This window comes from Neopsephotus bourkii, unplaced genomic scaffold (assembly GCF_033783945.1).
Source record: "Neopsephotus bourkii isolate Nb327-2 ecotype Australia unplaced genomic scaffold, CSIRO-AGI_Nbou_v1 NB_1287, whole genome shotgun sequence".
NCBI classification, from domain to species: domain Eukaryota; kingdom Metazoa; phylum Chordata; class Aves; order Psittaciformes; family Psittacidae; genus Neopsephotus; species Neopsephotus bourkii.
The window spans coordinates 1,972,737-2,042,043 of record NW_026901771.1 but is presented as its reverse complement, the minus strand read 5'-3'; the positions used below and the strand labels follow the sequence as shown (position 1 = coordinate 2,042,043).

Below are 69,307 nucleotides of genomic sequence, written 5' to 3'. Positions count from 1 at the left end.
CAACTTAATAATGGAAAGGAAGGAAATAATGCTGGTCTTGGACAAAATCCCTTTAAAATCAGACTGCTGTCAAAAAGGCTGTGGAAGGCTCAAGGTCAAAACATTTGTGCTCTCTAACAAACAAAAATCTATATATTTCATAACATTGTCTGACTTTAACAATCAAACCTGTTTTCTAGGTTTGAAGATGTAGGAAATGGTTGATGTTTTGTCATCTTGATGCCTGGCACTCCAGCAAACTCATCCAAACAGTTGACTTGAACTAACGATCATGAAGCAGAGTATTTATCCCTCGAATGAGCAGCTTTGTTGCTTTGGCAATTTCAGCTTAAGTACAAAGCATACATGCTTCTCGAATGATGATGGTTAATAAAGTAATAAAAATATTACCTTACAGTCAGAAAGGGTGTTCTAGATGATGAAGTTGTGAATGTGGTACTTTGTTCCCCTTGCTCTGGATGAACTTTTCCTCAGCAAATCTTTAGCTGGTGTCTCTGTAGGAGATCCTGTACTCCGTACTGGCAAACCCCTGTCAGTGGAACTAGGGCCTGGCATCATGGGAGCCATTTTTGATGGTATCCAGAGGCCTCTCTCGGACATCAGCACTCTGACCAAAAGTATCTATATCCCTAGAGGTGTCAACGTGTCAGCTTTGAGCCGAGATATCAAATGGGAATTCACACCTTCAAAGAATCTACGGGTAGGTGCTCACAGGCCTTCACCTCCTTGCTTCTCTACCCCCGGAGGTTAGGGTTGGAGCAGCGCCAGGGCTGGGACTGATGGGAGCTATGGTTTATGCAGCTTGTGTTGGGAGGTGGTAGTGTTGTATAAGCCTGGATGGGGACCACCAAAACTTACTCTGTGTGACTTACAGTGTGTTGCTGCTGCATCTGAGAAACTTAGAAAGTTTTAGTATGTTTGCAAAACTGTAAAGAAGCTCATGGAATTGCACTAAGCAAAAGGAATGACTGTGGAACACATTTTGCAAATGAAGGTAGCCTTAGAGCTGGAAAATGTCATGGCTTTAGCCCTTGGTGACATCTTTTTTTCCAAGCCTGCAGGTTAGAATATGCCATTCTTTCTCTACTTAACACATTAGGCTTAGAGGTGTATAAGAAACAAGGAAGATTCCTTGCATCAGTCAGTAATTGCTACTGTCTGAGCCTTGAAAGGCACCTCAACCCAGATAGTGTTGCTAGCAATGTTCTGTTAGTGTAATGATGTATGCAAATGGGCTACTGTGCTCTAACAATGCATTTACAAAGGGAGTAATCACAGTGCTAGACTTAATAGCTATAGTTACTTTTTTAAGGTTAAGGTTCTTTTTTAAAGCTGGAGTTCTTGCTTATGACTAATACACCTGTTCTGATTCCAGGTTGGCAGCCACATCACTGGTGGAGATATTTATGGTATTGTGAATGAAAACTCCCTTATCAAGCACAAAATCATGCTGCCCCCACGGAACAGGGGTACAGTTACATACATTGCTCCACCAGGAAACTACGACACTTCAGTAAGTCTCCCAAACAGCAGTTGCTGATATATTCCATGTCTCTCTCATAGGGTTGATATATTCTTTCTGTTCTGCATGATGACAACTAAAAAGTGTTTTATGCAACAAAGTGTCTTGAGTTAATGCTCACCTCTGCTGACCTGCCTGCAGGGATTACATGAGTATCTTGTGCAATTATATTCTATGTATGGCTTCCCAATGGCACTTGGGTATGCCACATTTTCTGACCTCTGGGGATCTGCACTATCTTATGAATATGTAAAATTCATTTGCTCTTCAGAAGCATGTTTTTAGGTGACGCTTTGCCTTGCACGTCTTTTTCCCTTAATAGCATTGTAAATACGATATGGGAAAGAGCTATCATCCTCTTTTCACCTCGAGAAGGGATGATAGCATGTTGAAGTTTGGAGAAGTTACTGGTCGTGGTGTCAAATACCTAGCTGTGCAGAGCAGTTGAGACAAGAATTTGTATGAGGGTCCAGTGTAGCTGTTTGCTTACTTCAGATGTCTGGTGCTGTCTGTTAGGATGTTGTCTTAGAGCTGGAGTTTGAAGGCGTGAAGGAGAAGTTCACTATGGTCCAGGTCTGGCCTGTACGTCAAGTCCGTCCTGTTACTGAGAAGTTACCAGCCAATCATCCTTTATTAACTGGCCAGCGGGTCCTGGATGCCCTCTTCCCGTAAGTACTACTTCTCCTTTTCTAGTGTATAAGAAATCTCTTTTTTGGAGGGAATCAGAGGGAAGAAGCCTTAATTTTTTTATGGGCAAACAGACCTGAAGATTTCACTGTGTGTTCACAGCATGATCTTAACAAAAAAAATTAGCTGAATTCATCATATTTCTGTATTTGGCAAGAGATGCTACTAGTGGAAAAAGGAGGACAAGTTTAACAGGATAGGTCTAGTGCATTAATCTAGAAAAGAATGGACAAGCATAAACTTAACATAATCGTGCCAAGCCTACAGAAAGGCTAGAACTTTCAAGCTTGATACCTCCATTTGAACACATCAGTAGGATTACTTTCCATGATCTTGAGGCTGCACAGTTCCCAATGATTATGGGGTCACCACTTACAGGAACTGTTGCATGGAGCTGTAGCACAAAATGCTTATTTAAGCAGCTACCTTCCAAGACACTGAATTCAGTAATTTTGGTCCTAAAATATTATGCTGCTTATTCTTACAGCTAAGTACAGTTGTTTCTTTCTTAGCATTTGCGTTCTGTCCATTCCTCCAGCTGTGAAAACTGCTATGTTTCAAGCCTGAAGCTGTTTTACCAGCATAACTCGTGTACTTCAAGGGCAGGAGAAGAAAAGGATAGTTTATAACTGCAGTCTTTTGGTTTAGTGAAATACCTCTGTGTTTCTAACCCAGCAAACTGAATGTGGCTCTTGTCGTTCTGCTTTCAATTATGAGTTTATTGGAAGATGTATTTTAAGATAGGAGAGAGCCGATTTTTTTGTTTCTTGCAAATCAGAGTCCTTTTTCTTTACTCAGGTGTGTACAAGGGGGCACAACAGCAATTCCAGGAGCATTTGGTTGTGGGAAGACTGTGATCTCTCAGTCTCTCTCAAAATACTCCAACAGTGATGTCATCATTTATGTAGGCTGTGGAGAACGAGGAAATGAAATGTCTGAAGTACTGAGAGATTTCCCTGAGGTTAGTATGGAGAATTCATGGAGATTAAACTTGCTACTGTACTGGTATTGTAATTGAATAACGTACTATATCGGCAGAGTGACTCAAAATGACCTTCTTGGCTCCTTGCTGTAAGTTCTGGCTGTAGTAGCAGAAATCCCTTTTGGCTCATTCAGGAATTATTTCAGTGGCCCCTCAGTACAGCTCTGGGCTAGTTTTTGGGTGTACCTTCTAACTTGTTTTAAAATAAAGCCAAGACAAACACAGTTACAATCACCTTACCTTTCGCTGGTAACATCTCTAACTTAACCATGCATAGCAAACGCAGCATCTGTATTTACAGGGTGCAGGGTCGTGATACAGTTACCAGATAAGTGTAACATGTGAGGCTTTGGAATGCCCTCTGAAGGAAATAGAAAATGCCTGGTTAGAACAAAAAAAGCAGTGGGTTTACTAATCCTTCTACCTGTGGTTACATGTTAGTGAATTAGCTGTGGCATGTCCTTCTGTAAAATATGGGAAAGAAGCCAGATAGTCTGAACTGTTAGGGAAACTCCATTGTCAGAAATAAGGGGTAAAGGGTGTGTTGGTTAGTTAAAAGATTGGGAAGTCAAGATGAGGTGGCCATGAAAACAGGTGAATGCCAGTGTATTCATAAGTGGAGTTCTATACAAATATCAGGATATGCATTCTGTTCAGGTGTTTATGAAGTTACACGGGGCTTATATATGTGGTTTAATGTCCACTTGTCAAAGACAAATTTGGATCATTTTAGATGGGGGAAAAAAGCTCTCTGATTCCTAACAGTCTTAGGATACAGGTGTAGGATACAACTTTTTTGGCTCTTCCAGCCTCGTAAGCTGAGAGAAGATAATGTACTTCCTGATGCAGTGGATTTGTCATTACTCATTTGAATGGGATCAATAGAGATTTGTCAGTTGCAGAAGATGAGATAGGGCAGTGCATTAAAGAGTTAAGCTGTGTGCAATCTGGGAGGCAAACCAGCATAGTGTCGTCTAGTCTCTGGTCTTGGTAGAGTAGCTGTGAGGAGAGGCTCCTGATTTAAAGGCAGTAATACTGTAAAAACCAGGCACCCCACAAAACAACAAACTCTTTGCTGCTGTTACCTTTTTTTTTTTCCTTTTCTTGCATTGTAGCTAACAATGGAAGTTGATGGCAAAGTAGAAAGCATCATGAAGAGAACAGCTCTGGTAGCAAATACCTCCAACATGCCTGTGGCTGCCAGAGAAGCCTCTATCTATACTGGTAAGCTTTACAGCAGGCTGAAAAAGCCTTGTGTATAGGGCAAGCCATAATGCTGGAGCGTTTCCAGTTCCTGAGATGGTCAGCACCAAGAAACTTGCTTGGTTTCAGAAGTCAACCCTTTTGGAATTCGCCTGCATGAAATCCAAGTAACTTAATTTAATTTGGTATATACTTGTGATTTCTGGATATTGAGTAGATTTGCTCATAAGGTGAATGTACTGCACAAGCTCTCATGTAGGTTTGTCTCCATGTTTTAATTATGTAAGCTTTTGTTTATGGCTAGTGTTTTGCTGACACGTACAGCCACTTACTGGGCAGGATTAGGAGTCTTTGAGTTGGCTGGTGAGTCTGCTTTCCTTTGCAGCCTCTCATAGTGCTCTTTTAAGTTCTTTGTTATGAAAACTTGTCATGTCATTAAGATAAAACATGACCTTTTCTCACTGTTGTATTCTGGTAGTTTGAAAGGGAAGAAGACATTTTACAATAAGAAGAGGCTTTGTTCATGGTTTCAGTGAGGCAAGGAGTAACATTAGTGACATTGCCATGTCACTTCAAAGAGATACATGGGAATGTAAAATGAGCCAGGGTGGTTCATAAGGGAAAATGGAAAGAGTGAGAAGAAATAATAAAAACCAGCAAGGACATAATCTAGTGGGAAGAAAGAATCGATTTCCAGTGTCTGTTTCCATCCAGATGTGAACTTGGGTATAATTTGGCTTATTTGCATCTTGGTGACAACATGGAAGCCTAGAATTCCTTCCGGAGCCTTATGCTGAGCACGCTGTTCTCTTTGTTGTAGGAATCACCCTGTCTGAGTATTTCCGGGACATGGGCTACCATGTCAGTATGATGGCAGACTCCACTTCCCGATGGGCTGAGGCCCTCCGAGAGATCTCCGGGCGACTGGCTGAAATGCCAGCTGGTGAGTAATCTTTTCTCAGCCTACTCTTGTAAAAGCATCCTTTAAACACTGAACCTTTGACTCCATTTCTGTGTGTTGCTGTTTGCAGACAGTGGTTATCCAGCCTACCTTGGTGCCCGTCTAGCCTCTTTCTATGAGCGAGCTGGCAGAGTGAAGTGTCTGGGGAATCCTGAAAGGGAAGGCAGCGTCAGCATTGTTGGAGCGTGAGTGTTGCATCACTTTGCTCTGTGTTGGGTGCAGCTCTTCCTCTGTGTTTTTGTATCTCAAAGTACCTATTTTTCAGACAAAAGTCATTGCTCTGTGCAGCTGCAGGACTAAAAATACATGGTTGAGTAGGTAGATATTGAGTCTCTGTTCACCCACAGCTTCTGCTAAATGATGTGTGGGGGCAGAAAGAATGAATGTGGACAGGTAGTTCTGTGAGGTGCAGGCTTGCAGTCACTTGCAGCAGTCAGAGCAATGGCTCAGGGAAGAACGTCATTAGAGCTCTCACTGAAAAGTATGTCAAACCATGCTCAGAGCAGGAAAGAAGGGGCAATTAGAGCAGCACTGTGTGTATTTGGGGGCATAATGAGTTGTGATACTCTTGCTTAAATAGAGTAGAATTACATAGAGCAGCACATCTTAAGCTGCCATGGGCATGTGGTCCCCAGACATTGTTAAAGGTGGCATATAGGTATATCATACTGTGTGCAAGTGAACTTTCCACCACATGTTTTGAGGAGATGCTTCAGCATCTGTAAGAACACCTGGAGTCCATTTTTTGCTCTGCTTAGTTCTGCTGCCTACAACATCCATACACAAATGAATTGTGCTTTTGAGTCAGATGTTAAGTATTTTCTCTCTGAGGCGTATGTTAAGGTGTCAAGCCCAAATGAAATTTAAGTGGTTATTGTGTAAGTGAATATCTCAAATAATTTCAAATTGGGGTATAGTTTTCTGTAGCATAATCATTGCACTGTGTTTCACAGTGTTCTCTCAGCACACTTGCTGAATCTGTTCCGATAGAGCTAGGTTTGATAATCCAAGCTGTAGTTAGTTCCTGGAACTAAAGCAACTGAAATCATACCTTGATACTGTCACTCAGTTACTGATGCAACTGTATTTCCTGGTCTATTTGATACAACACCTGTGTGGGTATGCATCAAACACTTTCTGCAGTGGAAGATTGTGATCTGTTACTTGAAATCATGTCGGCTTTTGTGTTTTCTGTGATAACTGAGCTGTGCAGCCTCACGTTCCGTACTTCAGTTTAAACTGTGAAAGCAACTCTGATTCTTCCTTATCTCTTCCTGCTCAGTGTGTCTCCCCCAGGTGGTGACTTCTCTGATCCTGTCACATCTGCTACACTGGGCATTGTTCAGGTATGTCCCGCAGTGTTTCAGCTCTTCCATCCACTTTGTTGATCCCAAAATGACCGTGCTTCAGTGCATTTGTGCCAGTGGCAGGGGTGTGAAAGCTTTGGTTTGACACAGGCAGCTTTGTTAGGATGCTTTGCAAAATGTTCTAACAGTGTAAAAGGTGATCTTACAAGATGGTCTCTGAACTGATGTGTTTGAGATCACTTTGGAAGAGGTACTTAAGGCAGCAATTCTTCCCAATGCCGACTACTCAGGACTGTCTGTGCTTCCTGATTTCTGCCCACTGGGCTGCACTTCAAATGTGGCTGCTGTTGGCTGAGATGGAAAGTGAATCACTCTTAATAGGTGCATTGAAACCACAGAAAAGTCCTCAGAGCAGATGACTGGGAGATTAATGTCTTGCAACTGATTGCAGCCCTGCTTAAGGAAAAGGAGTTATATCTTGTAGGTCCCCACTTAATTAGACTCCAGAATTGACATTGTAATGGCTGACTTCTGCCTCCTTAAGAGGAGTCTTAAGCTGAGTAAGTCTGAACTCAATTTAGAAGGTACATCCTTTCTTGAGAAGTGTGTTTGAAAGTCACTGCTATAGGTAATATAAGGAAGGCTTTCTTTTTCTCTCTGAAGCTCTCATTTGTGATAGCCTTTGCTATATTGCTTTTGTGCAAACTTGCTTTCTGTTCTTATTGCCTTCAATTATGTTTGGTTCATATTTTATGTGGAACACTGGTTGGTCTTTCTGCCTTCTGCCAGGTTTTCTGGGGCCTGGATAAGAAGCTGGCACAACGCAAGCACTTCCCCTCCGTCAACTGGCTGATCAGTTACAGCAAATACACACGTGCCCTGGATGAGTACTACGACAAGCATTTTACAGAGTTTGTCCCTCTCAGGACAAAAGCCAAAGAGATCCTACAGGAGGAAGAGGATCTTGCAGAGATTGTGCAGCTTGTGGGGAAGGTGAGTAACCAGCTCTGACAAAATGTGGTGTCAGTGAGCCATCCTCCATTTCCTTACCACTAGTGCAGGCTTTAGATCGTGTCTTAGATAAGATTTGATGGTTACTGCATTGTGCAAAAACAGCAAATGGCCACTGGGAGATGTCAGACACTCCTGCACCTAACTGTGCTTTATTCTAACTTTCTTCTCTTTTGACTTCTAACAACAAAAGAGTTTTTTGGATGAACCTTGGCTTGATGCTACTTTTCTCATATAAATTAGTTTGCAGAGCATCTAATGCTGGAGTTAAGAAGCTTCTTGCTTTAATGCTTCTGTTCTGCTGAAACATGCATTGCTGTAACTTACAGTAGCAAGTAATTTTTGCAAGAGAAATGATGCAACCTGATCTTGACTGTTGAAGTCATCTGAAGGGTTACAGTTTATTAGAAGCCATGTTACCAGCTGCAAAACAGAGGCTGTTGGCATTTACAAGCTGGTCTGTAAGAAACAGAAGCAATGCCTGCTTTTTCCGAGATTCGGTGATTCCCTAGTTTCTCTGGAAACCTGTGACAGGACATATGGCTCCACTTTACTGGCATTCTTTAATTTCCTTCATTTGCTTCCCTGTTTTGGAGAGAAAGCTGAACTTGGATGGAAGTATTTCCCTTGAGAACCTTCAAAAAAGGGACCTAGTGGAAACTTGTGTTTCAGCTTAGCACTATAAACACAGTTACTGACAGGTGCCCAATACATACTTGACAGCAACTTAATTCCATGAGGTTTGGGTGAACTGTGCTGATTTACAGGCTCGTAGTACTGTGTGGGATTTTGTATTAACTGTCGTTATTTGGAGGGAGTTTTCTCTCTGTTCACTGATGATGCAGCCCAACCAAGATGAGGCCTTCACTACCTCTTGCCTAGCAGAGCTCTCTAGATATGTCTTTGAAGAAAAGGAAATGTGATCTTGGAGTCTTCTGCACTTTTCTGATTGCAAAACCATGTTCTGAAAGACTAGTTTACAGAGCAGGGTAGAATCAGTTCCTTGGTGGGGAAGGGATATTGATAAGCCAGTGCTTGCCACAAGGCGTTATTCCCATGGTAGAAGGACTGGAACTGGTGATCTTAATCTCAAAGATGGTAGCTTTAACAGTTGAAGCCTGGGCTTGGCCAAAAAGTGCAACAAACCTTTAGAAAGGGGAAATTGTGGAGAAACAATTGGATACCCTTTTTTTTTTTCTTATTAGCTCTGATTTCTGTTAGTCTTCTTGTGAAAGAAGGTCCAGACTTTCTGTGCAGAAAGCAAGCCTTGGGGTACTCGGAACTCAATTTGCCCTCTTTAGCAAAAGCACAGTGAAGGTAGAGGAGTGAGCTGTGATGCCAAGAGCAGCAGTGGGCACCAGGATTGTGGCTGTCCCATGAAGTATGACAGGCATTGTCATCAACTCTTTTGCCCTTCTTGAATGCCCGCCAGGGAAACCCCATTGGTGGCTGTGGAGGCTAGTATCAAATCCTTAGGATTATTTAGTGAGATCCAGTTTTTCTTCCATGGACATTAGGATTTGGGAAGGTAAAAATGAATTGATTTCTTTATGTAGGAAGGTGATGGTTCAACGTACCTTGTAGCAAAGCCATGTGTGTTTTCTGCCTGGTGGCTTTCCCATTATATTAAAGTAAACTTCCTTTCCATTGTTTATCATCAGGTATACTTAGCGACTGTTTGGCCCATCTTAGTTTGGCAATCAATGAAATTGGCTGGACTAGAGCAGGGAGTGAGAAATACCCCAAAGATAGAATTCTGCTGAAAGCCATCTTAAGAGGGTGGGAAGAAAACAAGTACTGAAAGATACCGGTTCTTGGCCAGGACATACCATGTCCTTATGGAATGGAGTACTAAACTAACAGTGTGCCTTATTTTTCTAGGCTTCCTTGGCAGAAACAGATAAAATTACCTTGGAGGTTGCCAAGCTGATAAAAGATGACTTCTTGCAACAGAATGGTTATACGCCTTATGACAGGTGAGATGTGACTGGCTGCTCTGCCCCCTTAGGCTTGTGTAGTTGCCATATAGACAGCCATTGTACTTGGAAGTTGCATTTAGCATGCAAATGGAAGAGCTGTGCTTAAGCAGGCCACTGAACAGTGTATTCCCTTTGTCTTACCCAAGGCGTGCAGACCTTTTCCAAATGCTGTCACACCCTTTGAGTTTCTCAGGCCCTCATCTGTTCAGTTAACCAATAGCATGTCCTCCTTAGGAGGAGAGGAGCACTTCATTTTCAGAGACAACATCCAGGGTCTTCCTGGTTATTCTGGCTATACATGGGGGATTGCAAGAATCTGCTTTCAGTTACTGTTGCGTAATTCATGAGTAAATTAGATCCATAGAAAAAAATACTGGATCTTTGCCCTAGTGTGATATTTATCCCTGTCTGCTTTGCTGCTTTCTATGCTATCTTTGTGTTTTTAAGAGCCTTACAAAGGGGCCTCTTGTACTTCATCTCGCTCACCTGCTCAGGTAGATCAGGAGGTCTTAAGTACTTCATCACTAAAAATATAGATGTCCATCGTTCTGTAGCAGTGCATGCCTTTGATTACGTTACTAGGACAAGCATGCTCGTAAGTGATAGGGAAGCACAGAAAGTAGCATGATGCAGGGTATAAATAATAACGAGGCATCTTCCATGGCAGTCATCCACCCATTAAACTGAGGGATTTGTATATGGAGTGTTCTTGTCATAGAAACACTCCTTTTCATGTGAGCAAAGAACCTTGCAGAGCTATCAGGTCATCCCAGGCTGCTTGAAGGAAGTCTGCTCCCATGATGGACAAAACAAGAAGGAGGAATTCCGTTGACTGCTCTGGTGTTTTCCCTTTCTTGTCAGCATTGGCACAGATTGAAAAGTGAGACTTTCTGCAGCCATAGTTCCTATTCTCTCCTGTTTTGCCCAGTGTTTGGGTGCTACTTCAGAAACCTCCCTCCAGTATGATTGTCCTAGCCTATGATTTGCTTGTTTAAAAACATGTCTTTCGACAGGGTATATTCAAAATGCCTTGAGTAAAGCAGGCTAGTGCCCCTTCTGTCAGGTGAGAACTCAGAGTTGTGAAGGCTGAACTCCTGTTAACTGTGACATGATGCCTGATCAATCCTTTTGCGTCCCATCAGGTTCTGCCCTTTCTACAAAACAGTGGGAATGCTTTCCAATATGATTGCATTCTATGACATGGCACGCCGTGCTGTAGAAACCACAGCCCAGAGTGACAATAAAATCACGTGGTCCATCATCCGAGAGAACATGAGCGAGATCCTCTACAGACTTACCTCCATGAAGTTCAAGGTATGTTTGGAAGGAACTGGGTTGTACTGCTTTCTGTGAGCTTCCAGTGCCTCTGGAAGGGAAAGGTGGTCATCAGTTGTCTCAGATAAAGGTCTATGAACAGAGTCTTTCTGAATGCCCTTAAGAACTGGTTTTAGTTTGTGAGCACAGAAATGGTCAGTACAGAAACCAGGCAGGTGATGCACACTGCATAGCGTCGGCACTCCCATCTTTGAGGTCTCTTCTATGTTACATGTTATCATGGTACTAGTACAAGCACCTTTCCTGTCTATTTGGGGGATTTGTGATAAACTTCTGTGTAAAAAAACATAATATGTTTTAGAACATAAAATGTTCTAAGGAGAATTAGCAGATAACAGCAGCCTCAAGTTTAAATCCAGGAATGTGCTAAAAAGTGAATGATAGAAATGTTGATGGCATACTCTTGAATGGAAGTTAAGAAATGCTAGTCTGCAGTAATACATGATGTATGCTGTGTTTGGCTTCAGGAATTAAGGTAGATAACTAGGAGGAGGGAAAGGGAGAAGTAACTTCAATGTGAGCTGAAGGGAAAACAAGTGCCTTGGAGCACCTGCTCTGGGTAACTTCAGAAGCCATATTCTTAGGGTACAGCTTTCCTAAAACTCATCCAGAGCATGCTGGTGTAGCAGCTCCTGGTAGGACAGTAACCTGTGATGCTGACTAAACATGCTAAGAAATTGATGTTAAAGTGGCTAAGGAATAATCTCTGTGAAGAATAATACTTACTCTGCTATAACTCTTGTAAGCCATCACTGCAAATCTTTCAAGTACCATAGGATAAAATTATGTTAAATTTAAGTGTTCTGGTGTGCCAATGGATTCTGTTCCTGGAAGTTTTTTAATTTCCTTGGCTTGTTTCTGCAGTAAGCAGATCCCTGGTATAGAATTATAGAATAGTTAGGGTTGGAAAGGACCTTAAGATCATCAAGTTCCAACCCCCCTGCCTTGGGCAGGGACACCTCACACTAAACCATATCACCCAAGGCTTCATCCAACCTGGCCTTGAACACTGCCAGGGATGGAGCATTCACAACCTCCTTGGGCAACCCATTCCAGTGCCTCACCACCCTAACAGGAAAGAATTTCCTCCTTATATCCAATCTAAACTTCCCCTGTTTAAGTTTTAACCCATTATCCCTTGTCCTGTCACTACAGTCCACTTTCCTGTTAGGGTGGTGAGGCACTGGAACAGGCTGTCCAGGGAGGTTGTGAATGCTCCATCCCTGGCAGTGTTCAAGGCCAGGTTGGACGAGGCCTTGGGTGGTATGGTTTAGAGCGAGGTGTCCCTGCCCACGGCAGGGGGGTTGGAACTTGATGATCTTGAGGTCCTTTCCAACCCTAACTATTCTATGATTCTATGCTTTAGTGAGACAACGAACGAGGATTGCATCCACGCATGTTAAGTCCTCTGTGTTTCCCAAGAGCTGGACTGGCCCAGAGAAATGTAGTGCTGACAAGGGAATGGTGAAGATACAGAGCAGGTTTCGGAGCCTGGCAGTTACTGCTTCTCCCAGGAAGGCCTTGCAGCCTCAGAGCAAAGCTGATTGTTACGTTTTTGCCTTTCATGAGAAGTATTCTGAGGAAATGAAGCTGTGCAAAGAGGGCTTTGAGCTTCTGATAGCACAGTAAGATTTTAATTGTAACCAAGTGATCTCCGAGGGATGGCAGAGTAGCTTCTGCACTTATTAGGGGATGCACCCCAGAAAGTACAGCAGAGCATTTCTGAGTCACAGTGAGGCTTGCTCCGCTTGGTTTGGGGATAGGAGTTTGCACTAACCACTGCAGCTCATCAATCACATAGCATTAACTAAGACCCTCTCTATTACTGAGTCCTCTCCAAATCGATTGCTTTGCAATGAAGTAACCACTGCTCATGAAAGAAAATGTCCAGGATCCATCCTATCTACTCCCTGAATGTGGCAAGAGGATGAGATTTAAACCTTGTGGCTGTCAGTGAGACAGATGGGAGCTATAATGCTTGCTCTGCAGTTGGCAAGGGTTAATCCCAAGGGCAAGAAATGACAGCACTGGCAAAGCAGGGTTGTCTAAAGTACCCAAGGCTTTTTCCTCATGGAGCTGTTCACTTGCTGTGTTATCTTTCAGGACCCTGTCAAAGATGGTGAAACAAAAATCAAGGCAGACTATGCTCAGCTGTTTGAGGATATGCAGAATGCGTTTCGCAGTCTGGAAGACTAGACTTGACCTCTGTGACCACTCCAGTTTGTCCTCTCAATTCCTCATCTCAGCTCCTCTGCTTCCCTACCTTACAAGAATGATGCAACAGTACTTGAGTTGATAAATAGCCCTATGTTTTCCCTGTTCATACTCAGAGAGTGTCCTTACAAAACATTCCTCCTAATTTGTGTTTGGCATTGCTTTGTGTGTCTGAAATGGTGAGTGTTGTGTGAATGGGCCTGGCTGAGTGAAGAAATGCTGTTGTACGCTTCTAGGGTGGGAAGAATTTCACTTTGCCTCTCCCAGCTCTCTTGGTAACTGGTCTTTCACCTTGGGATGTATCCAGCTGAGCTGTACTGGCAGAGGAGGTGTACATCTTAATGCAGTCACGCGGTACGTTCTGAGCTGGCAGGGGTAAGGGCATTTACATCTGGCGCTTTGCTAAGTGACTATCATGACATAGAACTCCCCCTTCTCAAAGAGGTTTTGATCATGTTCTGCTGATAACATTGATACAACCAGAAATTCTTCACTACTCCGTCCCTTCTGCAGCCCTCAGCCGAGTCAGTTGGTGTTTAAACATGGTAGTTCTAGATCTCTCCAAGTGACTGTCTAGAAGATGAACACATACAAGTGACCAGTGTACTTCCGTACCCTGGAGAAACAGTTTTATCTTCCTACTTAATGCAGATAGGACTGCTGGGCTCTGCATCAGCTAAACTCAAAGCCATAGGTGCTCAGCTTCCAAAAGAATTTGACCTTCTTGCCTCCCCCTCACCCTGTAAGGTTTCATGACACTCAGCTGCTTTAGTTAGTGAAGCTTGTGACTGCTGCCATGTGCTGCAGGATGGAGATGGTAAATTTGGAGATGCCATGCATGTGGACCAGGAAGGCAGTCCTTCCTTGGTGGTGCTCTGCCTCCCAGTGCAATGCCCAGATTGTCCTAAGGGAAGGGAAAGCGTGTGCCCAGCCTTCCTCTTCCACCTGGGCTCACGTGGCCAGTTTGGTGGTGGCACAGAAGGTCCCTGGTTCTCATGTAAGAGGAATGTATGATGCTAAACTGGGGGCGGGGGATGATCAAGGGGAAGGCTGGGAAGTGCAAAATGTAATTACTCCTGCCGTGTTGATGGCAATGCAAGAGAAACCAGTGACTCTGGCCTTGTGCTCTGGAAGCACTCTTGCCAAGCAGCTGAAACTGCTGCTTCTTGGGCTTGCTGACTGGTAAAACTAGTAAGAGGTGAGGAATGAATAGGGCAGCCTTTCTGTCGCACTCCAGGGGCCCACTGCTGTGGAGACAGAAATGCCTGCATCCTCTCCAGTCTGCCTCACTTGTGTCGGGTGGAATCCAGTGCTGCTTGCCTGCACCCAGCTGGCTTCCAGGTGATGTTTTTTACTGCGTTATGTCATCAAACAGTCCCCAGTGTTGGTGACACCATGCGGGTAGCATGGCTGTGCAAGCATGAATTCTGCACTGAGGTATTGCTGCCAGCTCTGAACAGCAGTGATGCAAAGGGATCTTGCACTACGGACCAAATGCTGCCACTTCCATTACAGTATCAACTTGCTGTTTGCTGGGGGAGAGCCAGGCTGAAAGTTAAAGGGATTAACTACTTCTGGTCCTCCCAAAAGCAAGTACTCCTCCAGCTGATATCCTGGTAGTGAATGGTTAAGTTTACAGCTCACTGAACTTCTGGTGTATGCTGCTTATTTTACCAATGAGCATGCGTGAATGAGTAGTCACTGTCCAAGCCCTTGCTGGATTCCTCATTGTTTGTACCCTTCACCACTGTACTATGTAGCATTTCATGCTAGAAACCAGATGTTCTTATCTCTTTAAATAGAGGATGTTAAAAACTTTACAGAAGATGTCTATGATAATGCAGTTCTAATATTTATTGTGCTGTACCTGGCCCTGAAGTGTGACCAGTTCAAACAGTTTCATATATATTTTTGTCTTTTTTGGTTTGTGTCTGTTTTCAGTGTTGAGATTCTGATGTTCACTGTGTCCTGTAGGTCCTCCCTCCACAGCTGTGGGAGGAACTAAAAGATGGGCAGAACCCCACCACTTACTTTATCTTGTATATTTCACAATGTATGTTGCAGGAAATTGTGTAAAAAAGAAAAGTAAAAAAAAAAATACGTTGAAGTCAATGAAAATAAAATTGATTTAAAGTAGGTTTTATCTGTCCTCTTTTATTACATCAAACCAACCCTGTGCCCCTGGGGTATACCCAGCATGCTATCAGAAGTTAGCATTCCTTTTCAATAAGGCGTTGAAATCCACCCGTAAATAGCAGCACACAAAACAATGTATTGAGGCATTGTTGTACCTATGTGACCAGTGTGTAACACCTCTTTGATGGAAGTGTTTTGCTATTTTTATATACATATTAGAGATACAGCAAGCTTGATCAGAGCAGATACGCAAGTAATTCCACTGCCTCACAAAGGGGTGGAGGGGACAAGCTCAGCCCTGGCGACTGCAGCCTGGCAGCTCTCTGTGGATGGTAAGAACTCCATCGAGAGAAGCGAGCAGTTCAGGTTTTGGCACTGTGGAAGTTCCCGACCGGCAGCGTTCTCACTTCATCCACACGACTTTTGTGGATCTGGAAGGCAGGTGTCACCCAGCGGCCGCAGGAACACTGCTCACCCCGCCAGCTGAAGGAGCCCAGCTTCGATGTGCATTTGGGACACAGCAGCTGCAAGAAAAAAGCATGATCCAGTCTAAGGCACATGCAGATGGAGAGTTACTTCAGTGTACTTCTATGGCACATCGATTGTGACAACCTCTGCAGAGCCAGGTCCTTCCCTTTAACACTTCAGAAATGGTAAATGGGCTGAAAACCTGACAAAAAAAGCTAACCTGGCAGGGCTGTTTAGCCCTAGGGTATAGCAGGCAGCTGTGCTGGCAGAAGGGATGGTGTGGAAATGCAGCTACTTGGACCTGGTGTGGTTCCAGGACAGTTCTGCCAGTCTCCAGACAGCCTCAAGTCAGTGCAAGACCACAGCAGATTTAAGTACCACAAGCTCTTTTCCTACACTAAAACGAAACAGCAGATCAACACGATCAGCAGCTCCTTTCCTTGTAAAAGCATATATAAGAATCTATTCACAAGCTGGAAAATTCATGCCAGAAAGGCTGGTAGACCTGTGTCAGGGAACAGAAACAGTTTGTTCTGCCTCTTAGAAAGAGTAAAATCCAAGACTAAAGCGCATGCTGCCCATCACCTGTCCTTCCATTACTCCGAGCAATGCTGGCTCCATCCATTGCACAGGCTCAGTGAAGTAAGAGGTACACTTCTCATGGGTGTCACCACAAAGCTGAGCAGAGTCCGTTATCCTCTTGTGGGCAAAGGCTGTCGGGCCACTTCCTTCTGTGTGGGACAGGATGCTGGAACTACGGAACAGAGCACGCCTGCACACCACGACACAGAAGGGAAAAAGAAGTAAAGTAACTGGGTTTTTACTAGGGAAACTACAGACAACAGGAAATAAGGACGAGGACCTCCTGCCAGTAAATAGGATTGCAAACGCTATGGTTTGGGGTTGTTTTTGTCTAGTCTAGAAGGCAGTGGTTTCTTTCTTGACACATCTAGTGATTGGTGTAGTTTTGGGCTCTGCCCCACTTGTATGCTTTTATCTATACCTGTTTTCAAACAATTCCTGCCTACAAAAACTTTATGTTCATATATGTGAAGAAACCTACACCTAGGAAACAGCAGGATTATTCAGTTTCACTTAAAACAAGCCATAAAAGGTAGTTAAAATGCAGTAAACCTACACATTTAGAAGTTTCTTCTGGAGAAACTGTCAAAAACAAACTAGAAGTTATGGGCTCAGAGCAAGCTGCTCAGAGCCAAGTGGAATTATGCTGGTCCATAGCAGGCAGCAGATCAGGCTGCACAAGTGCCATACAACCCCAAGGAACAAGAAATTCTATTCCATAAGATTTGTCTGATTTTGGGGGCACACATGGCACAGAACCTTGGGCAAGAGCACATCCCTGTCCTATCAATGACAATGATTTACACAGACTGTTTTGAGTCCATTACAAAATTACATCTTACGGAGAAATAGAGAAAGTTCAGTACCTGCATTTCCTGCACCTGTAGAGAACCTCTGTGTTTGGAGCCTGACATACACTGGTTGGATCAACAGCAAAGACCTCTCGGGGCACGTCTCGAAGTTCTGCAGAGGTGTCAGTACCAAGTTGGGAATCAGATGGATGCAGCTGTGCTGCATGTGGGACAGGGCAGCGCTGCACCTCTGCCCCAGCATGCACAACTCACCTTCATCACATCCATTTGTCCACATCCATTAGATAAGGTAAAAATGAAGGAGCCTTGCCCCACCACACCTAAGACTGGGATTCACTTAATACAAGGAACCAGGATCTAGACTTCAGCCTTAACAAGGGTGAAATAGTTGCACTTTGCTTTATGTTCATAGAAAGTAAAGGCAGGGAAGGAGTTAGAACAGTTCTGCCAGTCTTTCAGTGCACACAAGTCAGCTTATGAACAGGGCCTGCTAAGAAGAATGACACCTAAGGGGAGACAGCACTGTCATGCTGAATATGCAACGCTCGGATCCTGCAAAAAAGCTATGGATTGTGATTGTTTTATAAGGTTATGCATCCGCACACATTTATACTGCAGTCACCCTTGGCAAATCAAAGTATAAAAGTTTACTTCGTATCTTGATTTTTGAGCTCTATCTCAGTTCTGCATTTGCTGATTTTGTTATTGTTGACTTCTTTTTAGAGGATGTGCACTTTGCTCAGCCAGGTACGTAAAAACCAGGAAACAAATCAAACTGACCTTTACCATTTCTGCATTGTGCTAAAGAGAGCAGTTCCTTACAGACCTCTTTTCTCGGGCTTCTCTCAGGGACACATTTTTCCCCACTGATGAGCTGGAATTCTTTAGGGCCAGTACAATGTGCCTGTCTGCCTAGCCAACCCAATTGCTTTGAGCGCAATACTCCAAGTCAACCACCTCTGACACGGCCTTCTGTGCTCCCTTTAGGACAGCCCTGGTCCCACAGGGACCACCCTCCTTGGGACACTGCCCGAAGCCTCTCTCCACGCACCCGCCGAGGCGCACATCGCCCCCGCCACTCACCGGGGTACCTCTCCGTGAGCATCTGCAACCGGTACCGCTTGTAGAGGGCGCTGCTGCTGTCCACGGCGCAGCCCATGGCCTCGTAGAGCTTCAGCTGCGCCTGGAAACCCGGGTTCATCCTGCGGCGGGGCGAGAGGAGAGCGGGCTCAGGGGACAGCGGGCGGCGGCGGCCGGGGAGGGGGGGGAAAAGGGACCCACTCGGCGTCGGGTTTGGCGGCCCTGACGGCGGCGTAGGCTTCTTCCCAGCCGAGTCCCTGTGTCTTCATGAGGTAGGCGGTCACCACGGCCACGCTGCGGCTCACCCCGGCCTGGCTGCAAGGACAGGGCAGGGCAGGCTGTGAGGAGCGCAGAACGGGGGAGAAGGAAGCGGCCTGTCCCCCGCCGCCGCGGCGCTCACCAGCGGACGAGGGCAGCGCCGCCGCCCGCCCTTGCGGCGCCGATGAAGACGGCGCACTCATCCAGGCGGCTCAGCAGGTCGGCGTGGGGCTCGTCCAGCGCCCGTACGTGCATGGCCCGTAACCCCGGCACGGCCGGCGGCTCCTCCGCGTCCACCGTCAGCACCGCCACCACCCTCGCCGCCGCCAACGACTCCGGGGACGAGCACGACCCCGCGCCGCCCACGTAGAGCCCCGGCAACACCGGCACCATCCCAGCGGCCGGGCACGCCATGGCGGCGGGCACGCAGCGAAGGGGCAGGGGGCGCTGCGCATGGCGGCTGCCGAGGGCCCTGTGGCGGGGCCCAGTTGCCGGCAGGGGGCAGCCGGGAGCCGCTGGTGGCGGTGTTGGAGGTGTCACCCGTGTGATGCCCCGCTACGGGTGGGGATGGGCCCAGGAGCCATCAATGGGAGCCGTGCCTGCACTGGTGTGAGGCAGGCGGAGCCGTGAGGGCACCGCTTTAGTTACCCCTCAGCGGTATGTAAGGAATAATGTCCATTATAACCCTCACACATCTGCGGGTGCCGGTGCAGCCTTCTCCTCCCGGTGTCCATAGGTGTGTGTCTTCACCTCATCCTTTTTAAAAACAAAGGGTTTCCCTCCTCCCTGTCCTGTCTCCTTACACATGCTCACAAAACAGGAACTTGCAGCACTTTGTGCAGTTCTGGTGTCCTCAACATAAAAAGGACATGGATCTGTTGGAAAAGTCCAGAGGAGGGCCACAAGGATGATCAGGGGCTGGAGCACCTCCCGTATGAAGACAGGCTGAGAAAGTTGGGGCTGTTCAGCCTGGAGAAGAGAAGGCTGCGTGGAGACCTCATAGCAGCTTCCAGTATCTGAAGGGGGGCTAAAGGGATGCTGGGGAGGGACTCTTCATTAGGGACTGTAGTGGTAGGACAAGGGGTAATGGGTTAAAACTTAAACAGGGGAAGCTTAGATTGGATATAAGGAGGAAATTCTTTCCTGTTAGGGTGGTGAGGCACTGGAATGGGTTGCCCAGGGAGGTTGTGAATGCTCCATCCCTGGCAGTGTTCAAGGCCAGGTTGGACAGAGCCCTGGGTGATATGGTTTAGAGCGAGGTGTCCCTGCCCATGGCAGGGGGGCTGGAACTTCATGATCTTAAGGTCCTTTCCAACCCTAACTATTCTATGAAAGCAGAAAGGAGAAGAGAGGAGAGGGAAAGGGAAGGGAAGAGAGGAAAGGAGAGGAGAGGGAAATGGGAAAAGGAAAGACTCCTTTTTGGAGTCCAAAGCCTGTATTATAGTGTCCAAAGCCTCCTTTCAGAGCCTCCTTTTGACTATCCAAAGTCTTAGGTTTTGCTTCGTAAGCCTAATTTTTGGCTTCAAAGCCTCATTTGCAGGGTCCAAAGGCTCAGGTTCAGTTTACAAAGTCTCCTTTTCAGATTCTAGGGTGTCTTTTTTTAGGATCCAGTCAGGCATTTTCTAGATCGAAGCAGCATCTTGAGTGTCCAAACCCTCATTTGGAGGGTCCAAACCCCTCTTCTAGGGCTCAAAGCCCCAGTTTATGTCCCAAAGCCTTATTTTTAGGGTCCAAAGCTCAGATTCTGCTGTTGAAATACTCCTTTTGGGGCTCCAAACCCTCATTTTAGGGTTCAAACTGCCCTGGTTTTGTCTGGGATAGAGTTAATCCTCTTCCTAGTAGCTGGTAAAGTCTGAACCTGACGGCCTTTAGATCACCACAGTAACAAAGAACCAACTTTGATACCACCAGCCAAGTGCAGTGGTGATGGAATCTGGAGCTGGCCTCAGTGTGCAACCATCCCACAGCACACACCATCCATCTCTCCTGCCCACAGAGATTGCTGTGACAGAGAGGGCCACGAGTTGTGCACCGAATGAACTCAACCAGCTTCCGTAGGGATGCTCCATAGGCTAAGGGAATGCTACCTCTCTGTGTGTGTGTAAGTATATATATATGTATATCTCTATCAAAAGGCAGTGAAGGTGATGGTGGGAAGTGTGAGACCTGGCATGACGTGAAAGGGGTGGATACTGTCCTGTTTTTTGGCTGGGACAGAATTAATTCTCTTCCCTGTAGCTGGTGCAGTGCTGTGTGGCGGTGGCCACCGTAGGCACCCAGACAGAGCCCATGAGAGGGGAGGTTGCAGTGCAGAGCTGGAGTGTAGAGAGTGCCTGCACTGCTCTTGCGAGGCTAAGGTGCACAATGGGCAGGGCTGCACTCGGTGCTCCCTGGTGGAGGTCCTCCTGCAGCAGGGGCTGAGCTGCGGGATGCTGTTAATAGGCTGCAAGATGTCAGGGTAGCTGAGAGGAAGCAGGGCTGCTTGCTTCAGACCCAAACTGTGCAGGGGCCTCAAGCTTCCCCTCTAGCTCATGGAGGAAAGAAGGAGGCCATTAACCTGGGAAGCTGGGAATTAGTGACAAAAAAAAAAAACCCAAAAAACAAAAAACAACCCAACAAGGAGGAAAAGGACAATTAAAAGCAAGGGACTTCCTCCTAAATCTGTTGTCCCCACGCAGAGCCGCACTGCTGTCCTGCTGGAGGCTAATGAGGAAACGCACTCGCACCAGAAACAGCCGGCTGATGCACTGGTAAAGAAGATCTCTACTGGTGCTGCCAGCAAAAAGCAGCGGGTCATAGTAGTAGGGGACTCTACTTTGAAAGGGACAGAAGCACTCGTCTGCTAGCCTGACCCGGTCTCAAGGGAGGTGTGTTGCCTACCAGGGGCACGGATCAGGGATGTTGTAGAGAGGCTGCCTGCTCTAAAGTCCCACTGACTATTACCCACTTCTAGTGGTCCATGTGGGTGCTAGGGATATAGACAGTCAGTAGCCTGGGGAACATAAAGGACTACAGAGCCCTGGGAGAGGTGGTTAAGGGCTCTGGAGCTCAGATAGTCTTTTTGTCAATTATCCAGGATACAGGGGAGGACCCAAAAAAAGCTAGGAGGATTAGCCAGGTTAATAAATGGTTAAAAGGGTGGTGTCACAGTCAGGGGTTTGGGTGTCTTGAACACGGGATCCAAGTTTGTAGGCCAGGTCTAGTGGGGGCTGGTGGAGCTGGTCTGGGAAGAGCAGTTTTGGTAGGAGGCTTGCCAGACTGGTCAAGGAGGCTTTAAACTAGATGTGTTGGGGAAATGGGGCATCATTCCATCCCAACACTCCCAGTCAGTTGCCAGCACCTATAATAAATGCTCGGAGCAATGTAGATATATTCCAGCTGCTCCAGGCAATGAGCCGGCTTCATTTGGAGCTCAGCTCAGATGCCTCTATACAAACGCCTGTAGTATGGGGAACAAACAAGAGGAATTAGAGATGTGTGCACATCTATGGGGGTGGATGTAACAGGCATCACAGAAACATGGTGGGATGGCTCCTATGACTGGAGTGTTGGAATGGAAGGTTATAGGCTCAAGGACTCTGTGGATGAAGCGTTCTATAGACAGATAGGAGTAGCCTCATGCTCACAGGCCCTTGTCCTCATGGGGGACTTAAACCATCCTGACATCTGTTGGAACAACGGTACGGCCTGGCATAAGCAATCCAGGAGGTTCCTCGATTGTGTGGAAGACAACTTCCTTCTGCAAGTAACAGAGCTGCCAACAAGGAGAGGTGCCATGCTTGAACTTGTGCTCACCAACAGGGAAGGGCTGGTTGGAAAAGTGACGCTCCAGGGCAGCCTTCACAGTAGCGATCATGAGATGATTGAGTTCGAGATCCTGCGGGCAGTGAGAAGAGCATGCAGCAAGCTCACTGCCCTGGACTTCAAGAGAGCAGACTTTGGCCTCTTCAGGAACCTGCTTAGTAAGGTTCCATGGGATAAAGCCCTAGAGGGCAGGGGGGGCCATGACTGTTGGTTGGTATCAAGGATCACCTGCTACAGGCTCAGGAGTGTTGCATCCCAACTAGAAGGAAATGGGGTGGGAGGGCCAGGAGACCTCCTTGGATGGATAAGGAGATGCTGAAGAAAGAGGGGGAAAAAAAAGCTGATAAGTAGTGGAAGCAAGGAGAGGTGGCCTAGAAAGAATACAGGGATGTTATCTGGGAAGCTAGGAACCAGGTCAGGAAAGCTAAGTCCCAGTTAGAATGAAATCTGGCAAGGAATGTCAAGGATAACAGGAAGGGCTTCTATAGGTATGTAGCAAACAAAAGACACACTAAGGACAATGTGGGCTCTGTCCAAAAGCTATCAGGAGAACTGGCTACCCTGGATTTGGAGAAGGCTAATGTTCTCAATGACTTTTTGGCCTCAGTCCTCACTGGCAAAGGTTCTGACCATGACTCCCAAGTCTTGGAAGGCTGATGCAGGGACTGTAGGAATGAAGACCTTAGGCTTACTGTAGGAAAGGATCAGGTTCAAGATGATCTTAAAAACCTGAATGTGCACAAGCTCATGTGACCTGATGAAATCCAACCGCGGGTCCTGAAGGAGCTGGCAAATGAAGTTGCTAAGCCACTGGCCATCCTATTTGAAAAGTCATGGCAGTGAGGTTCCTGACGACTGGAAAAATAGAACTATAATACAGAAGAAGACCCAGGGAATTACAGACCAGTCAGTCTCACCTCTGTGCCTGGCAAAATCTTGGAGCACATTCTTCTGGAAGGCATGCTAAGGCACATGAAAAAACAACAAGGTGCTTGGTGACAGCCAGCATGGCTTCACTAAGGGGAAATCCTGCCTGACCAATCTGGTGGCCTTCTGTGATGGGGCTACAGAACTGATGGACTGGGGCAAGGCAGCTGACATCATCTACCTGGGCTTGTGCAAAGTGTTTCACATTGCACAAGAATGAGGTCTGTTTCTCACTTCACAAATGGTGTCAACGTATTTCTAGGCTTCTTGTCTCTCACCCTTCAGGCAAGACCCAGGTTTGCATAATGTACTCATTCTCACAATTCAGAAACCTTCTGGGTGATGCTCCATCATGACGCTTAGTTCTGTTCTTGTAAAGACAGCTTGTTACTCTTTGACACATACCAACAAAAACCCATCCTGGTGAACGATCACTCATGTAAAGAAAAAGTAATCACTGTAAAGACAAAGTAATTTCTATGGACATTAAGAGTGAGAATACAGACCGGGCAAGGATGAAGTTAGAGAAATAACTGTGTCCTATTTATTATTAGAAATATTTCCATTCATATTAGCTATATTGAAAGGACTCCAAGCTCAAACAGAGAAAAATATGAAGCTAACATTAGCTGTAAAGCTAATACAGCCGAATGTGTTGATTTAAAGAATAGCTGATGATATAGCTTCTGACTTTCCTTTATCATATCTTTATGTGATATCACTTTACCTGATTTTAAATGTAATGCTTATTAACAATGTATGATATGTCATATGAAACATACATGTATAACCATGTTCTCTGTGAACATTTTAACTTTGCTTTGTGGTCATATATATTACAGCAATATGTATATTATTCCCATTATTCAATTAGATGGATTTGTTCTGTTCTTTCTCCCATACGAATTCACATCAGCCACGGTGGGAGGAAACCAGTTTAGAAAGGGAGAACACAATCTTGGACTAAATTCTGATCTTATTTACATCACTCTATAACAGAGTTACCAGCTGAAAAATCCATTCTAATTGCTGTTTTGAAACACCCTCCCATAAGAATTTCTTTCAGTTGGATAATTCACATTCTAATATACATATATATGCACAGAGACATAGGACGAATCTCCTGTAGCATTATGAGATGCATGAGGATATTTGATGTATTTTTAAATTTTAGATGTTGCCTAGCATCTCCTGTTGAAAGTAAACAACACCATCTCTTAAATTTCTTTTCAAATCATAGTCTTTTCTCCCTTATGGAATCATAGAATGGTTTGGGTTGGAAAGGACCTTAAGTTCATCCAGTTCCAGCCCCCTGCCATGAGCAGGGACACCTTCCACTAGAGCAGGTTGCTCCAAGCCCCTGTGTCCAACCTGGCCTTGAACACTGCCAGGGATGGGGCAGCCACAGCTTCTCTGGGCACCCTGTGCCAGTGCCTCAGCACCCTCACAGGGAAGAGCTTCTGCCCAATATCCACCCTGGACTTCCTCTGTTTCAGTTTGAACCCATCATCCCTTGTCCTATCACTACAGTCCCTAATGAAGAGTCCCACTCCAGCATCCTTGTAGTCCCCTTCACACACGGGAAGCTGCTCTAAGGTCTCTGTGGAGAGGGAGCCTCTCCAGGCTGAACAGCCCCAACTTTCTCAGCCTGTCTTCATATGGGAGGTGCTCCAGCCACTGCTTGTCCTTGTGGACATTTTTATTGACATTCTGCCTTTAAAGTGTCTGTATCTTTAGGTAGACATCAGTAACACAAATTGCAGAGGAGAGTTTTCCATATCTCATGTAATGAACCAAGGAAGATCTGGGTCTGTGGAGAATGCCAGAGGCTTTGCGAGATTCCTGGTACACTCAGGAAATATACTGTTAATGTGAAGGACAAGGAAAGAACATGAAAAGGCACATGGAAAGCAGCGAATTTCCTTCACATCCCCTCCCCAATCCAGAACAACTTGAGAAGCCCTGACATGCTTTGCAAGGCTGCTGGGCTATTAGGTGAGCCCCAATTACACAGCCAGCTCCTTGGGACCCCCCAAACTCGATGCTCCCAAGTCCTTCTACCCCTTCCAGCAATGTTCTCTTACCATGTCCCCTTGGCCACTTGCACCTGAACCTGGCTGTACTCCCACCAGCATCTCTGAGGGCCAGCTCTATCCATCAGCTGGTCCCCATGCAGTGTCCAGGTGATGCTGTTTAAATCAGGGCAGGCTCCAGCCTATAAAACCTGAGGTGAGGGAAGACACCACCCTTCTTCTCAGCCAGAATCAGCTCTTACAGGAGTAGGTATGGAGAGGACAGGTGTATTTCCTTTTAGAAGGAGAACCAGCAGCTCAGCCTGGAGAAAGGTATGGTGGTTGCTGTGGTTATTAACTTGTGGAAGTGCCCTGTGTTGTTGTTGCTGACTGGTGTGGGAAGGTTAATTGGACAGCTTTGTGGAATCATAGAATGGTTTGGGTTGGAAGGTACCTTAAAGCTCATGAAGTACCAACCCTGTGCTACAGGCAGGAACACTTTCCACTGGACCAGGTTGCTCCAAGCCCTATCTAACTGGCCTTGAGCACTGCCAAGGATGAGGCATTCACAGTTTTCCTGAGCAACCTGTGCCAGTGCTGCACCACCCTTCTAGTGAGGTTTTTTTTTTTTCCCCAAAAGCTCATCTAAATCTGCCCTCTTCAAACTTAAAACCATTCCCCCTTTTCCTGCAATTCTAGTTCCTCTGTAGGCATTCTCTTGCCTGGCAGGGTTTATGCCTACTCTCAGGCTTGTGTTGCCCGTTCAGCGGGGTTAGGCCGGTGCCCGCCCTCCCAGCATGGAAGGTGCTGCAGTGGCGCAATGGAAACACCCAAATCCGTCCATGCTCCATAGAGCTCAGTTCCCGCGGTGCCCGCTGGAGGCTGTGGCGTGCTCCGCAGTTCCCCGCGCTTCGGGGCACATCCCCCGCGGGGCTCTGCCGCACACAGCCATTGGCTGCCGGTTCCCGCCGCCTTGCCGAGGGGAGCCTGCCATTGGCCGGGGCGGGGCCCAGTTGCTGGGCGGATCGGGGCTGCCAGGCGAGCGGGGAGTGGCTCCTGCGCGCGCAGCGAGGCTGACAGAGCAGTGCCGCCGTTGCGCAGCAGGCGGACGGTGCCGGGTGTGCGGGGCCGGGGCCGCCGTGAAGAGAGCTTAAAAGCAGCCCGCATAAAGAAGCGCCTCGCCGCAAACCCGCGCTTGTGTGCGCCGCAAAGGGCCCATGAGGCGCGGGGCAGAGGCTGAGAAGAGTTTGCCTTGCCCTGAGGGACGCTGCTCGGTGTGCCCAGCTGCCGGCGGTGTGCTTGCTTCAGTTACACTGTGTACCTAGGGCTGAGCTGGTGCTTTCCTTCTGCCTCTGGGGAGCTTCAATAAAATGACACAACTGCTACTAAGCAGTGTGCTGTTGTGTGTCCCACAGGGCAGCACGGAGTTGGAGGCAGGTGGAGGACCTGTGGTGGTGTGAATCTCACACATACACCCACCTCCTGTGGCTGTTCAGGGGCTGGATCGGGCGGTATTTTCCCTCTGGTAGACGCTGTTAGCAAACTGGCAGCTGTTTCTCCAAGGGAGGTTTGGAACACAGAAGCTTGTTCCTTCCTCAGAAGAACGGGTTAGACAGGGAGAAGCGCCTGGGTCTGATGCTCAAAGCAGGAGTAGCTTCAGAGTTGGAGCATGCAGCCCAGGTGGTGTGCCGGGGGTACAACCCTGTGGGAGCAGAAATGTGAGGGGTGGAGAAAGTTTGGGGAGGGAGAAGGGGAGGAGGAGAAAAATGTTTGTGTGGGACCTGTGGGGGGAAACCTCACCAACCAGAAGGGGGGGGGGGGGGGCGGGGGCCACCTTCCACTGGACCAGGTTGCTCCAAGCCCTACCTAACTGGCCTTGAACACTGCCAGGGATGGGGCATTCACAGTTTTCCTGAGCAACCTGTGCCAGTGCTTCACCACCCTTCTAGTGAGGTTTTTGTTTTCCCCAAAAGCTCATCTAAATCTGCCCTCTTCAAACTTAAAACCATTCCCCCTTTTCCTGCAATTCTAGTTCCTCTGTAGTAATTCTCTTGCCTGGGAGGGTTCATGCCTACTCTCAGGCTTGTGTTGCCCGTTCAGCGGGGTTAGGCCGGTGCTTGCGGTGCCTGCTGGAGGCTGTGGCGCGCTCCGCAGTTTCCCGCGCTTCGGGGCAGTTTCCCGCGCTTCGGGGCAGTTTCCCGCGCTTCGGGGCACATCCCCCGCGGGGCTCTGCCGCACACGGCCATTGGCTGCCGGTTCCCGCCGCCTTGCCGAGGGGAGCCTGCCATTGGCCGGGGCGGGGCCCAGTTGCTGGGCGGATCGGGGCTGCCAGGCGAGCGGGGAGTGGCTCCTGCGCGCGCAGCGAGGCTGACAGAGCAGTGCCGCCGTTGCGCAGCAGGCGGACGGTGCCGGGTGTGCGGGGCCGGGGCCGCCGTGAAGAGAGCTTAAAAGCAGCCCGAATAAAGAAGCGCCTCGCCGCAAACCCGCGCTCGTGTGCGCCGCAAAGGGCCCATGAGGCGCGGGGCAGGGGCTGAGAAGAGTTTGCCTTGCCCTGAGGGACGCTGCTCGGTGTGCCCAGCTGCCGGCGGTGTGCTTGCTTCAGTGACACTGTGTACCTAGGGCTGAGCTGGTGCTTTCCTTCTGCCTCTGGGGGACTTGAATAAAATGACACAACTGCTACTAAGCAGTGTGCTGTTGTGTGTCCCACAGGGCAGCACGGAGTTGGAGGCAGGTGGAGGACCTGTGGTGGTGTGAATCTCACACATACACCCACCTCCCGTGCCTGTTCAGGGGCTGGATCGGGCGGTATTTTCCCTCTGGTAGACGCTGTTAGCAAACTGGCAGCTGTTTCTCCAAGGGAGGTTTGGAACAAAGCAGCTTGTTCCTTCCTCAGGATGATGGGTTAGACAGGGAGAAGCGCCTGGGTCTGATGCTCAAAGCAGGAGTAGCTTCAGAGTTGGAGCATGCAGCCCAGGTGGTGTGGCTTGTCCTGGGTGAGCAGTGAAGCACCACACGGCTGCTCCCTCCATTGCACTCACCTCTGCAGGGATGGGAATGGAGGAATAAAAGCAGGAAAAATCGGTTGTGGAGATGTGTGTCAGGAAGTGGCAGAATTGAAGAGAAACACACATGAGGCAGGGGCAACCACTGGCCACCTCCTGTGTGTAGGCTGATGGCGGCTTGTGAGCAGAAGGTGGCTAATCCTCCTAACGCCCTTTCTGTTCTCTGATTGCTGAGCATGATCCCTGTTCAGTTTGGGTTACCTGCCTGCTGCTGTCTGCTCCCAGCCTGCTGTACACCCTCCCGTACTCACTGGTGAGGCAGTGCTAAGCCTCAGTGCTGTGCAAGTGCTCTTCAGCAAAAGATGCAGGACTGTTGAGCTGTTTTGGTCAAAAATCGGAACCACAGCCCCCAGGGAGCTGCTGTGAAGAAAAGTGATTCTCTCCCAGCCAGGTCCAGTGCATTTGGACTGGAGGAGAGTGTCTAGAGGTGGTGCCAGGGCCTGGGTGCTCACACACTGAGTATGTGTGGTATGGTGATAGGAAAAACGGGCCAGGGAATAAAGGGAAATAAAAAGTGGGGGAAAATACGGGGGGGAAAGAATCCAGGGGGAAAAAGAAACCCAAAAGAACCCCCAAAAGCCCCAATAAGAACAAGAAAGGAGAAATCACTCCAAAATCCCAGCAAAAAAAAAAAAGGGGGGGGGGCAAGACTACCCCTTCAAAAAATAAAAACCTCTTTTTCCCCTGCCCTCGGACCTGAAAAGGAAATCCAAAAGAAAATCGGGGAGAGACGGTTGGGGGAGAAAAGTTGTGGTGGGGGAGGTGTGTGTGTGGGGGGAATCTGGAACAAAAACCATGGAGAAAATCCAGCAAATAAGAATTCAAGACAGAAAACAAAAAAAGAACCCCACTAAAACCAGTCCTCCCCTGCCCCACCAAAAAAAGGGAAAAACATAACAAAAAAATAGAGAAAACCAGCCTGGGGGAAACTCAGGAAAAAAAAAAAAAAAACAAGCCCCCAGACCCAACCAACCAAAAAAATAAAAAACTAAAAAAAAATCCCACCCTCTAGGAGAGAAAAAGGTGACGGGGTGGAAACTGTGGAAAGCAGGACCCCCCCACCAACTGGCTGAGAAAAAATGTGTGGTGTGGAGGGGGAAACAACTTTGTGGGTTTAAAAAATGAGGACCAAAAAACATGGTGGAAAAAAAAAAAAAGAAAAAAAAAAAACCAACCTGGAAAGAAAAAGAAACAACCGGGAAAAAATTTAAAACCCAACAAACCAGACTTCCCCCCTCAAAAAAAGCCCACAAAAAAAAAAAAAAGCCACAAGAAAAAACCTAAAACCCCACCAAAAGCCCCCCAAAACACAGCAACCGGGGGGGGGGGCGCAGAAATCCCCAGCCAAAACCGCCAACAAAATCAACCTACCCCAAAGAATAAATGGAAGTGCGGGGGTGGGAAGGGGAGAAAAAAAGGGACGGGGCGGGGGTACAACCCTGTGGGGGCAAAAATGTGAGGGGTGGGGAAAGTTTGGGGAGGGAGAAGGGGAGGAGGAGGAAAGTGTTTGTGTGGGACCTGTGGGGAGAAACCTCACCAACCAGAACGGGGGCGAAAATTCTAGTTCCTCTGTAGGCATTCTCTTGCCTGGCAGGGTTCATGCCTACTCTCAGGCTTGTGTTGCCCGTTCAGCGGGGTTAGGCCGGTGCCTGCAGTGCCCGCTGGAGGCTGTGGCGCGCTCCGCAGTTTCCCGCGCTTCGGGGCAGTTTCCCGCGCTTCGGGGCAGTTTCCCGCGCTTCGGGGCAGTTTCCCGCGCTTCGGGGCACATCCCCCGCGGGGCTCTGCCGCACACAGTCATTGGCTGCCGGTTCCCGCCGCCTTGCCGAGGGGAGCCTGCCATTGGCCGGGGCGGGGCCCAGTTGCTGGGCGGATCGGGGCTGCCAGGCGAGCGGGGAGTGGCTCCTGCGCGCGCAGCGAGGCTGACAGAGCAGTGCCGCCGTTGCGGAGCAGGCGGACGGTGCCGGGTGTGCGGGGCCGGGGCCGCCGTGAAGAGAGCTTAAAAGCAGCCCGAATAAAGAAGCGCCTCGCCGCAAACCCGCGCTTGTGTGCGCCGGAAAGGGCCCATGAGGCGCGGGGCAGGGGCTGAGAACGAGTTTGCCTTGCCCTGAGGGACGCTGCTCGGTGTGCCCAGCTGCCGGCGGTGTGCTTGCTTCAGTTACACTGTGTACCTAGGGCTGAGCTGGTGCTTTCCTTCTGCCTCTGGGGAGCTTCAATAAAACGACACAACTGCTACTAAGCAGTGTGCTGTTGTGTGTCCCACAGGGCAGCACGGAGTTGGAGGCAGGTGGAGGACCTGTGGTGGTGTGAATCTCACACATACACCCACCTCCCGTGGCTGTTCAGGGGCTGGATCGGGCGGTCTTTTCCCTGTGGTAGACGCTGTTGGCAAACTGGCAGCTGTTTCTACAAGGAGGTTTGGAACAAAGAAGCTTGTTCCTTCCTCAGGATAACGGGTTAGACAGGGAGAAGTGCCTGGGTCTGATGCTCAAAGCAGGAGTAGCTTCAGAGTTGGAGCATGCAGCCCAGCTGGTGTGGCTTGTCCTGGGTGGGCAGTGAAGCACCACACGGCTGCTCCCTCCATTGCACTCACCTCTGCAGGGATGGGAATGGAGAAATAAAAGCAGAAAAGATTGGTTGTGGAGCTGTGTGTCAAGAAGTGGCAGGATTGAAGAAAAACACATGAGGCAGAGGCACCCACTGGCCACCTCCTGTGTGTAGGCTGATGGCGGCTTGTGAGCAGAAGGTGGCTAATCCTCCTAATGCCCTTTGTGTTCTCTGCTTGTTGAGCATGATCCCTGTTCAGTTTGGGTTACCTGCCTGGTGCTGTCTGCTCCCAGCCTGCTGTACACCCTCCCCTACTCACTGGTGAGGCAGTGCTAAGCCTCAGTGCTGTGCAAGTGCTCTTCAGCAAAAGATGCATGACTCTGTTGAGCTGTTTTGGTCAAAAATCTGAACCACAGCACCCAGGGAGCTGCTGTGAAGAAAAGTGATTCTCTCCTGGCCAGGTCCAGTGCATTTGGACTGGAGGAGAGTGTCTAGAGGTGGTGCCAGGGCCTGGGTGCTCACACACTGAGTGTGTGTGGTATGATGCTAGAAAAAAACGGGGCAGGGAAGAAAGGGGAATAAAAGGTGGGGGAAAATATGGGGGGGAAAGAATCCAGGGGGAAAAAGAAACCCAAAAGAACCCCCAAAAGCCCCAATAAGAACAAGAAAGGAAAAATCACCCCAAAATCCCAGAAAAAATGGGGGGGGGCAAGACTACCCCTTCAAAAAAGAAAAACCTCGTTTTCCCCTGCCCCCGGAGCTGAAAAGGAAAACCTAAAGAAAATGGGGGAGAGACGGTTGGGGGAGAAAAGTTGTGGTGGGGGAGCGGTGTGTGGGGGGGGGGAGTCTGGAACAAAAACCATGGAGAAAATCCAGCAAATAAGAATTCAAGACAAAAAAAAAAAAAAACAAAAAGAACCCCACTAAAACCAGTCCTCCCCTGCCCCACCAAAAAAAGGGAAAAACATAACAAAAAAATAGAGAAAACCAGCCTGGGGGAAACTCAGGAAAAAAAAAAAAAAAGCCCCCAGACCCAACCAACCAAAAAATTAAAAAACTAAAAAAAAATCCCACCCTCTAGGAGCGAAAAAGGTGACGGGGTGGAAACTGTGGAAGCCCCCACCAAGCCAAGACAAAAATGTGTGGTGTGGAGGGGGAAACAACTTTGTGGGGTTAAAAAATGAGGAACAAAAAACATGGTGGAAAAAAAAAAAAAAGGAAAAAAAAAAAAAAGAAACAACCTGGAAAGAAAAAGAAACAACCCGGAAAAAATTAAAAACCCAACAAACCAGACTTCCCCCCTCAAAAAAAGCCCACAAAAAAAAAAAGCCTACAAGAAAAAACCTAAAACCCCCCCAAAACACAGCAACCGGGGAGGAGGGGCGCAGAACTCCCCAGCCAAAACCACCAACAAAATCAACCTACCCCAAAGAATAAATGGAAGTGCGGGGGTGGGAAGGGGAGAAAAAAAGGGACGCGGCGGGGGTACAACCCTGTGGGGGCAAAAATGTGAGGGGTGGGGAAAGTTTGGGGAGGGAGAAGGGGAGGAGGAGGAAAGTGTTTGTGTGGGACCTGTGGGGAGAAACCTCACCAACCAGAACGGGGGCGAAAATTCTAGTTCCTCTGTAGGCATTCTCTTGCCTGGCAGGGTTCATGCCTACTCTCAGGCTTGTGTTGCCCGTTCAGCGGGGTTAGGCCGGTGCCCGCCCTCCCAGCATGGAAGGTGCTGCAGTGGCTCAATGGAAACACCCAAATCCTTCCATGCTCCATAGAGCTCAGTTCGCGAGGTGCCCGCTGGAGGCTGTGGCGCGCTCGGCAGTTTCCCGCGCTTCGGGGCAGTTTCCCGCGCTTCGGGGCAGTTTCCCGCGCTTCGGGGCAGTTTCCCGCGCTTCGGGGCACATCCCCCGCGGGGCTCTGCCGCACACAGCCATTGGCTGCCGGTTCCCGCCGCCTTGCCGAGGGGAGCCTGCCATTGGCCGGGGCGGGGCCCAGTTGCTGGGCGGATCGGGGCTGCCAGGCGAGCGGGGAGTGGCTCGTGCGCGCGCAGCGAGGCTGACAGAGCAGTGCCGCCGTTGCGCAGCAGGCGGACGGTGCCGGGTGTGCGGGGCCGGGGCCGCCGTGAAGAGAGCTTAAAAGCAGCCCGCATAAAGAAGCGCCTCGCCGCAAACGCGCGCTTGTGTGCGCCGCAAAGGGCCCATGAGGCGCGGGGCAGGGGCTGAGAAGAGTTTGCCTTACCCTGAGGGACGCTGCTCGGTGTGCCCAGCTGCCGGCGGTGTGCTTGCTTCAGTGACACTGTGTACCTAGGGCTGAGCTGGTGCTTTCCTTCTGCCTCTGGGGGACTTCAATAAAATGACACAACTGCTACTAAGCAGTGTGCTGTTGTGTGTCCCACAGGGCAGCACGGAGTTGCAGGCAGGTGGAGGACCTGTGGTGGTGTGAATCTCACACATACACCCACCTCCTGTGGCTGTTCAGGGGCTGGATCGGGTGGTCTATTCCCTGCGGTAGACGCTGTTAGCAAACTGGCAGCTGTTTCTCCAAGGGAGGTTTGGAACACAGAAGCTTGTTCCTTCCTCAGAAGAACGGGTTAGACAGGGAGAAGCGCCTGGGTCTGATGCTCAAAGCAGGAGTAGCTTCAGAGTTGGAGCATGCAGCCCAGGTGGTGTGGCTTGTCCTGGGTGGGCAGTGAAGCACCACACAGCTGCTCCCTCCATTACACTCGCCTCTGCAGGGATGGGAATGGAGGAATAAAAGCAGGAAAAATTGGTTGTGGAGCTGTGTGTCAGGAAGTGGCAGAATTGAAGAAAAACACATGAGGCAGAGGCACCCACTGGCCACCTCCTGTGGGTAGGCTGATGGCGGCTTGTGAGCAGAAGGTGGCTAATCCTCCTAACGCCCTTTCTGTTCTCTGCTTGCTGAGCACGATCCCTGTTCAGTTTGGGTTACCTGCCTGGTGCTGTCTGCTCCCAGCCTGCTGTACACCCTCCTGTACTCACTGGTGAGGCAGTGCTAAGCCTCAGTGCTGTGCAAGTGCTCTTCAGCAAAAGATGCAGGACTGTTGAGCTGTTTTGGTCAAAAATCTGAACCACAGCACCCTGGGAGCTGCTGTGTGGAGAAGTGATTCTCTCCTGGCCTGGTCCAGTGCATTTGGACTGGAGGAGAGTGTCTAGAGGTGGTGCCAGGGCCTGGGTGCTCACACACTGAGTGTGTGTGGTATGGTGATAGGAAAAACGGGGCAGGGAAGAAAGGGGAAGAAAAAGTGGGGGAAAGAATCCAGGAAAAAAAACACAAAAAGAACCCCAAAAAGCCCCAATAAAAACAAGAAAGGAAAAAACACCCCAAAATCCCATCAAAAAGAAAAAAAAGGGGGTGGGGGGGGCAAGGCTACCCCTTCAAAAAAGAAAACCTCTTTCTCCCCTGCCCCAGGACCTGAAACGCAAAACCTAAAGAAAACGGGGGGGGGGGGGGGCAACAAAAACCCAGCAACCCTGTGGGGAAGAAATAACCAACCTGTTGGGTAAAGAAAATGGGGGAGAGAAGGGAGGGGGAGAAAAGTTGTGGTGGGGGAGCTGGGGGGGGGGGGGCAGAGACGCCAACCAGAAGGGGGGGGGAAGTGGGAGGGGGAGCGGGGGGGGGGGTCCAGCAAATAAGAAATGAATTCAAGACAAAAAAAGAACCCCACTAAAACCACTCCTCCCCTGCCCCACCAAAAAAAAAGGAAAAAAAAAACAAAACAAAAAAATAGAGAAAACCGGCCTGGGGGAAACTCAGGAAAAAAAAAAAAATCAAGAAATAACAAGCCCCCAGACCCAACCAACCAAAAACAAACAAACAAAAAAAAACCCTAAAATCCCACCCTGTAGGGGAGAAAAAGGAGGAGAAGAGAAAAAGGTGACGGGGTGGAAACTGTGGAAAGCAGGACCCCCCCCCCACCAACTGGCTGAGAAAAAATGTGTGGGGTGGAGGGGGAAACAACTTTGTGGGGTTAAAAATTGTGGAACAAAAAATATGGTGGAAAAAAAAATAGGAAAAACAAAAGAAATAATCCAGAAAAAATTAAAAACCCAGCAAGCCAGACTTCCCCCCTCAAAAAAAAAAAACCCACAACAAAAAAAGTCAAAAAAGGAAAGGGGGGAAAAACCCTGAAGAACAACTAAAAGAATAAAACAAGCCCACCCCGGGGGTGGATGAAAGGAGGGGAAAGGGAAGTGCAGAGAATAGAAAACCCTCACCAACCAGGGGAGAAAAAAAGGGAGGGGGGGAAGCTTCGGGGTGGAGGAAATGGAGGGGGAAACAACTTTGTGGGGTTAAAAAATGTGGAACAAACCATATGGTGGAAAAAAAAAAAAGTAGGAAAAAAGGAAACCAAGCAAAAACCCAAACAGAAAAATACAACAAAAAAAAAAAAAAACCCAAAACGACTCCAAATTCCCAACAACTTGCAGGGGAAACCCTCAGCGAAAAGAAAAAAAAGAGGGCAAATAAACCTCACCCCAAAACAACAAAACCAATTTTTCCTTCCCCCCCAAAAAGCAAGTGAAACCGGGGGGGGGGGGGTGGGGTTGGGGTTTCTGTAAAAAGTGGGGGCTGGGGAAAGCGTGGGGGGGAGAAGGGATGGGGAAGAAAAGTCGGGGGACGAGCACATGGCATTGTGGGGAAAAAACCCACCAACCAGAAGGAAAAACATGGGTGGGGAAAAAAGTGGGGAGGGATGTGTGTGGGGGGAAAACTATAGGAAACACCCTACCAACCTGGGGGAAAACATTGGGAGGGAGAAAGGGGGAGAGAGGAAAAAAGGGGGGGGAAGAGGGGGGGGAAAAAGCATGGAAAAACCAAAAGACATGGAAAAAATCCAACAAAATAAAAAACACAACCAAAAAAACCTCACCCCAAAACTCCAAAAAAAATAAAAAATAAAAGGAAAAGAAAACCAACCTCAGGGAGAGAGAAAAAAAAAAAAAAAGAGAAAACTGTAGGGAAAAAATAAAAAGGGGGGGGGTGAAGGGGGGGGGGGTGAATGTGAAAGTGGGAGGAAGCAGTAAGGGGGAGGGGGGAAAAAGAAAAAATAACCTTGGGGTTTAAAAATGTGGAACAAAAAAAGGGAGGGGGGGGGGGAGGCAAACCCACCCCAACTCTATGGGGAAAAAAACAACCAGTGCAGGAAAAAAAGTATGTGTGCATTGCCATGTTGGTGGCATGGTTGAGGGGGCCACCGTGTGCAGGTGATGCCCAGCACCAGCTTTCTGTCCTTGAATCTTAGGCTTAGCATCAGGGTCTGGACATTCGCACTTTGGGAGCTGGTTTGTGGGTCAGCAGGGAGTGCATTAGACATACAGAGTTTTAGGTGGGTGAGGATATCCATGTTGGTGACACTGTCCCGGAGGGACTGTGTGTAGGTGATGCCCAGTACCAGCTTTCTGTCCTGGCATCTTAGGCTTAGCATCAGGGTCTGGACGTTGGCATACAGGGTGCTGGTTTCTGGAGTGCCCGAGTGCACTCTGTAGGCAGTAGGCAGATAGACTGTTATGTCTGTAAGCAAGGATGGATTGCTGTGTTGGTGTGAGAAACGTTTTCACGCACTGGAGATGGGGTTTTGCAGTATTAAGACTTTGAAATATTGGGGCTGGGGCTGAGTTACTAAGGGAACGAAAGAAAGGGTTTGAAACACCATGACTTAAGCAGACACACTCTGTAGATCAAGACAATGTCACCTTTTGGTATCGGTCGGTGCTTGGTCGGGTTGGGGGGGGGCGAGTTATCAGTCGCCTGGTGATGGGGTGTTGTATTCTCTCTTCCCTTGTTCTTTCCTTTATCATTACTATTATTGGTGGTAGCAGCAGTGATTTGTGTTATACCTTAGTTACTAAACTGTTCTTATCTCAACCTGTGGGAGTTGCGTTTTTTCTGATTCTCCTTTTCGTCCCTCCAGGAGTAGAGGGAGGGCAAGAAGGGGAGCGGGAAATGGGTGAACAAGCTGTCTGGCATTGGTTAAACCACGACAGTTCTTTTTGGCGCCCAACGTGGGGCACAAGGGGTTGAGATAACGACAGATCTGACCGGATTAATAGTCACTCGTCACAATGCTGATTTATTGGCTCTCAGAGTTGTTCCTCTTGATCTCACAGCTTCAGGATGTTGTAACTTACTTAGAGCCGGTATTTGCTGTGTTAGAGTTTATCAAGTGTGGGGCTCGGGCTAAGGTTCCTGTCTCACTGGACTTTATGGCAATGACTTGTAATACGGGCGGGCTCCAGCAGCAGGGCGGGACGGACGTGGCCGTGCACTGGTCCCTGAGCGTCCGGCTGCTCCTCACCGCCCTGGCCCTCGCCCTCGCCTCCGTCTGCGTGAGGCTCTGGGGAGCCGAGGGGGGGCGGCCCCGGGAGCCGGCGGCTGCTGAAGCGGCCCGGGAGAGCGGCCCCGGGGACCAAGCGGGAGCGGGACCGGAGGCCGCAAGGGGACGGCTGCCGGTGGAGGAGGTCGGGGAGGCCGAGCAGCGGGAGACGGCGACGGAGGAGCCGAGCCCCGCGGAGGAGCCGAGCCCAGCTCCGCGACGGCCGAGATCATTCCCCGGAAACCGCCCGCCGAGCCCCAGGAGGACGCAGGAGACCCCGCAGCATTTCCCAGCAAGGCAGAGGAGGAAGAGCTGGACTCAGGAAAAGAGAAGCTGGTGGTGGGAGAGCCGGCAAGCACAGCAGCTACACCAGCCCCAGTGACAAGTACAGCAGCATCGCTTGAGAGTTCTGAAGGTTTTGAATGGCCTTTGGGTACCCTTGGGACCTGCCTGCTGATTGTGATGGGGATCAGCATGTTGGCACACACACAGAGTGTGTTTTACCCACCACCATTTTGTCTGATCCCGAAATTTAAGCAGAGTCAGGTTTGGGTCTTGTCTGGGGTTAGACGACGATATGGGAGGACCAAGAGGTTTTCCCCAAGGCTGGACAGTCATGAGTGGCAGGGCATGTGGGACAGTATGGGCAAGTATCTAGTCCACTGGGCCCCTCCAGTGCTTTGGAAGCATTGGAGATGGAAGGCAGCTGTATGGAGTCCCCAGCTACAAGCTGCAGAAACTGCTGAAGGGGACAGTGAATTATTTTGAGCCTGGTGGGCCCATGACCCTTAAGGCCATCAGAGCAGAGATGCAACATAGAGATGGACTCATGATCGAGGGGTGGACTTAGCCATGGACACTATTGGCCAAGTTATTCACAAGTGTCAACACTGCACACAGCCTCTCCTGCTCTGAAAGACTGTTACAAGAGATGGAGCCTGACATTATGGACCAGATGGACTCAGCAGCTTTATAGGGACTGGTCCATGCACTAAGATAAGAGTGCACTTAGGTAAGAGTGATGGTATATTGAAAATGTGGGATCTGAGCATGACGTGAATGGTATGGAATAAGGGGTGGATAATGTCCTGGGTTTAGCACTAGCAGTCATTTTCCTCCTTGGTAGCTGGTGCAGTGCTGTGTTTTGACTTTCGGGCTGGGAACAAAGCTGATAAAAATGATGTTTTGGTTTGGCCAAGGACTTTGTGAGCCTCATGCTCTGCCAGGGAGGAGGGAAGCCGGGAGGAAGCAGAGACAGGACACCTGACCCAAACTGACCAAAGAGGTATTCCATACCACAGCACGTCATGCCCAGGATGTAACTGGGAGTTACCCAGAAGGGCTAAAGGGACTGCAGGGTTGGAGGAGGTATCGGTTGGTGCTTGGTCGGGCTGGGGGGGGCAAGTTATCGGTCGCCTGGTGATGGGGTGTTGTATTCTCTTCCCTTGTTATTTCCTTTATCATTACTATTATTGGTGGTAGCAGCAGTGATTTGTGTTATACCTTAGTTACTAAACTGTTCTTATCTCAACCCGTGGGAGTTGCATTCTTTGTGATTCTCCTCTCCGTCCCTCCAGGAGTAGGGGGAGGGCAAGAATGGGTAACAAGCTGTCTGGATGGGTTAAACCACGACAGTTCTTTTTGGCGCCCAGCGTGGGGCACGAGGGGTTGAGATAACGACAGATCTGACCGGATTGATAGTCACTTGTCACAATGCTGATTTATTGGCTCTCAGAGTTGTTCCTCTTGATCTCACAGCTTCAGAATGTTGTAACTTACTTAGAGCCGGTATTTGCTGTGTTAGTGTTTATCAAGTGTGGGGCTTGGGCTAAGGTTCCTGTCTCACTGTACTTTATGGCAATGACTTGTAATACGGGCGGGCTCCAGCAGCAGGGCGGGACGGACGTGGCCGTGGACTGGTACCTGGCCGTCCGGCTGCTCCTCACCGTCCTGGCCCTCGCCCTCGCCTCCGTCTGCGTGAGGCTCTGGGAAGCCGAGGGGGAGCGGCCCCGGGAGCCGGCGGCTGCTGAAGCGGCCCGGGAGAGCGGCCCCGGGGACCAAGCGGGAGCGGGACCGGAGGCCGCCAGGGAGCGGCTGCCGGTGGAGGAGGTCGGGGCGGTCGAGGAGCGGGAGGAGGCGGCTGCCGAGCACCGGGAGAAGGCGGCGGAGGAGCCGAGCCCCGCGGCCGAGCCCAGCCCCGCGACGGCCGAGAGCATTCCCCGGAAGCCGCCCGCCGAGCCCCAGGAGGACGCAGGAGACCCCGCAGCATTTCCCAGCAAGGCAGAGGAGGAGGAGCTGGACTCAGGAAAAGAGAAGCTGGTGGTGGGAGAGCCGGCAAGCACAGCAGCTGCACCAGCCCCAGTGACAAGTACAGCAGCATCGTTTGAGAGTTCTGAAGGTTTTGGGTGGCCTTTGGGTATCCTTGGGACTTGCCTGCTGATTGTGATGGGGATCAGCATGTTGGCACACACACAGAGTGTGTTTTACCCACCACCATTTATTATAGGTGCTGGCAACTGACTGGGAGTGTTGGGATGGAATGATGCCCCCTCCCCAAACACCTAGTTTAAAGCGTTCTTGATCAGATGGGCAATTTTCCTACCAAAGCAACACCAGCTCCACCAGCCTCCAGTAGGCCTGGCCTTTCAAACTGAGTCCCATGTTATAAATACCCAAACCCCTGACTATGACACCACTGTTTTAACCATTTACTAACCTGCCAAATCCACCTGGCCTTTTTAAGGTACTCCCCTTTGACCTGGAGGATTGATGAAAAAAGCTGAGCCCCCGAGCCCATGACCACCTCTTCTAGGGCTCTGTAGTTCTTAGTGATTCCCAGGCTACTGCTGTCAATATCACTAGCACCCACATGGACCACGAAGTGGGTGTCAGTGGTACTTACTAGACCAGGCAGCCTCTCGCAACATCCCTGTCCCAAGCCTCTGGTAGGCAACGCACCCCCCTTGAGACTGGGTCAGGGTGACACATGAGTGCCTCTGTGCCTTTCAGCGTTGAGTCACCTACTACTATGACCCGCTGCTTTTTGCTGGAGGCACTAGTACTAATCCTCTTTACTAGTGTGTTATCTGTTCATTTGGGTGGTGTGGGTGTCCTCGTTATCCCCCTGCAGAACCGCGAAGAAGTTGTGGGTGGGGAATTCAGGTTTTGGAGAAAGCCCTTTACTGTTAATTGTCCTCTTCCTCCTTTCTGTTTTGTTGTTGTTGTTGTTACTATTTCCCAGCTCCCTGGATTACTGCCCTCCTTTCCTGTATGTGCTGTGATGAACGCTTGAGGCCCCTGCACGCTTTGGCCCTGGAGCAAGCATTCCAGCTGCCTCTCAGCTTCCTTCACATCTTTTAGCCTATTGACGGTGTCCCGCAGCTCAGCCCCTGCTGCCGGAGGACCTCCACCATGGCTCACCGAGTGCAGCCCTGCCCTTTGTGTCTCCCCTCAGGAGACCAGTGCAGGCACTCCACTCTCCGAGCTCCGCGCTGCAGCCTCCCCTCATCGGTTCTCTCTGCTGCTCTGATGCTGCCACCGCCAGGGCAGCCGGAGCAGAGCTCAGAGCCCGGACGCTGGCCCTGAGGCGAGCGCTCACCATACCGCCCGCTCCCCGCTCTCTCTGCCGGCTGCAGCTGTAGCGCCAGGGTCCTCTTCGCCGCTCCCTGGGACACGTTCTGTGAGTCCCTGCTCGCCTCAACGGAGCTACCGGCTCCGGGCAAGGCCTGTCGGGGACTCGGTGGCCTTCGCCGCTCAGAATTGAGGCTCCTGGACGCTGAGCTTACCCTGTGTTGAAGCGTGCTCTCTGGAGCTGCTCACCTCGGCAAAATCGGCACATGGTGCCCTCTGCAAGAGTGGCACCAGCATGGCAATTCACCTTTGCTTAGCCATGTAAAACTCCCTCTGTGTATGATCTCGAAGGGTAGCGCTCTCAGATGCCCCAGAACCCAGCTCCCTAGTTGCAAACGTCCAGCCCCGCGGGGTCTACCCGTTCTCCTGGCCGCTGCGCCTCCCCAGCTCCTTCGCACGCAGCCTCCATCCCTGTACCTGGCAGCGCGTTTCTCTCCCTTTGTTCCTTCCCATGCAGAACAGGCGGAGCTGGGGTGAAAGGTCCAGGCAAACCCCCGGCAACTCCAGTTCCATTCCGGTTTCCACCAGGAGCGCTCCTCTCTTCCCGTTTAACCCCGGCTGTGGCTCTTGGCAGTGGCTTCTCCCCGCGCCGTGCGGTGCCGGGACCTTCCACTGAGACCCGCCAGCTGGAGCCCCGCGGGGCCGCTTCTGGCCACTGATCCCTGTAGGGAGCGCGCCGAGCAGCAAAGCCGGGGTCACCCCCAGCCCCGGCACCGACGGACGTTCTCGGCAGGGCTTTGTGTGGCCGGCGCTGGTGCCGATAAAGAACGGACCCGGCTGTGCATGAACAGCGTGGAAATGCGTTCCCCGCTCCCAGGAAGGACTGTGCCCGGGTACCGTCCCCTGGGGAGGGCGCAGCGCGCTCCCGCCTCACTGCCCCATCACATCACCCGCATCTCCCCACACACAGGTCACATAAACACCAGTGAACCTCAGGAACCGCTCTGCAGCACCAGCTCCGCGGCTCCGCGTGTCCCGAGTCTCACAGCCCCTCGGAGCCGTGCCGGTGGTCCCGCAGCATGGTCCTGGAGCGACATGTGATGAAACAGCCACTCGGCGCCGAGGCATAGCCCATAACGGCTCTTTGGGGATGGCACGGGAAGACGCTTCCCATGGCCAAACACAGCAGCGAGGAGCCGGCTCGATACAGGATGCCCCCGTAGTCCTGCATCAGTCCCGGCACTAGCCCAGCGCCGGGCGGCTCATCCGGACCCCGTCAGACCCCAGCCGATCCACGGCCCAGGGCAGCGCTCTCAGGTGGTCAACAAATCACCTCGCTAAAGTGCAGACATCCAGCCCCTGCTCCTAAGCCTGAGACACAAGGACAGAAAGCTGGTGCTGGGTGTCACCTACACATGTTCACCCCCAGAACGGTGCCACCAACATGGATATAAAGCCACATAAAACTCCATCTGCATACTGCCCGTCTGTTGGGCACTCTCAGGCATCCCAGAAATCAGCTCCCAAAGTGCAAACCTCCAGCCCCTGCTCCTAAGCCTAAGGTGCCAGGACATAAAGATTTTGCTGGGCATCACCTACACATGTTGCCCTCCGGAACACTGCCACCAACATAGCAATCCACCCTTACCTAGCCATGTAAAACTGTGTACTGCAGTTAGGGACAGTGCTCTCAGGCGCTCCAGAAACCAGCTCCTTAGGAGTGAATGTCCAGATGCTGCTCCTAAGCCTAATGTGTTAGGACAGAAACCAGGAGTTGGGAAAGTCTTACACATGGTGACCTCTAGAACAGGGCCACCAACATGGCAATCCACCCTTGCATTGCCACCATCTGCATACTGTCAGAGCTAATGAGTGGGGATATCTTAAGAAAGATATTCCTGAGCTCTGGGTTTGTGTTTCCTCCTCACATCCAAATGCAGCAGGAGCTTGGAGCTCCAATGCATGGGTCTTGCAGGTGAAGGGGGCCTGATGGCAATTCTTGCCTCTTGGAAGAGTGTCTCTTTGCGGTTGCTGAGCTCAGAGCTTGCTGGGAGATGGGAAGATACTGCACAGTAGAACTCATCCCTTGGAGCAGGGACTTCTTGGTTGGTCCTGTGCTTCTAGTGGCAAATTTAACCTTAGATTTTTGGAACACTGCTGTTCCATGCACTAGTACACTCTGTGCATCTGTACCGGACTTTATGTATCAGTAGGAAGGATTGCTGCATCTCCCCACAGGAATGTTAAAAGGCTTAAAAAGGCAGCTAGCAAGGGGCTCCTCACTGCTGATACTGTGCAGGAGGATTTCACCATAGCCCAGTGTGAATGGAATGTTGCTACCTGTTCCCACACTCTCCATGTGTGCAGACATGCAGTTACACCACACATCAGACAAAAAAAGAAGAGTTTCCCAACTGCAGATTTGATGCTCCATTACAGAATGGAGCATGACAGCTACTACACTTTATGGGTTTAACAGCTGTAGCAACCAAGATTTATAATGACACATTCAGCAATGCATCACGTAAGGAAACTAATCTGACAGCGCCAGGTCACTGAGCCAACTTACAAGTTTTTAAGTGTTTATTCTGCCAAATTTGCTGCCCTATTTACTGGACTAAAGCGAACAAGTTGTGCTGTGTTCATAAAACTCTGTACTTGCCTCTGTTTTGGCAGCTCTCAGATTCTTTTTCCCTGTTATGCTGCTATTCTGGGAACCATTTGGTTCTTCTTTCCCCATCCTCTCTCTGAAAACTCTTTAAAGCATTTCCCACAGCATGTATCCCAAAAGGGGGTACACCATAGGATATGGAAGAGAAGGGACTGTAGCTGGGAGGAGGCGCTGTGGACACAGGCAGAGATGAGGGATGGAGCGACTGTGGGAGAAGGGCCCACAGCCGTCTGGAAGATGCTGGTTGCCCAAGGGCAGAGGGAGACTGTGGCTGTGGCTGCTCACTGCCTTTAGGCAGGAATTTGTATCCCAGTCACTTGCAAAGATTGGGATCATCTGTTACTTCTCCCTAGACCCGGAGTTACATCTGGCAGCAGGAAAGTCAGTTCTAAAAAGGGTGAAACATTAAGACTGTACCCTGGGGCTGGATCCAGGCCCACTTCAGAGCCACCCGAGCAGTAACCTTCTAATCTCTCATCTTGCCAGTGGGCTGTGTGCTTCCACGTTTGCCATCCTCACAGCACAGTCATCCACTGCCCAGACACAGGCAGATAGATAGCAAAGGATGGCTCTCGTCAGGGGTAAATGGGCTAGTTCTCCTAGAGGTTCATTACTCAGAGATGCATTCTCATTATCCCTGCAACTCATCCAGGAGTTCAGTCCAGCAAGCTTTAAATCCCATCCCACAAACCCTTTCTGTGGGACCAGTGAAGAACAATAAAGAACAAGTGTTTTGCCATGTGTAAATGCACTGCAGAGAGTGCAGCACTTCCACTGACAAATACTCAAGGTCTGCAAACCAGAGGAGGCAGAGAACGCCCTAGGTATCCTTTTAAGATGGGGTGGAGATACCTCTTTGTTTTTACAAACGTTGATATGAAAATATGAATATGTCTTGTAAACAAATAATGTAATGTGTGACCCTTTTATTAACGCTTTAACATCTGTAATGCAGCAGTATGTGCTGCAGTTTATTTTTACCTTTATTGGTATCTAACGAACATTGCAAATGTCTTTATCAACAGGTAATTTAATCGCTCTTTTCCAGAAAATACACTGCCCAAAATAATCAGTTATTGTCAAAAGACAGTAGTATTTGAGGCAGAAACATGCGGAAAAAATAGTCTTAAGAGGCAAGACATTCACTGTTTTAACCTCCAAGTAAGAAACTTCCTAACTGGTGTTAGGAAGAAATAACTGTCATTTCTGCTCCTACTTCTTTTTGAGTTCCCTATTTCTCTTTTTTGTTTTAGAAACACAGGAAAAACATGTAAAGAGAGATCTGGAGCCTCATGTCCGACTCCACACCACCACAGACAACCACATCACATACTTTCTTCTCTAGTTCCATCTTGAAACGAGTTAGTTTTATTTCCCCCTCCCTCCCTACTGCAATGTTCTGGATTCATAATTATCTCATGGGACAAAAAGATGGTCCCATGAGCTTGCCTTGAACCCTATTCTTGTGTCAATGTTATCCTTTAATTTTAAATAGCTTTTTGTTTCCTGTTATTTATCCCAACGGTGCACTACAGTAAAACAAATAAACAAACAACCCACCCATATTCCTGCTCAGCTTTAGCTCTGTTGGTGAAACAAGGCAAGTCTGTTTGTGTTTGCTTGGCAAAGAGGAGCTTTTCAGTTTCCTCTTACAAGGTCAGCTCTTCCCTCTGTGTGTGTGCAGGTTTTCATTCATTTTTTTTCACTGCCTATGACCAGTGTAGCAGATGCATTGGGATTTTTTTTTCCTTCAGTGCTTTGTAATGCCCTTTCCCCTCAATGCTTTGTGAATACTTTTTTACCTATACTAGAACTACGTCAACTGTCCTGTCCTAGGATAAGCTTTGCCTTTCTTATAGCCCCCTTTATACCGAGTCCCAGTTATCCTACAGAAAGCAAATACCCCAGGTCCTTTCTGTCCCCTTTTGCTGAAACACCGGAGGGTTTATAGAAGAAATTGTAGCTTTTTATTAAACTGATCTTTATTATTTGGTATCTCCAAGTTACGCACTGCTTCCCATCTTAACAGTTCCATCCTCCTCCATGTCCCCAGTGCCTCCCACAGCCCATCACCTGTGGTGTTCAGCAGCACGCTGTTTCAACGCTATTGCTGCATCCTTGTAAGCACATCCTTGTACTTTCTGTATGAACTCCTACTCTGGCTGTTTCTGATGGAGCACTATGGTCAAACCCTTCAGCAGAGCCTGGAAATTTTGGGTCTATGCCGACGGTTGTTCTGCACAAGACAAGGTACCTTTGGGGAAACCTGTTGTTATTTCAGCCTGCTTTTCATTGTAGTCCACTTCCCTGCCTTACAAAGTCACAGGATGGTTGGGGTTGGAAGGGACTGCTGGAGATCACCAGGTCCAACCTCCTGCCAAGGCAGGGCCACCTATAGCAGGTTACACAGGAACACATCCATGGTGGGGTTTGGATGTCTCCAGAGAGGGAGACTCCACAACCCCTGGGCAGCCTGTGCCAGGGCTCTGCCACCCTCAGCATAAAGAAGTTCTTCCTCATGTTAGGGTGAAACTTGTGTTTCAGTTTATGGTCATTGCTCCTCATCCTGTTGCTGGCACAACTGAAGAGTCTGGCACCATCCTCCTGGCACCCACCTCTGAGATACTGATCTGCACTGGTGAGATGCCCTCTCAGTCTGCTCTTCTCTAACTAACTAGACCCAGCTCCCACAGTCTCTCCTCATAGGTGAAATGCTCCAGATCCCTCATCATCCCTGTGGCTCTCTACTGGACCCACTCCAGTAGCTCCTTGTCTTGTCCTGAGGAGCCCAGCACTGGACACAGCACTCCAGATGTGGCCTCTCCAGTGCCGAGTAGAGGGAGAGCATCACCTCCCTCGACCTGCTCCTGCCGCACTCCTCCCGATGCACCCCAGGGTACTGTTGTCCCCCGGAGCAGCAAGGGCGCACTGCCGGCTCAGAGTCAACTTGACATCCACCGACACTCCATCGCTTTCCCTTTCTGCGTGCAGTCAGATATAGGGGGGAGAGTAGCAGCAGGTGAAAACAGCCACCCCAGACCGAACTCCACCGGGTTCCTGGGCCGAGCTCCCGAACAGCGGCGGGAAGCCTGGGACCCCGGTACCTTGAGGGAGGGGAGCCCCGATGCTCGAGGGAGGCAACACCGCAACCGTTACTGGCGCTGCCGCCGCCCCGCCCGGCGGGGAAGGGCGGGGCGCGGCGCGGGGCGGGGATAAAGGGCGGCAGCGGAGGCTGAGGGGTGCGTGCGGGAGGCTGGTGCGGTCACTCGGGGAGTGCGGCGCGGCTGTGCTGACCGGTGAGGAGCGGGGACGGGACGGGATGTGGCGGCTCCTCGGGTCCTGGCTCCGCTGATAAGCGGGTTCTCCTCCATATGAGTGGTCGGTGATGCTAAAAGCGGTTGCTGGGGTTTAAAGCGGCGCTTTCCGCGTTGCGGGTCGTGCGTTGCCCGTTACGGAGCGGCAGAGCCCGCTCGGCTTTGCTCTCGGGAGTTGAGCCTCTCCGGTGCCGCTGGGGTCTTGAGGCACTGCGGTGCCACAGGGCCATGCTGTCGGTTTGTTAGGTGTTGGGTCAAGTTATACGTCGTATAGGGGAGAAACTGCCGCTGGAGGGTGAAGTGCTTCACTGTGCCAAAGGTGAAAGTATCTTGTTCTCGTTTCTCTTGTCTCTGATTTGAGCTCTGCATCCTATAGAATGGGTATACACTTGGTATTGAATAGGCAGTGCTTGTCTTTGCTTCAGAGTTAGCTGCTTCCCAGTGAATGAGCATCTTATGAGCACTTCCCTGGCAGTGGGAAGGTAGGATGGGGCTTGGAGCAACCTGGTCTAGTGGAAGGTGTCCCTGCCTGTGTCAGGGGGTTGGAACTGGATGAGCTTTAAGGTACCTTCCAACGCAAACCACTCTGGTTCTGTGATCTTCATTTATCAGATGATCTTGTGATGGCAAATATGAGTGGTGAAAAAACAGGCATTCAAATACATTAAAATCACTAAAGACCTGTTGTTGCTAATATAAGCCTTGTAAAGTAGGCAAATGGGAGTGATTTAGGGCTGGGAGGCTTGATTCTCAGATTGATAGCCTGAGAATTAAATTCTCCACTGAACTGGAAATGAAATACTTTATCTTCCTCCTATAAGGACAGCAATATGCAGCATTGTCCCGGGTGAGGATCACCAAGCAGAGCCAGGTGTGCATGGTGTGGTGGGAAATATAGTGTCCTTTCTGGTTGTTGTGTAGGCTGCATGTGTTGTAGCTGCCGAGGAGGCTATGAATGGGAAGGATGAGAAGGAATGTTTTCAGAGGTGGTAGCTGAAAACACTTGTAGCTTAAGTTGAAAGTCACAGAGGACACTCGTGTTCTTTAGTGATTTGAAGGATTTAATGGAAATACAGTGGGCTTACCATGAAAATGTACTTTAATGTGCTTGAAGTGCCTGAGGGTGGCTTCTGGCAGGCTGTGGATGTCAGGTTTATGCTGTGTGGGAGCATTAAGGATTGAGTTTGAAGAACCCCTTGATTTGTCCTAATTTCACCTTGTGAATCACAGCTTTGGTTTTGTGCCTCCTGGTGCTGATGTGACCCCCAGCTGCAGAGTTTGTCATGCAGCAGCTCATGCGTAAGGACTGAAGTTACTTCCCCAGGAACACTTTTACCTTACTGTGTACTTGATCTTGGATTTGACTCTCTTTGGAGGAAGTGACAGGTCAAATGAACTGCTCCAAAATTTCAAGCGCTGAAAGAGGACAGGGATGAAATAACAGCTGCTCTCTGAATCTTGCTTGAGAAGCATTCCATGCACTGTGCAGTTACATGTTAGGAAGCTATGCAGTTGAGCTTTAAACAGTTCTTGGTAGGCAAGAGTTAACTGACTTAAGTTTGACTAGACTGACCTTGGCAGCTGCAGTCTTCACAAGTACTTGAGGCAGAAGGAGGTGAGGCCTCAGTTTGTAGCTGTCAGGAAGCACCTGGCCACAGTAGAAACCTGTAATGTTAAGTGTATTAATACCAGTAGGAGTTGGGTAAGTGTAGAACATGTGTATCTACATACTTCAAAACACAAGCCACTTAAGCACATCTTGGCAACTGTGACAAGACTCCTTAAAAAGTGCAGAAGTTAGGCGAGGCTGTGACCAATTCTGGCCAGAGAGGTTCTCAAGTCCTTAGTATAACACTGACATAATACACATGTGGCAGCTCTTAGAAGCTTGTTTTTTTTCTCCACAGATGAGCAAAAGGTTGGGGCAAATGTGAATATTTCCCCAAAGGTAGTTTAAGAAGGGTGAAGAGTTGCATACAAAGACTGCAGTGCAGGTTGTATAGTTGTTACCTGACTTTGCAGCTGGAATTCTGTCCAGGATGCTGAACTGCTGTAGCTTTTTGCAGGAGTAAGGGTACTTGGTCTTTATCCCAGGAGTGGTAGATGCTGGATGGTTGAGAAAGCAAAAACTTCTATGGTAAGGAGGAAATCTCTCTGGCATAATTAAAGTGGTTTTCAGTGGGCTAGATATCTAAGCCCTGAGACTAATAGCTGAGGGTCTTCCAGTTGGAGAGAGCAGTTTGAGCTTTACGTGTAATGAAACAAGTTCAAAGCTTAGCTTTCAGAAGTGTTTTGTACTTACAGCTCCGTGTGTCTTTGGCTGGTGCTGCAGATGATCTTGAAGTTAGGTAAAGCTTATATGTCATCTTCATTGATAATTTCCCTTTGATACAAATTGCTTTGCTTAAGTACTGAACTCTACCTCACCAAAAAAAGGACAGTGACACCTCAGTGTTTTGTCTGCATCATTAGAGAATCTGTGCATCATTTGAGCTGAAAGGCTTGCTGGTAGTTGTTTGTACATAGAATTATTTCTGTTTATTTGTGTCTGTGTGTAGACAGAAAAGCAGAACATAGAATATACCTAGGAATCATACAGAAAAGTCTAAAAAAAAGCCTTAACTTGTCTTTTTTGTATATATTTCACCTCCCTACAGTTTCTTTGGAGAAGAAAAATCTTAAGATGGCAGGCAAAGGAAGTAAGACAGACTGCATGTCATGCAGTGTACTGAACTGGGAGCAGGTCAGCCGTCTGCATGAGGTTCTTACAGAGGTGGTTCCGATCCATGGCCGAGGTAACTTCCCAACACTGAAGATCACTCTGAAGGACATTGTTCAGACAGTTCGGAGTAGGCTGGGCGAAGCAGGCATTGTGGTACATGATGTCCGTCTGAATGGCTCTGCAGCTGGTCATGTCCTGGTCAAGGATAATGGGCTGGGATGCAAGGACCTGGATCTCATTTTTCAAGTTTCTCTTCCAAGTGAGGCAGAGTTTCAGTTAGTTCGAGATGTGGTGTTGCGATCCCTCTTGAATTTCTTGCCAGAAGGAGTAAGCAAGCTAAAAATCAGTTCAGTAACACTGAAGGAAGCCTACATCCAGAAGCTAGTCAAAGTGTACACAGAATCTGACCGCTGGAGCTTGATATCACTTTCCAACAAACATGGTAGGAATGTGGAACTGAAGTTTGTAGACTGTATACGACGACAGTTTGAATTCAGTGTGGACTCCTTCCAAATCATACTAGACTCCCTGCTCTTTTACTATGACTACTCTGAAACCCCCATGTCAGAGCACTTCCATCCAACTGTGATTGGGGAGAGTATGTATGGAGACTTCGAAGCAGCTTTCGATCACCTCCAGAACAAGCTGATAGCTACCAAAAACCCTGAAGAGATCCGTGGTGGTGGGCTGCTTAAGTATAGTAACCTTTTAGTGCGAGACTTCAGGCCCATGGATAAGAACGAGATCAAAACATTAGAGCGCTACATGTGCTCCCGATTCTTCATAGACTTCCCAGACATCCTGGATCAGCAACGTAAACTAGAGACCTACCTCCAGAACCACTTCTCCAAAGAAGAGAGGAGCAAATATGACTACCTCATGATTCTGCGCAGGGTGGTGAATGAGAGCACAGTCTGTCTCATGGGACATGAGCGAAGGCAGACTCTCAACTTGATTTCTCTGCTAGCGCTCAAAGTGCTGGCAGAACAAAACATCATCCCTAATGTTACTAATGTTACCTGTTACTACCAGCCAGCACCTTATGTTAGTGATGTAAACTTCAGCAACTACTACCTTGCAAATGCTCCTCTGCCATACAGCCAGTCGTATCCCACTTGGCTGCCTTGCAATTGATTGCTTGAATGTTCTTGAATGGAGGCTACTGAAGGCCAAGATGTTGAGTGTATATAGACAAGTAATAACTGTTAGAGGTTTTTCTAATGGAAACATGACTGCATTGGACTGTCCATTTCCTGGTGTGTGATAGAAATATGCAACCAGGTGACCTGCTATCACTATGTATCTACAATTTCTGAGAAGCCTTATTACCTCTTCATTAGAAGAGAATGAATCAACAGCCAAATGTTAAGAGGAGTGGTTACAAAACTCTGTACTAGTTCTGGAAGTGGCTGTTAACATATGATCTAAGTGGAGCATTCAGTAAACTGGACTAGTTACCTGACTGTAATGAGACTGTAATGTCTTGAGCAGAGAAGCAGCCACTTCTGGAGTAGCAGCAAAACTGTTTTCTATTGCCTAACCTCGTTATTCTATACTTCCTCAGTTCAAGTTCTGGCCAACTTTCTATTGAACTAATTGTGCAAGAATGGCTCATGTTGTGCTTGGGCTGCTTCTACTTTCTGGCTGTGTAGAACTGGTAATAGTATGGATGCTGTTTGTTTTGTAAAGGACCTAAATGTTGTTTCCCATAGTACCTAGGCATACATGGTCCTGCCTCAAGTTCAAGATTAATTTATTGGAAGTTGAAGATGGATTACTAAGTCTGTCTTTACAGCATAAACTGGCTGAGTTTTTCTTGAGTACATAAATTTGGAAGGTGGCATCTCTAAACATGCACAAAAATACAACCTTAAACTTGGTAATGTGGGAAGTCCTTGAAATGAGGAAGCCTTAAATAGAATTGGAACCACAGCTTGATTAGTTGAATCCAGACTCAAGATAAAGCCTTTCTGAATGCATCTTTCAAACCAGTTTTTGTCACAGCTGGAAAGTAGCACAGCTCTTGCATTTAAGTTTGCCCCAACTTTCTTCTTCACAGGTCTACAGCAAGCAAAAAAAAGGAAGAAAAGCCACCACCAAAAAAAACCCAGACCACTAAGTTGCAGGATGATGTGTACTCCTGCCACAGCACAAACTCCTAAAGTGCCTCTAAAATAAAGTTCTTGTTGTACAACTTCAGGCAAGTCCTGAAGGCTTGTCTTTCTGCCGGCATTTAGGGGTTGAGCTTTGTGGTTTATCACTGTCACCTGGTTACGGTATGTGATGGTATTTTGAGTGGTTAGCGTAAAATTCTTCTTCTTTATTGGTCTTAACCTTCACTTGAAGAGGTATATAAACCCTCAACGGAGCTCTCCACAGAAGCTGTATGTGTTGAAAGCCTGTTCCTGTTTTCAGAATATCCTCTAGAAGAGTCTGTACTCCCTTGGAGGGGTAGGGGGCTGACCTTCCTAAAGGGTGTGTGCTGAACTTGCTGCTTTGAAACTCCTGTGCTTTATAAGGAAGGTTAAAAATACCCCAGTTAGTGTATAGAGTGGTATTAAACTGGTATATTAAGTGGATGATTTTTCACTGAATTGCAATAGTAAAATACATGTAGCAGATGATCTTGAGTTTTCTTTGCTTACCAGAGAATCCAACTAAAAAGGCAAATATAAGAACTATTTAATACATATTGGTGCAACGTTCAAGAATACCTGTTTGCTAAACTTTTTTGATGAGTTTTAGTTGTTTCTGCAAGCTTGTGAGACCAAAGTGGCTGATCAGATGATTTAAGATGAGAAGGTAAACCAGACAGCAGGCGAAACACCAAGGTATGGTGGTTGTTCAGGGTGGAAAACAGTAGCAGTGCAGCACTTAAATGGCAGTAAAAAACCCTGCCTGTTCCTTGTAAGACCAAAAACTTCTAGTTACATTGCAAGTTCTTTCACTTTTCAGAACTACTTCATAAAGATTGCCTCCTTAGAGCAGTGAGGTTGCTCTTCTGTTCAGACTTCTTAATCTAGTTTAGGAAGTCAGGGAGGGATACAGAAAACCTGTAGCAGAGTATGCTTTAGCTTAATCTTTTTTTCCAACAGTCTTGTAAGCAGCTTCAATAGCAAATAGACAAATAATTTGGTGTCCTCTGTATAGTGTTGGGCTTGTTTTGGTTTTGTTTTTGGTGTTTTTTTCCCATTATAGGCTTTCTGAGTAGTCAGCTAAAGGAGCTAAACCTGAATGTGAACCCAGCCTTTCTTATTAACTGTGGCTTGGACTTGGTGTAGCTTACAGACAACACACCTCTCACCCAAGGCTTAGACTATCTGGAAGGCTTTTTTAAAGCTAGCATGATGCCAGTGTTGTCACGTGTGTTAAACTTAGTGCAGGCTTACTGCTGGAATGCAAACCTAGGCATTAGTAACTTTGGCATGCAAGGCAATACTTGGCCTAGTATAAAGTGTTGCTAGAAAGAAGGAACTCTTTTTTTTCTTAGGAGTCTGTAATTGCTACCATCCTTTCAATAGATGTTTTTAAAGCCAGCCTAAGCTATACCCATTGCAGAAGTAAACCATTGCCTAGAGGCAATGTTTGATTTGCATATCAAATAGCCTAGAGTATGTATCTGTCTTGTTGTGGCTGGTTTTTAGAAACTGTTCCTGTATGTCAGCTCATATGGAAGAAGTGGTCAGAGACTCAGGAGGAGTCCTTACAGGCTTGAAACAGACTTGTTTTGCTAGTCTTCAGATGCCTTGGCAGGTGAATGTCAGGCCAGGTATATCTACTGGAAGAGGAAGTGCTAGAAAAAAGGCTCTAATGAATCCCTACTGGGATAAAGCTATGGAGAATCTAAGCTTTCTGCCATAAAACTCTACTTTTGCTAACGTTAACTTATTGTTGAGCTCTCTAAGGAAGCTTTATGTTGAATGGCTTCTTACTGAACGGCTGACTTGGTTTAAGCTTTGCAGGACTGCTGTGCTCCCTGTTTCTTAAGCTGCTCTGGCATATTAGAAACATAAATGCTTTGTAGCCTGGATGCTAGATGTGAAGTGCTTGAATAGTTAAAACTGTATCTGGAAGCTGCACACACTGCATTGGCCGTGCTATATAAGGGATTGCTGGGATACTGTCTCATAGCCTTCAAAATAATCCTGGTTTGGCATGTAAAGCTGGAGTACTTGGTAGCTTTTCATCATTGTGTTGCAACCAGACCAACCCTTTCTGTTTCAAGTTGTCCTAATAGCTTTGTGTTGCATGTGGCAGTGGCTTAATTTAGTGTGTGCTAGCGGGTTTGTGTTCAGGTCTATGGTGGTCCCTGTAGCAAGGAGTAACATGAGAATGAGCACTAGGTAAGTTAAAAGTGATGACCCTAGGCCAACTCTAGGCTGCCTGCTTAATTCAGTCTCCCTTCAGGACTTGATGATGCCTCTGCAAACCTGCTCTGTCCTCTGTAGACTGCTACGCTTATTGCATTACCTCTGGCAGTGATATCAAAACAAAGCTGTACTAACACTAGAATGCAAGTCTAGTATCAGTGCATCATTCCTCAGGACTAGGATTCTGATAAACTAGACAGTGTAGTTTAAAATAGCTGCTTTCTTCCTGTAGTTTATAAGTTCTGCTGGGCTAAGCCAGTCTGAGGTTAAACATCTGTGGTCACTATTTATTGCCAAGCTCCTGCTTAACTTAGAATTTACTGGGGTGACTTCTTCATTGTAAGAGATGAATCTTTTTGTTTGATAAAGTTGCTACCAATGGAGACCTAGTAGTAGACTGGGTGTTAGTCACTTTGGTAATATCCCTGAGCTGATCCATGGTAACTCTGAAGAGTTGTAAGGGAAAACATACTTCATGCTCACTGAGCCCAAGATTTAATTGCTGCTGTGTTTGTCCTTAGCTAGTTCAGTCAATCACTAAGACGGAGGTTGAAGACTCCTGCTTGCTTTCAAGTAACTGGTTTTTTAAAGATCCTCACACTTTAACTTTCATAATCCTGTCTACAAAACAGTAGGTAGTATTTAAATATAGTCCAAATACCTGAAGCTTCTTATTGAAATTTAAAGACCCATATTTTGGGATTGAGTTCTGGGGTTAGGCATTTCGTATGTCTTGTGCCTAGGCTTTGTGGGCTTCTGATCGCTAGAATAACTACTAATGTTGGTAGTGATCTCTGCTTATTGCTATATGAGTGCTTGGGAAAAGGCCTCATAGAAGACAACTTGGACAAATTGCTTCAATTCTAAGCTGTCAGTGTACTGATGAGTCTGTTTTTACTATTCCTCTCAACTCAGTCAGGTTGCCGTAATTGTTGAGCACAGGAATAAGCAATAAATTGACTATAGTCGCTGGCAGCTTGGTCAAATTTGGGCATTGGGAGAGCCAGATGGATTGTAATACTTGTGGTCTTTGCCACCTAAGTCTTAACCATTTGTTAAGCATGAACTGTGTTTATGTTCTTTAATTTCAATGAAACTAGTTATAGGGTGGGATGCTGGGCTGTAGTTGTAGGAGCTTTGGGGGGAATGGTTGGAGCACTCTGTTTTTTCCTACTCAGAAGAGAAGGTCATTTGCTGAAGGATCTGGATTGGGCTTGTCTCTGATTGAAATTGCACTTTCTGTTAAAATTTAGAAGGCTTTTTTTTTTTCTATGTTTACCTTTGTTTTTTTAACTATTAAAAGAAGTCAGCTCTGGGAAAATCCTCATACCTCTTTGGAAGAAATTAGTTGGGTTTTTTTGGATTGGTTGGTTTGGGCTTTTTTTGTTTGTTTGCTTTTTGTTGTTCATTTGTTTTTTAAGCTGGCAAAACAAAGTACTAGAAATACTTGGACTTGTGATGAGCCCAAATGTGAGATTGATCACAGTAACTGTGTCTACTGTTCTGCACTGCGGTGTTCACTTATCATTCTTGGAATTTGGGGTTTGGACCTTGATGAATCTGAAATTCTTGTGCAAATAAACTTATGCTAAACATTGCTTGCCTCAAGTAATTCTTGCATCGAAATTAGTGCTGACAAAATATTTGGGGGGCTTATTGGCCTGTGTGTGTAGATATGCTGGGGGGAAAGGAGAAATAGCAATGGGATACACAGTAATGCTTGGGTTTAGATGTTATTCAAGGTACTCTTTTTTTTCTTCATGAATGTACACATTTGCCTCAGCTTACTGAAGATTAGTCAGTGAGACGTCTATCTTTCACTTGCATTATAGTGGCATATTTTAGTCCATTTTTGCGCTGACCATTATCTGACCTCAATTTGAGTTTAAGACTGTGCCTCAAAATGTTTCAGGCCTGTTAGTGTCTGGTCTGAGCTAGAGCATGCCAGCCTGTTCTGTGATGTGCTCCATATCCTACTCCAAGTCAGGGGCCCCTTCAGACCTCAACTTGTGAGCCAGGCAGCTGAGAAATAAAGTCAGCAGCTGTTCTTCAGGTTAGCTGACAGGTTGAAAGCCCTTATGCTTTCGCTGTCTGAAGAACTACTGTTCTTCATCAGAACATCACTGTCTGATGCTTCTACAGACTGATGGTTAGTGTGGGTTGAGCAGGTCAAAGCTAAATAAAGCTAGGAGTGTGTGGCAGTCTGCTTGCTGCTCCTTCTGCTCTAGGATTGAGAATAACTGTACTGTAAGAAGTGCACTTGCTTCCGATCCTCTCCAGAGCTCAGACAAGCTCTAGCCTCTCAGTTAAGTAATGCTGGAGAAATGCTAGTCTTCAGGGCCTTGTAACACCTGCAGTGGAAACTTCTGTGCAGATCAGCAGAGGCAGTGTGATCCCATTGAAGTAATTGTGGAGCTTGTGGAGTCCTTTTTCAAAGTGTAACTGCTTCTCTCTGAACTTAAATGGAGAGCTGATAATACAGCTGGGCAACATAAGCCATCTGCTTGTCACCTGAAACTTCTTCACCTCAACTCCTCAGTTCATGTCATCATAAAAGCTTCAGAGTTATTTTGGGTAGCATCCTTAAGTTTCTAGAATACCAAACTTGGCTTTGCAGGGTCAGATACTGAAACAGAAAAAGAGCTATGCTTAAGCAAGTGGTGGTATGTACTCTTTCAATTCTATAGGGAATGTACGTAATGGTAAAAATTGTGAGGAACTGAAGAAGAAAGCTATTCTTGCTCTTTTGCTGTTGTATTGTTGGTGAAAATGCAATTACAAGTGTTTTGTCCTGTTGCAGTGCTAGAATCTGGCCTTTTCCATGCTGTGGGAATATGAGCTCAGTCTTGTGATGGGGTAGGAGAGGCATTAGACAAATGTTGTTCTAAATTGTTGCTGTTGTTCAGGCAGATGTACTTATTTCCTTCCTTCCATGATGGAATAGTTAATAGAAATTGGAGTATTCAGAGTGCCTTTCCAGAGTAGATGCTCCTGTGAGAGAATCAAAGACTTTTCTTTGTATGCCTGCTTATTTTGAATACTGCTTATTACATATCAGTATAGTTAGTTCACTAATACACTAAATAATCAAAGTTACTATTTTCAGCAATAAAATAGCATTTCTCCAGCAACTTAAAATGGAGGTATATCAAAAAGTGTAACACACCACCTCACTGTGGGTGTTAGACATAGTGGTTCTGCTTTACTGTAGTAGCAGTGCCGCAATCTGTTCTGCTTTGTCTCAGCGAGAGAAAGATGAGCTCCATATCCCATAAGCAAGACTGCCTGGTGAAGGGAGCAGTTAACCTGCCAAGCCTGAGTAATTTTCCTAGTAGGAAAGAGTTGAGTCATATTGCTGGAAAAAAGAGAGTCTTGCCAAGAACTGTGCAAAGCAGCTGCTAGATCCTAAACTGGTAGTTCACATGTACATTAAGGAAAGCTATACTGCCTACCCCAGTATTACCCACTGACTCTCAGCTGAAGAGAAGGCTCTGGGGTGACCTTAGACCAGCATTTCAGTTCTTGAGAAGCCTATAAGAAAGCTGAGGAGAGATTTTTTTAGCAGAGCCTGTTGTGGCAGAATGAGGGGTGATGGTTTTAAACTACAAGAGGGGAGATTCAAGCTGAATGTGAGGGAAAAGTTCTTTACAATGAGGGTGGTAAAACACTGGCATAAGTTGCCCAGAGAGATGGCGGATGCTCCATCCCTGGAGACATTCAAGGCCAGGCTGGATGTGGTTCTGGGCAACCTGATCTAGTTGGGGATATTCCTGCTCATTGCAGTGGGGGTGGACTGGATGAGCTTTGAAGGTCGCTTCCAGCCCAAACTGTGATATGATTCCACCCAGCAAGGCAAGTCTTCTGAGTGTGTTGGATTTGTGGCACAGGCTGGTCCCTTTGTGGATGTGCTTCTCACTTCAGAATTGATCATTCACCTGCAACAATTCCCTTTTCCACCCCCTTTCTCTCTTACTCTGAAAGGTATATCTCATTGTGCCTCCCAGAAGGGTATTCAGTCTTGCCCTAAAGGTGCTCAATAGTGGCAATTCATCATGTACTTGGAGAACCTGTTAGAGTATTTGATAGTGGTCATTACTGAGAAATGCATTTGCATTTCCATATTGGTGTTTGAACTTCATCTTTGACCCTCAGATTGCTGCATCCTTATCAACAAGGCTGAAAAGTTCCAGACTCTCTCCTATTATCCACTAATCCCTTCAGCTCCTGGATGAACTGTGGAAAATGAGCATTTGAAGCTTCATGTTGTATATATTGGACTTAGAAGCTGGCAACTTTTTCCTCTGGAGCTTTGTCGTTCCTGTGCTGCTCACAACCCAGCACCAGTTCTAGCCCGATGCTCTACATACCACAGATAAAAAGTAGTGCTAAGATTGCTTCTCAACCTCTTGATGTCTGTGTCCACAAACTGCCTATGCTTTTTACCATGGCATTGTGGCATGATAAGTGCTTGTGCTGAGTCAGTTATTTGTGGTGATTTCGAAGTCCATCTGCTGCTTCTCAAAGCAGCCTGTTCCATCCGGTGTCGACATCATCTGTGCTCCTGGTTGCCAGATGGAGTATTTTGCACTTGGTGGTATTAGAAAAACATTTTGTCCAAATCCTATGGGTAAATAGTTGCAATGTCCATGGACAGAGTAGCTCCTCCTCTTAATTATCTACTACCTTACTGACTTGAGTGTTGCATAGTGCCTGGAGATGACAGAAGTGCTCACAGGTTTGCATTGTTCTTGCATACAGAAGGGTGCACAAGGCTGTTGTTTGAAACCTGCAGGTGGTTTAAAACCAACGTCAGCACAAAGTACCCAAAGTTACTGGATGCAGGTTATTTTGGGAGTATTTTTTTTCCCCTCTGTAAATAGGGGTAGAGACAGCAAAGAAAGCTTATACGCTGTCACTGAGTAACAGCCCTTCCTCAGTCCTTTCCTCTGCACCCTCATGTCTAAACCACTGTGGTGACAAGTATCCCTGGGACAGCAGTTCACAACACGACCAAAGCAAGGAGCTCCATGTTCCTACTCTTGCCATCACATCTGTTAGTCATCACAATCATCTGCCTGCTTGTTTTACTGCTCATGTGGGGCTCCCCAAATGTTGTGCAGCCCTGACTAATTGCCAGGACTGATGTAGCTCTCTAGACCTCATGAGCTCCCTTTCACTTTCTTCTCCTGGGCAGCTTTAGTTAACCAGTTTAGACTGGGGGAAAGGAAGTTATTTTTGGGAAGAGATCCTGCCATCAATCCCTCTGCCCAAATTCCATGTGACACCAGTGGGAGTTTGACAATTGCTATGAGGGATATGCTAATGGCCTGGCAAACCTGAATGACTGGGCTTGTATGTTACAGCTGCACTGGAGTAAGTTTCTGCATCCCTGTTTGATTGGTGGGAGTAACGTGTAGATGGGGCTCAGCCTCTGGCAAGGAATTCATGGAGTTACTCCAGAGAAATGTTGCTCATAAAAAAATCCCCAAACCAGCATCTGTTTTGGAGCAGAGGAAACTTTGAATGTAAAGTGATATTCTAGCTAGGTATGTGCATGCTTTAAATTGGTGCTTAGCCTCCTTCCTTGCAGTGCTTCTCTGATAGAGAGAGGATTCCTACTTATTGCCATTCCCCAGACCAAAACATGAGCCCTGAAGAGAAGCAGCAGCACAGTTAGGTAACACAGGGACTTGCTGGCAGGGCTAGGAGGAGGTATCTTGGAAGCCTTGCTGTAATGATAGGGTGGGATGTGGATGCTACTGGAACATGTCAGAAATTGAATAGAAGGATGTGGGTGTTTAAAAAACCCCACACAGATGAACTAGGGAATGCAGTTTTGAAGTAGAGGTGACCGTCTTCTCATAGGCATGTGTGACTTAAAACTCCCAACATCATGCCAGCAGAACTTGCAGAGGGACTGTTATGCCAGTGTTTAGGATGCTTTACACATGTAATTTGTAAATGCTCAATTGCAATGTAAAATCATGATGGTGCACGTTATGTTCTGTGTATCGTATCTCCTCAGCAGTTACTGTGTGAACCTTGGCCTTTGTTAGCATGATTTTTGTTGTCTGGTTAGAAATAAAAGATTACTCTAAGGGTATAATTGCAACCATGGTCAGGAGTTTCAGTTGACCAGGACTTCAATTTTGTTTTAATAGCAGTTTGAAAACATTGGTTTAGTTGAAACAAAGAAGGAAGTTTCTCTCATAAATAAGACTTCATTAACTAGCAGTGTGCTGTTTGATGGCAGCGGTCTTGCTTTTAACTGTAAAAGCTTGTGAAGTTATGACTTTTAGTTCCAAAACAGAAGCTTTTGCTTTGGAGGTGTTTTCTACCTGGTTACTGATTTTACTTACTGCTAATGAAAAATAGATGAGTCGCGAATGGTCTCTGGTTCATCTCCAGATCCCAGACTTCATTGAAAAGTAGTAGTAGTACTATTATAATGCATTGTACTATTATGCTAGTACTATAATACTATTATAATGCATAATGATCTTGAATAAGAAGGAAAACTGCAGGGAAAACAATCTAAACCTTGTTTCTTTATGACAACTGCTCTTGAGGCTGTTTCAGGTATGCCTGATAGGTTACGAATGATGTCTAATTTGTAAGACAGACCATCTCAGAGGAGGCTGTTCATTGCAATATATATGACATTGTAATACATCACAAATAGGCTGCAGTGTAATAGCACTGGCTCACGGAATTGTTTGAATCAGTTTGACTTAGATGATCACATTTTATACCCATTGAAGTGATACAACTTTTGAAAATGGTATCAGAGAAGCCTGCAGAAAGATGTTTAAGGTCGGGGTGCCAGAGCTGTCTGGAAGCTGACAGCTGGCAGTGCACACTCTGCATCTTGAGGAGAGGATTTCTGTGCTTGGGCTATTTCAGAGAGGACCCCAGGGTGCTGCTGACCACCGAGCAGCAGCACAGGGCCTTTCAATCCCCTGCCGTATTCACTGCTTAATGATGTGAATTAAGCAGCAAGTTAAATCTTACCTCCAACTTTAATCAGGCTCCATAGCAACCTAACATACTTGTTTTATTTTTCCAGTGGTTTAATTTCCTTTTTATTTCCGTAGTGATGGATTCTTGAGAATCCAGACATGCCGGAATGCTGGCAGAGTATCTAGACTTCATCCCAATCTTTATTCTCACAGTATAGAGTTAGCTGAGAACTCAAGCACAGAGAAAACAAGGCGTAAATACTGTATAAAAGCTGTAAACAAACATATAGAAAGCTTATTTTAATGTTCAGAAGACCCTTATTATGGAAAGTATTTTAAAGAGCTAAAAATCTTACTTTTATCATATAGCTGCCATTTCAATTTTTCCTTGGGTAGGTGCCAGAGGCGGCTTGTCTCCCAGATGTCATCTGGAGATTCCTTGTCATAGGTGTTAAGGACAGCAAAATGTAGGTATCGCTATTATTCAGGCTAATGTTTTACTTCCTGTGCTCCAGACTGAAGAGAATATTTTCCTTTAAAAATCATGGTAAGATATTGCACAGGCTCTCAACAATATTTTCCTTTCATGAAAGATCACATATACATTCTTTTCTAAAAAGAGATGCATTGAAGCAAGCCTAGAGGTTTATTTTGGCAGGGGGTTCCTGACGTACAGCCACCTAAAATGCTTGCAGCATTTCACACAGAGTCGTGTCTGTGCCCGGGGTGTTATTGAAGGATGAGGCAGCCTGTGGTGCTGGTGCCTGGCTGCAAAACCTTGTCTGGTGCTGTCTGGCTTGTGATAATTCAGCTTTGGGTTAGTTAGGGTCCGAACTTGGTCTCCAGTTAACCTTTACGATAGTGTTTCTACAAGGGGTTGGTGCACAGGCATTAGCTGATGTTGATGCAGCATGGGGATCATGAGGTTTGGGGAAGAGAAAAGCTGTTGGTGGTCGTTGTCAGGTGTACCAGAACAAGCTGCGAGCGAGAATGTAACTTTCTGTGCACATGCTGTTTGTTGGCAGTATATTTTGGAAGCCTCTGTTCAACCCTGTCCTCTCTGCTGACAAGCTGTGCTGCACTGCAAGATCACTGGGTCTAGGAATGTCCGTATCAATCCAGGAACTATGAAGATATCCTGGAGGGATTGGCTCAGATACCTACACGACAGACGACTGAAAAGGGTGAAGAAGAGTCTTATCCCAAACTGCTAGAAATCAGACAAAAATACCAGGAATTTCCTTCCCAGCCCACTGGAAGCATTTCTTCCTTTCTGTGACTGTTTTTGTGATGACAACATGGGTTCGTTCTTGTAGGTTGCTCAAATCTCTTTCTGCACACTGTGTCAAGGCGGGTGTTTGCAACTCTTCCAGCCAAAGGTCTGCAGGGAGCAGGGTGGAGATGTCTCCTGCAGCAAAGAGAAATCTTTGCACCATCTATCTCCCACTCTCCCCTACAGCTGAGTGACCCACTTGACTTGGCTTTTGTTTTTCCATGTCTGTGCATGTGCCAGGAAACCCTGCTGCAATGGCAGGAGCAGAGGGTTCAGGGGAAAAGTCAGACTCAGAGATCAGAGCTTTATTGGGGAATGATTCACATCTTTCGAGCATGTTTAGCCCATGCTCTTAACCATCTTTTTCCCCATTTATCATTGGTCCACAGTTGAGTGAAGTCATTGGACTTCAAGGGCTCTCCTGTTTCCAAGTGAAAATCTCTCCAAAAAGGCTCCAAAACATTCAGCAGCCAGGAGAAACCTAGTCAGTGCTGAGCAGTGGCTGGTGACTATACAGATGAGACTGGTTCAGCCAAGAGCAGTTGAAGGGTCTGGAAGGTGGTCATGAAATATCCAAGTGATAGCCTTTAGGATGCGAAACAAGGCGTTCTTGCTAATGGTTTGATATGTTGTGGCATGTATCTCTAAAAGCCTAATGTCCTAACGGGAGGAAATTCTGAATAAGGAAAAAATCTTTGTGGAAAAAAATAAAACCCCAACATTTTCAAAGGGGGGGAAAAGTTCTTTAGGAAGAATATTTTAGGTAGCCAAAGAGCTCTCTTTCCATGTTCGAGAGACAATAGCTTTACTAAAAGCCATTGTACTGAACAGTGAAGGCAGCAAGTTGAAGCAGTATATGCAGGATATTAGATATGAGGGAAAAAGCAGTAATAGGTGGCATTTGATGTAAGTTATACTTCCGAAGTACAAAAAAAAATGTCACGAGGGGATGCTGAAAACAGATACATTTTGCTTAAAGATAATGTGACAGTCTTCCATTTTTGGAAGTAAACTTACTGTGCTGAGGACATGCACCATGCTGATTTTTGGAAGTAAGTCTGTTAGTAAAGATTCAAAAGGAAGCGATAATTTTTTCTGATGGATGTTTGGAAGGGAGGGTGCTCTGCTTAGATGACATGCTACTCTTGAGCCCAGTAGCAATAGGGGAAACTTGTGAGAGTTGTTGGCTGGAGAGCATTCTGGTCTGCTGGTATTAATGTTAAATCTTGAAATACTGGGTAAATTCCAGGAGAATGAAAATATATGGCCTCTATTCCAATATTGTAAGAGGGAGAAGCACATCAATCATAGAATAGTTAGGGGTGGAAAGACCTTAAGATTATCTAGTTCCAACACCCCTGCCATGAGCAGGGACAGCTCACACTAAACCATGTCAACCAAGGCTCTGTCCAACCTGGCTTTGAACACTGCCAGGGATGGAGCATCCACAGCTTCCTTGGGCAACCCATTCCAGTGCCTCACCACCCTCACAGTAAAAAACTTTCTCCTTATATCCAGTCTAAACTTCCCCTGTTTTAAGTTTGAACCCATTCCCCCTTGTCCTGTCACTACAGTCCCTAATGAAGAGTCCCTCCCCAGAATCCTTGTAGGCCCCCTCCAGATACTGGATCCTCATCTATGGCTCCAGTTTTACAGGTTAGTGGAAGAAGTGCCTTGTACATGTGAGGGAGTGATCCTGGCATGTGAGGATTCTTTCCAATAAGCTCTGGAAGACAGTATGAAGTGAGGTCCAAGGGGAAGTGTCATACTGCCTTTAAAAGATAAGAATTAGAAAGATCTTCCTTTCTCTGCCATGGACTTCATGGGCTTGTTCTGTCTGTGGAGAAGAGAGGGGCTTCCTACATCACTACAGTGCATGAGGTGATACAGACTCAGATCAGCAGCTTCAGGTATAAGGTACCTCTGCTGCAGTGTGTTTCTGCAGAGCAGCAGAGCAATCCCCACTTGCTTCAGTCACATGTGAGAGGATCTAGAACTCAGTTAAGGAGGGGTGATACAAGATGTGTCACTTCACCTGTGTCACCAGCATAAGGGGTTCAGAAGCTACAACTGGCCTTCCCTAGACTTAGCTAACAAATGCATAAGCCCCCATCCAGCCCCAGTTAGCACTCAGATACAGTCCAGTAAACCCACCCAAATCTGAGATCTCGCACTCCATGTGGCTGACAACAGCAAGCATGATGTCAGCTCTGAGAACCCTTCCATAGGTTTGCTTGGCTGCAGGGGTTTCCCCAAAGTAGCCCACTCCACACTTAGTTGCGTCCCATTTAGTAGCAGCAACCAGGGTGCATTCAATAGCAAACCAGCATCACCAGTCCCATTGCATGGTGCCTCTGCTGAATGTAAGGCAACTTTCGCCTTCTTTAAAGCCAATTTAAAGGGAACAGGCAAAAATTAGTTTTCTCTGAGAATCCTTTAATAGGACAATAGGAGTCTTTAGGAAACCAGCCACTCAGTCTTCATGGAAAGGCAGGGTCCTTCTATGGGTGTCCTTACTCTACCCACCAGAAGCCATCCTGATGGACACTACTGAACAAGTCTTTTGAATGGACCCTCCTGAAAGGAGGACTCTTACAAGTGTCTTGATGGAGGCCAGGCTTTCACATGCAAATGGTGGTGGTGCAGTATTTGCTGCCTAGAATGACCATTCCAGTTTTGAGTGTGGCCATCTAGACGCTGCTGTGGGCTACTGACTCTAGAGCACGCTACTTGAGCAGGGGGCTTGGACCAAGTAATCTCCAGCAGCCCCTGTCAACCTCAACCATTCTTGACTCTGGGAATCTGGATAGCTCAACCAAGTCTCACGGTATGTGTTGGGAGGCAGACCAGATTACCGTACTTCCTGGAATTTCAGCCATCTCAAAACATAAAACCATGGAGTGGCTTGAATCTTTTTTCACTGAAGTCATCTCTCATCCTCTTCTCACTTCCTGCATTCCCTGCCCACATAAAAGAAAGGGGATGTGGTAGATCACTGACTGCACTGAGCCACGAGGCTGGTACATGAGAGGAACTTTGCTTGAGAAACACTCAGTGTTCTTTGCCTGCTTGAGAAATAAAATGGACTTGGAGCACAGAGAACCTTCTAAAATTGTGTAAGCCAAGAGTCTTTGAAAATGCTTCAAGTATGTTCTGCCTGGACTTTAGACACGGTGCTTTGGAGAATGTAACTCAAGGCTGTAAGGGCAGTGTTCTCGTTAGGAAATGATTTCATTTGTTCTTGCGCTTCTGTCTTCAAAGAGTATTGAAAAGATTCTTCCTATGTGTATTGTGCTGTGCACACTTAAAGTCACAGATGATGCAGGCTTTTCTGAAGAGAAAACAAAACAACGTTACTGATCACTGATGTTCAGATCCCTGATCCTGTCTGCAAAAGGGAATGTATTTCCTGTGTTTTAATTCTGGCTCACTTCAGCCAATAAACTTTTTCTTCTGAGGTTTCAAACCCAGTTCCTGCTGTCTCCCAACCCAGTTCACCTTGCCCTAAATAAGTATGGCTAACAAGGAAAGCTTGTTTTCAGTGTACGATTTTAGAGAAACTTGGGCTCTCCATGTAAGAGAGGCAGGCATTTAAAAGCCCATTTTTAGGCTCAGATAAGTCATTCCCTCTGATCTTGTCTCTGATGAATTGTCTCAATGAATAAGCAGTGACTCATTCTACTTGTGCATGTGTGCTGTGCTCTTTGGGTGAAACATAGAATGGTTTGGGTTGGAAGAGACTTTAAAGCTCATCCAGTTCCAATCTGCCTGCCATGGGCAGGAACACCTTCCACTAGAGCAGGTTGCTCCAAGCCCCATCTAACCTGGCCTTGAACACTGCTGCCTGCCACCTTTTATGCATCTTGGGCAACTATACATACCACTGTTCAGCAGCTGCACATGCCTGTTTGGGCTAGTGATAAGAGGGCCACCCCTACCATGAGTCTCATTGTATGAATTACATGAATTCCAAGTCAGAGAAAGGCCTGGAGGGACTCTAAGGGTAAATGCCTGTGGAGAGGTTGGCTTGTTGAAATCTGTAAGGACAATTAAAAATGTATCCTTACACCAGTGGTTTTCTGAAACTCTTTAACCTCTACACTTCTCCCTTGTGCTTTTCAGGCTCCTGCAAAGCTGAGCAAGGCTCCCTCTCCTTCAGCAGCTAGGGAATTTCCTTCAGAACATGGATTGAAGAATGAAGCCCACAGTTGCGTGTGGGTCATAATAATTTTGTACCTTTAGGGCTGGACGGTCACAATACCCCTGAGGTGGTAGGGGTAAAGAAAGCTGTCCCTCAAACTGAATTTCTAATGTGACATTCCAATTTTTGTGTTGTTTTTTGCTTGCTTGTTGGGTGTTTGGGGTTGGATTTTGGGGTATTTTGTTGGGTTTTTTTTGGGGGGGAGGTAGGTGTGTTTGTGTGTGTGAGTTTTCCCCCTGTCACCCGGCTTCACCCAAGGAGCAGAGGCTTTCCTTTGTCCAGCAGTGCCCCCGGTCCCGCAGCCCCAGCAAGCCCCGGGGAGAGGCGGCGGTGGAGCTCAGCACCACGGACAGCGCCCGGCCCAGGGCCGCCAGGACGGGAGCTCTGCAAGCTGAGCTGCCGTGTTCCCTGCGATGCCAGTCTGAAGGGAAGGCTCTTCTTCACATCAGTTCTTCTGAAGACAGCCTCCTTCTTGAGCCCAGGCAGGGAACTGAGCCTGCGACAAGTGACTGAAGTAGGGGCCTTGCTTACTGAGCAAGGACCAGTCTACAGCAAATGGAAGGACTGAAGTTGGAGACTTCAGTCTGCCTGTAACAAAATCTCTCCTGAGCTTGCAGGTCATCCTCATGTTCTCCTGTGATTTAAGAGTATGAATTGAAGGTGAGGGCTCATTTACAGCCTTCTCAGGGCTTCCCTTGTACGTGTCACCTACATGAATTCTGTGCATCCACCTACTCACAGCTATGGTATGTTTATAGCAGTCCCTCTGTCACAAATGGTTAATACTATTTCACTGTGAGAGTCTCATAAGGATCAATTAATTTGCCTTTCACCACGATAGATGGAAGTATTTTAATCCCAGTTGTACTGGTAGAGACCTGAAAAGACAAGGAAAGAGGAGAATTGGAATAGTCACAGTACAGTCCCTTCATGCTCACCTCTACTCTTAACATGAAGCAATCTTTCCCGCAGCATGGGCTTGCAAGGATTTCTTTGCTTCTTCCTCACAAAGCACAGATGAGCAAAGTCTCAATGCAAATCCTCTTTAGTAGGCAGCTGCACAGGAAAGATAACTCAGGGCTAGGACTATGACAGAACAAATACGAGAAGAAAAGCTTTCCCACCTTAGTGCCCACCTCATGCTCAGTATATGCTGATCAAAACCCACTAGGGACTTGTTTCTAGCCAGCTGAAGGCATTTAAATGACATTGTTTACCTAGATGATGGTTTTGAATAGCATATTACCCCTTGTCTTCTGGTGTTACAGTGTGAGCTCCCTGCCCTGTTTCAGTCTGCTTGCTCTCTGTAGCCAGAGGCCACGTGTTAGCTTGCAGCAGTGTTTGGGCAATACTCTATTTAACATGTAACTTCTAATCCCCTTGACGTGTGGTAGAAAAATAATGGGTAGGCCGTGCTGTTTGGGTTCTTGTGTAGACCTTCGTGCAGAAGAGTGTGATACCAATGTGTAAAAGAAGGTATCAGAAGGGAGAATACGTAAGTAGGGGTAGAGAGGTCAGGACTAGATCAGCCTGACCATGGAATTGTCAACAGGAGGATAGGAGCTGGATACACAGATGGCTTTTCTTGGATTGCCCATAAAAGCTCTGTCTGGGGTATGTGCCTTACTGTGCTGGTGCACCCAGTCAGAGAGGACTCAGCTGCATCCCTCCAGTGTGCCCTCTCTGGCTGGGGAGAAAAAGGTGAGAGGACTTGGGGCTTGGCTTGGAAGCCTGAGTGGGTTTGAGTGGCCTTAGACTTCTAGGAGAATGAGAGGTCCCTTCGATGGTAGAAAAATTGAAGGAAAGTGTTTCTGCCCATGGCAGGGAGTTAGAAATAGATAATCTTTAAGGTTCTTTCCAACCCAAACCATTCTATGATTCTATGAAAGGAAAAGCTGCCATGGAATGGGATTGAAGAGAAAAGGGTCCTGCTGTGGAAAAACCCTGCCTCCCCAGGTTGGCAGGTCTCCCTACAGTGGAAAAATCATTGTTATCACCCTCACAAGCAAAAAAGTGCTGCTGCTGAGGGACAACAGGGAATTCAGGAGCCCAGGGCGGCCTGGGGCTTAGTGGTTTCCCTTTCTTCTCCCTCTTCTCCTACAGACCTCAAACCTTACAGCCTCTGCTTGCTCCCCAACACCTTCCTTCCTGTTATCCTTCCCTTCACACCTCTTTGCAAGGGCTGCTGACTTTAGCCCTGTCCTCTCCCTCTTTAATTGCAGACCCCCTGCTGAAGCTTTCCTGCCTTTTCTAGATGGGTGCTCTTCTGGACAAGGGTAACTCCCTCCACCTCTGGGCACCTCTTGCCATGCAGCGTGGTGGGGTCAAATGGGATGCTTGTGCCCAGCCTGGGCTGTCAGCAGCTCCTCTCCAGTTTCACATGTGCATTGGTACGTTGGTGGTACAGAAAGCTGGCTGTGTCCCTGTGGTGTGGGGGATTCCAGCCAGCTGTGCGTGCTCCCTGGCAGCCGGAGGGTGGTATATTGTGTACACAAGAGCGTGTGAACTCAGTCAAACTTCACAAACAAGGATAAGAGCAGAGCCAGGGCATAATCAGTGCTCAAATATAGCAGCTCAAGGTTTCCTGAGAGAGAGACAAGCAAAACAGTGAGGCAGAGCAGGTGGTTTGGGCTCTGTGGCTTTCACTTCCTCCTACCTTGGCTTATCAGCAGTGAAGCTGGTGCTGGCTACAGGGCCCGATTTAGACTACAGGCAGCAAAACAGCCCGTCACAGGCAGCCTTGTTGCTATGCAGGACAGGAGGATTACTGTGCCGTGCATGGTGGCACGTCCTGGTACCACACAAGTTCCTCACCTCCGGCAGCATCACTGTAACCAGCCCCCACCTCCCTCCCCATCTCCATTGATGGCTCCAGTGGTGCTACCAAAACAGCCAAGTGTGATCCCAGCCTGCAGCTTGAAGCAGCCTTGTGACTGGTTCATGGACCAAGAGTTAGGAGCTGTGCCCCTCTTCTGGACAACCCCTGCTCCTGCTCTGCAGAAGGAACCAA

At 47.7% G+C, this 69,307-nt stretch overlaps 3 protein-coding genes across 5 annotated transcripts in view; 2 read left to right on the top strand and 1 right to left on the bottom strand.

Annotated features, from left to right (window-relative positions):
- Nucleotides 1-15,337, top strand: part of ATP6V1A (ATPase H+ transporting V1 subunit A) — a 30,768-nt gene extending 15,431 nt beyond the window's left edge. For both annotated transcript variants that reach the window (XM_061365381.1, XM_061365382.1), the window contains exons 4-15: nucleotides 486-700; nucleotides 1,376-1,513; nucleotides 2,039-2,190; nucleotides 3,008-3,170; nucleotides 4,307-4,415; nucleotides 5,215-5,337; nucleotides 5,426-5,540; nucleotides 6,638-6,701; nucleotides 7,452-7,655; nucleotides 9,555-9,649; nucleotides 10,795-10,966; nucleotides 13,091-15,337. In XM_061365381.1, the coding sequence (XP_061221365.1) occupies nucleotides 486-700; nucleotides 1,376-1,513; nucleotides 2,039-2,190; nucleotides 3,008-3,170; nucleotides 4,307-4,415; nucleotides 5,215-5,337; nucleotides 5,426-5,540; nucleotides 6,638-6,701; nucleotides 7,452-7,655; nucleotides 9,555-9,649; nucleotides 10,795-10,966; nucleotides 13,091-13,183 (1,643 nt within the window). In that variant the 3' untranslated portion in view covers nucleotides 13,184-15,337. The remainder of the gene's footprint in view (nucleotides 1-485; nucleotides 701-1,375; nucleotides 1,514-2,038; nucleotides 2,191-3,007; nucleotides 3,171-4,306; nucleotides 4,416-5,214; nucleotides 5,338-5,425; nucleotides 5,541-6,637; nucleotides 6,702-7,451; nucleotides 7,656-9,554; nucleotides 9,650-10,794; nucleotides 10,967-13,090) is intronic.
- A 180-nt stretch (nucleotides 15,338-15,517) lies between these two features.
- DUSP12 (dual specificity phosphatase 12) lies at nucleotides 15,518-18,954 on the bottom strand. Its single transcript, XM_061365387.1, has 6 exons — nucleotides 18,680-18,954; nucleotides 18,481-18,594; nucleotides 18,283-18,401; nucleotides 17,254-17,350; nucleotides 16,391-16,577; nucleotides 15,518-15,861 (listed from the first exon to the last, which is right to left on the bottom strand). The coding sequence occupies exons 1-6, from the start codon at nucleotides 18,949-18,951 to the stop codon at nucleotides 15,700-15,702; spliced, it is 951 nt and encodes a 316-aa protein (XP_061221371.1). The 5' UTR covers nucleotides 18,952-18,954; the 3' UTR covers nucleotides 15,518-15,699.
- Nucleotides 18,955-46,636: 27,682 nt separating this feature from the next.
- Nucleotides 46,637-52,277, top strand: TENT5C (terminal nucleotidyltransferase 5C). Of its 2 annotated transcripts, none has more exons than XM_061365385.1 (2): nucleotides 46,637-46,754; nucleotides 49,430-52,277. In XM_061365385.1, exon 2 carries the CDS (start codon nucleotides 49,456-49,458, stop codon nucleotides 50,626-50,628), a length of 1,173 nt encoding a protein of 390 aa, XP_061221369.1. In that variant the 5' UTR covers nucleotides 46,637-46,754; nucleotides 49,430-49,455; the 3' UTR covers nucleotides 50,629-52,277. The 2 variants fall into 2 exon arrangements, with proteins under 2 accessions (XP_061221369.1, XP_061221370.1); XM_061365386.1 differs by lacking the exon at nucleotides 46,637-46,754 and adding an exon at nucleotides 47,389-48,560.
- The last annotated feature ends 17,030 nt before the right edge of the window (nucleotides 52,278-69,307 follow it).

Coding starts and splice junctions, on each gene's coding strand:
- DUSP12 (XM_061365387.1), bottom strand. CDS start 18,951: ATGGCGTGCCCGGCCGCTGGGATGGTGCCGGTGTTGCCGGGGCTCTAC. Junction 18,595..18,679: donor GGCGCTGCCCTCGTCCGCTG/GTGAGCGCCGCG, acceptor CTGTCCTTGCAG/CCAGGCCGGGGTGAGCCGCA. Junction 17,351..18,282: donor GCTCACGGAGAGGTACCCCG/GTGAGTGGCGGG, acceptor ACACCTCTGCAG/AACTTCGAGACGTGCCCCGA.
- TENT5C (XM_061365385.1), top strand. CDS start 49,456: ATGGCAGGCAAAGGAAGTAAGACAGACTGCATGTCATGCAGTGTACTG.